At 40.9% G+C, this 60,948-nt stretch overlaps 1 protein-coding gene and 1 long non-coding RNA gene across 9 annotated transcripts; both read right to left on the reverse strand.

The window, feature by feature from the left end:
* Positions 1 to 8,124: 8,124 nt before the first annotated feature.
* LOC110538558 (nuclear GTPase SLIP-GC) lies at positions 8,125 to 46,000 on the reverse strand. 7 transcript variants are annotated; one of them, XM_090197289.1, is made up of 27 exons: positions 45,850 to 46,000; positions 38,497 to 38,578; positions 38,155 to 38,270; positions 32,431 to 32,520; positions 32,189 to 32,277; positions 32,017 to 32,095; positions 31,548 to 31,596; positions 31,114 to 31,200; positions 30,599 to 30,692; positions 29,840 to 30,062; positions 27,554 to 27,781; positions 22,744 to 22,944; positions 22,222 to 22,482; positions 21,729 to 21,822; positions 21,066 to 21,187; positions 20,811 to 20,984; positions 17,459 to 17,622; positions 16,113 to 16,230; positions 15,647 to 15,755; positions 15,362 to 15,489; positions 12,521 to 12,605; positions 10,567 to 10,718; positions 10,383 to 10,426; positions 10,039 to 10,244; positions 9,243 to 9,493; positions 8,924 to 9,043; positions 8,125 to 8,280 (listed from the first exon to the last, which is right to left on the reverse strand). In XM_090197289.1, exons 2-27 carry the CDS (start codon positions 38,567 to 38,569, stop codon positions 8,125 to 8,127), a joined length of 3,513 nt encoding a protein of 1,170 aa, XP_090053415.1. In that variant the 5' UTR covers positions 38,570 to 38,578; positions 45,850 to 46,000. The 7 variants fall into 7 exon arrangements, with proteins under 7 accessions (XP_090053415.1, XP_090053409.1, XP_090053411.1 ...); XM_090197283.1 differs by lacking the exons at positions 8,125 to 8,280; positions 8,924 to 9,043; positions 9,243 to 9,493; positions 10,039 to 10,244; positions 10,383 to 10,426 and having other exon boundaries at positions 10,528 to 10,718; positions 15,383 to 15,489; XM_090197285.1 differs by lacking the exons at positions 8,125 to 8,280; positions 8,924 to 9,043; positions 9,243 to 9,493; ... (1 more) ...; positions 10,383 to 10,426; positions 31,548 to 31,596 and having other exon boundaries at positions 10,528 to 10,718; positions 45,850 to 45,937.
* Positions 46,001 to 48,779: 2,779 nt separating this feature from the next.
* LOC110538556 (uncharacterized) lies at positions 48,780 to 55,057 on the reverse strand. 2 transcript variants are annotated; one of them, XR_016486062.1, is made up of 4 exons: positions 54,911 to 55,057; positions 52,636 to 52,677; positions 52,120 to 52,398; positions 48,780 to 51,435 (listed from the first exon to the last, which is right to left on the reverse strand). It is a non-coding gene; the product is annotated as an uncharacterized LOC110538556 (long non-coding RNA). The 2 variants fall into 2 exon arrangements; XR_016486061.1 differs by having other exon boundaries at positions 48,786 to 51,438; positions 54,911 to 55,053.
* Positions 55,058 to 60,948: the final 5,891 nt, after the last annotated feature.

Below are 60,948 nucleotides of genomic sequence, written 5' to 3' on the forward strand. Positions count from 1 at the left end.
ACCACACCATGTTGTTTCATGTGAAGGGAATCGCCACACCATAACTATTTATAGTCATTATTTATTGAGAAATGAACCCATAACAGGACATGATTTTCAAACATCCTCTTTCCCCCACAATGGACATAACAATAATCAACCAATTACAAAATGACTAAATGTAACTATTAGGTTATAACAACATCACATTGGCACATTTGAGTTAAATGGTCAATTGGAAAGAAACACATCCAGCTGTTATTTCTGGATAAAAGCATGTATAAAAGGATGAATCAATAAGCATAAACAAAACCTCATCAATCCTTTGAATTAATGAAAAATAAACCAACACATTATTAACAAACTGTAGTAGCTCAAATAATATGCCTCCATTCAAAAGCAGAAAAAACTTAGTAAACATCTGTGTAATAAAGGACTTTTGATAAGATATGAAAATTCAGACCAATTAATGAAACAGAAAAATATATGACAACACTCAAAACTGCATTTATTGTTCTGACTACACCGTTTCCATACAGGCTTGCTATTCCATATGTAGAGTAAGGCAACATTTCAGAGAAATAGAATGGAAACTGTGGTAAACAGCAACAACTGGACCATCACAAGGTTAAAGTTGAACCTCTATGATAAGTATTTTCCTTCTATCTCTGTGGTGGCTGGACCTGTGTGGAACACAGTACCACCAGAGAACAGAGTAGCCCGTCAGAAACATACAATCTGACTATTAATAACATGACTCTGCACCCTTCTGGTTCAACACATTTGTACAAACTGAATGGTGTTAAATGTCAACATTTCAACATTAAAATAGTAATTTATAATCACTACATTAATAGAAGTAAATGAGAGAAATGAGGAAATGCACCACCCTATTACAGAGAAAGAATGTAATTACAAAGACAAAAGACATTTAAAAATTAACATTGTTACAAATGACTGTAAACACTAGGACACACTACTAGCCTGAAGGAATCTGGTGTGTTTGTGGTAACATTCCACTCCTTGCCACTCCTTGCTGCATTTATCAAGAAGGCACGCCAGTGCCTGTTCTTCCTCAGGTGGCTGAAAAGACTTGCCACCAGTTTCTACAGATGTACCATTGAGCTGCATACTGACTGGCTGTATCACCGCCTGGTACGGCAGCTGCACCGCCCTCCACCACAAGACTGGGTGGTGGTGAAGTCTGCACCGTTCATCACTGGGGTTGAGCTCTGAAGCATTAAAACTGCTGAACAGCTTATCAATGACTGTCTACCTGCAATCACTGGCTGTCTACACACAGCACTCCACACATTCCCACCCACACAGACGCACGCACACCCACACTCATTAATTTACACACAGTGTATTCTGTGCGCGTGATGAATACATTTATTTTTGATTTTGATTGATTTTGTCATGCCAGACTGTCTGGCATGACAAGAAGTGTCAAGTAGTGGAATGTTAGCACAAACACAAGACCATAACATCTTTAACTTTAAATCATCATAGACTTGCTGTCAGTCTTATCTCCCAACACTCCGATGCAGATTAGGAGCCTAGTGACTGTAGTATTCTGACATCCTGCTCTGGAAGAGGGACCGCTTGCTGCCCTTTGTCCAGCGGTCGAGGACCAACCCAGGTCATGACATTCATCAGTGGGAAGCTGCTGCTGCCATTGGTAGAAGAATGGGATTAGAAATGTTACTGTAAATGTACATACTTCCCATCAAAATACATAAGAATACACACTATGAGAATACACACTATGAGAATACACACTATGAGAATACACACATGAATACACGCTCTGTCCACAAAACTGCACTGGACTCTGCAAAAATACCTTACAATATTATAGCAGGAATTATCTGCTTAATTAGCCTTACAAACAGGACAACGGAGTGGATCCTATGCAGCGACCCCAAAAAACGACTCCGAAAGAGAGGGAAACGAGGCGGTCTTCTGGTCAGACTCCGGAGACGGGCACACCGTGCACCACTCCCTAGCATTCTTCTTGCCAATGTCCAGTCTCTTGACAACAAGGTTGATGAAATCCGAGCAAGGGTAGCATTCCAGAGGGACATCAGAGACTGTAACGTCCTTTGCTTCACTGAAACATGGCTCACTGGAGAGACTCTATCCGAAGCGGTGCAGCCAACGGGTTTCTCCACGCATCGCGCTGACAGAAACAAACATCTTTCTGGTAAGAAGAGGGGCGGGGGCGTATGCCTCATGGCCAACGTGACATGGTGTGATGAAAGAAACATACAGGAACTCAAATCCTTCTGTTCACCTGATTTAGAATTCCTCACAATCAAATGTAGACCGCATTATCTACCAAGAGAATTCTCTTCGATTATAATCACAGCCGTATATATCCCCCCCCCAAGCAGACACATCGATGGCTCTGAACGAACTTTATTTAACTCTCTGCAAACTGGAAACGATTTATCCGGAGGCTGCATTCATTGTAGCTGGGGATTTTAACAAGGCTAATCTGAAAACAAGACTCCCTAAATTTTATCAGCATATCGATTGCGCAACCAGGGGTGGAAAGACCTTGGATCATTGTTACTCTAACTTCCGCGACGCATATAAGGCCCTGCCCCGCCCCCCTTTCGGAAAAGCTGACCACGACTCCATTTTGTTGATCCCTGTCTACAGACAGAAACTAAAACAAGAGGCTCCCACGCTGAGGTATGTCCAACGCTGGTCCGACCAAGCTGACTCCACACTCCAAGACTGCTTCCATCACGTGGACTGGGAGATGTTTCGTATTGCGTCAGATAACAACATTGACGAATACGCTGATTCGGTGTGCGAGTTCATTAGAACGTGCGTTGAAGATGTCGTTCCCATAGAAACGATTAAAACATTCCCTAACCAGAAACCGTGGATTGATGGCAGCATTCGTGTGAAACTGAAAGCGCGAACCACTGCTTTTAATCAGGGCAAGGTGTCTGGTAACATGACCGAATACAAACAGTGCAGCTATTCCCTCCGCAAGGCTATCAAACAAGCTAAGCGCCAGTACAGAGACAAAGTAGAATCTCAATTCAACGGCTCAGACACAAGAGGCATGTGGCAGGGTCTACAGTCAATCACGGACTACAGGAAGAAATCCAGCCCAGTCACGGACCAGGATGTCTTGCTCCCAGGCAGACTAAATAACTTTTTTGCCCGCTTTGAGGACAATACAGTGCCACTGACACGGCCTGCAACGAAAACATGCGGTCTCTCCTTCACTGCAGCCGAGGTGAGTAAGACATTTAAACGTGTTAACCCTCGCAAGGCTGCAGGCCCAGACGGCATCCCCAGCCGCACCCTCAGAGCATGCGCAGACCAGCTGGCCGGTGTGTTTACGGACATATTCAATCAATCCCTATACCAGTCTGCTGTTCCCACATGCTTCAAGAGGGCCACCATTGTTCCTGTTCCCAAGAAAGCTAAGGTAACTGAGCTAAACGACTACCGCCCCGTAGCACTCACATCCGTCATCATGAAGTGCTTTGAGAGACTAGTCAAGGACCATACCACCTCCACCCTACCTGACACCCTAGACCCACTCCAATTTGCTTACCGCCCAAATAGGTCCACAGACGATGCAATCTCAACCACACTGCACACTGCCCTAACCCATCTGGACAAGAGGAATACCTATGTGAGAATGCTGTTCATCGACTACAGCTCGGCATTCAACACCATAGTACCCTCCAAGCTCGTCATCAAGCTCGAGACCCTGGGTCTCGACCCCGCCCTGTGCAACTGGGTACTGGACTTCCTGACAGGCCGCCCCCAGGTGGTGAGGGTAGGCAACAACATCTCCTCCCCGCTGATCCTCAACACTGGGGCCCCACAAGGGTGCGTTCTGAGCCCTCTCCTGTACTCCCTGTTCACCCACGACTGCGTGGCCACGCACGCCTCCAACTCAATCATCAAGTTTGCGGACGACACAACAGTGGTAGGCTTGATTACCAACAACGACGAGACGGCCTACAGGGAGGAGGTGAGGGCCCTCGGAGTGTGGTGTCAGGAAAATAACCTCACACTCAACGTCAACAAAACTAAGGAGATGATTGTGGACTTCAGGAAACAGCAGAGGGAACACCCCCTATCCACATCGATGGAACAGTAGTGGAGAGGGTAGCAAGTTTTAAGTTCCTCGGCATACACATCACAGACAAACTGAATTGGTCCACTCACACAGACAGCATCGTGAAGAAGGCGCAGCAGCGCCTCTTCAACCTCAGGAGGCTGAAGAAATTCGGCTTGTCACCAAAAGCACTCACAAACTTCTACAGATGCACAATCGAGAGCATCCTGGCGGGCTGTATCACCGCCTGGTATGGCAACTGCACCGCCCTCAACCGTAAGGCTCTCCAGAGGGTAGTGAGGTCTGCACAACGCATCACTGGGGGCAAACTACCTGCCCTCCAGGACACCTACACCACCCGATGTCACAGGAAGGCCATAAAGATCATCAAGGACATCAACCACCCGAGCCACTGCCTGTTCACCCCGCTATCATCCAGAAGGCGAGGTCAGTACAGGTGCATCAAAGCTGGGACCGAGAGACTGAAAAACAGCTTCTATCTCAAGGCCATCAGACTGTTAAACAGCCATCACTAACACTGAGTGGCTGCTGCCAACACACTGACACTGACTCAACTCCAGCCACTTTAATAATGGGAATTGATGGGAAATGATGTAAATATATCACTAGCCACTTTAAACAATGCTACCTTATATAATGTTACTTACCCTACATTATTCATCTCATATGCATACGTATATACTGTACTCTATATCATCGACTGTATCCTTATGTAATACATGTATCACTAGCCACTTTAACTATGCCACTTTGTTTACATACTCATCTCATTTGTACATACTGTACTCGATACCATCTACTGTATCTTGCCTATGCTGCTCTGTACCATCACTCATTCATATATCCTTATGTACATATTCTTTATCCCCTTACACTGTGTACAAGACAGTAGTTTTGGAATTGTTAGTTAGATTACTTGTTATTACTGCATTGTCGGAACTAGAAGCACAAGCATTTCGCTACACTCGCATTAACATCTGCTAACCATGTGTATGTGACAAATTTGATTTGATTTGTAAACTGATCTTTAAATATACTGTATGATGTCTGTAAGAGGGCAGTGATTATTTATGCAACAAAATAATGGGGGGGAATGCCATGCACACAATGCTGCAATATCGATAACAATGAAATGAGTTGAATATCTGATGGACAGACGAATAGTTCATGTCTGTACAAGCCCTAAGTGAGGGCCGTCTATTTGAAATATGATGGTTGTTTTGGGAAACTTTGCAAGTTACAGGGGCCGTACTAATGTCCCTCCATGTTTCAGCTACTCATAGTGGGAGAGCAATAATAATAAATGATATGACATTCATCAAATGCTTTTATCCAAAGGGACTATATATATTTCTGCATATATTTTTACATATGGGTGGTCATGGGAAGTGAACCCATTATCCTGGCATTGCAAGCACCATGTTCTACCAACTGAGCTTCAGGGGACCAGAGGAGTTTGATCTTACCCAGGTCCTGGACAAGACGAGGTTCATGGTTAAGGAGAGCTTTGTAGAAGGCAGATTTCACTCTTGTTCCTCCTGCTTGTAAAGCATCCGACATTAGTCTCATTTGTTCCTGACTGGTCCCAGCCATAAGGAGTCTTGAGTGCAATTCATCTGGGATCATCTCCTCCAAAAGCAGGTCATCTGCTACATCCAGCACCATCTTGACCCTCTGAATGAGATCAGCCATATGCTTATCCACAAACGCTTGCTCCGAGAGCTGCTTCAGTACAGCCTCAGCACCTGAGATTCATGTCAGAAAATGGTTATATTATTAGAGCCATAATTAACTAAAACCCATAAGAACAAATGTGTTCTACAAAACAAGCCACTAAATACAACAAAACATATTTGATGACCTGAATGTGTCTCTCTTAACAAGACTGATCACTTGATGATGTACATCATTTTGTGCAAGACAAGACTTAAACACATTCCATATCAGACATGTAGCCATAGACAATGAGAAACAAAACCCTACCAGGATGAGGGTTGATCGGACTGACTTGAGGTGGTTCAAAATCTGAAGTTGTGGAGAAGAAAATCAAATCACATTTATTTTATCCTGTGTGTTGAATACAGTTGAAATGTGTAGGTGATGAGGGGTGTACAGTGTGTTGAATACAGTTTCAATAAGTAGGGGGTGAGGGGTGTACAGTGTGTTGTATACAGTTTAAATAAGTAGGGGGTGAGGGGTGTACAGTGTGTTGTATACAGTTTAAATAAGTAGGGGGTGAGGGGTGTACAGTGTGTTGTATACAGTTTAAATAAGTAGGGGGTGAGGGGTGTACAGTGTGTTGTATACAGTTTAAATAAGTAGGGGGTGAGGGGTGTACAGTGTGTTGTATACAGTTTAAATAAGTAGGGGGTGAGGGGTGTACAGTGTGTTGAATACAGTTTCAATAAGTAGGGGGTGAGGGGTGTACAGTGTGTTGTATACAGTTTAAATAAGTAGGGGGTGAGGGGTGTACAGTTTGTTAAATACAGTTTAAATAAGTAGGGGGTGAGGGGTGTACAGTGTGTTGAATACAGTTTAAATAAGTAGGGGTTGAGGGGTGTACAGTGTGTTTAATACAGTTTAAATAAGTAGGGGTTGAGGGGTGTACAGTGTGTTTAATACAGTTTAAATAAGTAGGGGGTGAGGGGTGTACAGTGTGCTGTATACAGTTTAAATAAGTAGGGGGTGGGGGGTGTACAGTGTGTTGTATACAGTATAAATAAGTAGGGGGTGAGGGGTGTACAGTGTGTTGTATACAGTTTAAATAAGTAGGGGGTGAGGGGTGTACAGTGTGTTGTATACAGTATAAATAAGTAGGGGGTGAGGGGTGTACAGTGTGTTGTATACAGTTTAAATACGTAGGGGGTGAGGGGTGTACAGTGTGTTGTATACCGTTAAAATAAGTAGGGGGTGAGGGGTGTACAGTGTGTTGTATACAGTTTAAATAAGTAGGGGGTGAGGGGTGTACAGTGTGTTGTATACAGTTTAAATAAGTATGGGTGAGGGGTGTACAGTGTGTTGAATACAGTTTAAATAAGTAGGGGTTGAGGGGTGTACAGTGTGTTTAATACAGTTTAAATAAGTAGGGGGTGAGGGGTGTACAGTGTGTTGAATACAGTTTAAATAAGTAGGGGGTGAGGGGTGTACAGTGTGTTGTCTATGGTTTAAATAAGTAGGGGGTGAGGGGTGTACAGTGTGTTGTATACAGTTTAAATAAGTAGGGGGTGAGGGGTGTACAGTGTGTTGTATACAGTTTAAATAAGTAGTGGGTGAGGGGTGTACAGTGTGTTGTATACAGTTTAAATAAGTAGGGGGTGAGGGGTGTACAGTGTGTTGCATACAGTATAAATAAGTAGGGGGTGAGGAGTGTACAGTTTGTTAAATACAGTTTAAATAAGTAGGGGGTGAGGGGTGTACAGTGTGTTGTCTATGGTTTAAATAAGTAGGGGGTGAGGGGTGTACAGTGTGTTGTATACAGTTTAAATAAGTAGGGGGTGAGGGGTGTACAGTGTGTTGTATACAGTTTAAATAAGTAGGGGGTGAGGGGTGTACAGTGTGTTGTATACAGTTTAAATAAGTAGGGGGTGAGGGGTGTACAGTGTGTTGTATACAGTTTAAATAAGTAGGGGGTGAGGGGTGTACAGTGTGTTGTATACAGTTTAAATAAGTAGGGGGTGAGGGGTGTACAGTGTGTTGTATACAGATTAAATAAGTAGGGGGTGAGGGGTGTACAGTGTGTTGTATACAGTTTAAATAAGTAGGGGGTGAGGGGTGTACAGTGTGTTTAATACAGTTTAAATAAGTAGGGGGTGAGGGGTGTACAGTGTGTTGTATACAGTTTAAATAAGTAGGGGGTGAGGGGTGTACAGTGTGTTGTATACAGTTTAAATAAGTAGGGGGTGAGGGGTGTACAGTGTGTTGTATACAGTATAAATAAGTAGGGGGTGAGGGGTGTACAGTGTGTTGTATACAGTTTAAATAAGTAGGGGGTGAGGGGTGTACAGGTTCATAACAAACTGGCATTTGATCTAACCTGTTGGAATTAGACACTCCCACACTCTTTGGTCGTTACTTCCTCTGTCTAAAAGACTCAGTCTGATGTTCTCCGCACCCGACATGCAGTCTAAAAACACCTGAAATGTGGGGTGGAAGTTTGGGCTGTAGTCATAGTCTAACTGCCCACTCTGAAACACAAGATGAAAAATAATATTAGCCAAATGTAGACAGTAACAGAGAGATAGAATTACTGTAGCTGGACATATAGCACATAGAACATTTTTCTTGTGGGAACTTCCTGGTGTCAGGTACATGCACATAAAAACCACACATCAAACCCAACACCACAAACCAGTAGTAGCACATTACAAAGGAATACTTACACTGAGTGTACAAAACATTAAGGACACCTTCCTAATATTGAGTCACAACCCCACTCCCCACAGTTTTGTAATCATGGCTGGATGTATTTTGGGTGGTGGATCATTCTTGATACACACGGTAAACTGTTGAGCTTGAAAAACCCAGCAGTGTTGCAGTTCTTGACACAAGCCAACTGCTGTACCATACATACCCTGTTCAAAGGCACTTAAATATTTTGTCTTGCCCATTCACCCTCTGAATTGCCCACATGCACAATCCATACCTAAATTGTCTCAGGGCTTAAAAAATATTATTTAACCTGTCTCCTCCCCTTCATCTATACTGATTAAAGTGGATTTAACAAGATTCATCTGCTCAGTCAATGTCATGAAAAGAGCAGGTGTCCTTAATGTTTTGTACACTCAGTGCATATTGGAATGTATGGTAGAATGTGATGGCCATGCTTACTTTTGGCTGTATGCTAAAATTTGCCACCAGCTCACAGCAGAGGCCATATTTTCCTCTAGGAGTCAATGTGCAGTTGGAGCTGGTTTGAATGAAAGTACTCCCCCTCTGTTGGTATTCCACCTTCAAAGAATAAAGGTGCATTACTTCAAGGCAAACTGATCAAACACATTCACACTAACAGTTCTGAAAGAAATCAAGGAATGGTAATGAGCCATTTTACCACCATTTATCCAGCTAGAACAATATCTACGTTCAAGTTCATTCTACAAAACAACTCTTGCCGTGTGCAGAATGAATTCCTTCATACTGTAAACATTACCTCACAAAGTGGCACATTCTTGGGCAACAAAATAACATTCAGTATGCGCTTCTGTGGTCTGTTCCCTTGTGGTCGGAGGAACAGCAGCACCTGGCTTCGGACCGGGAGGAAGGAGAACACATCCCTGATGAGGCCAAAGAGGGAGAGGTGTGTGATGTTTACAATCACGTGTGTAGCAGTCGTCTTGAGTGGCTGAACAATCTCCATGTTGCCATCAGTAACATGGGCCACGGACACATTGTCATCCTTCTCTGCAGAATAAGAACAATTATTTTATTGACTGTAAATAATGCTTTAATTTACTGTAAATAATGCTTTAATTTACTGTAAATAATGCTTTAATTTACTGTAAATAATGCTTTAATTTACTGTAAATAATGCTTTAATTTACTGTAAGTTTCATCCAAAGTATGTATTATTATTGGTTGTATTATTCAGTGTTAGTGTCCCATTATAGCTGTTTTATAATTGTGTTAGAATAACCTTGATATTGTATATTAAAACAATCAATATACTGAAATGATGCATCACTTACCATCACACATACAGCGATGCATCACTTACCATCACACATACAGCGATGCATCACTTACCATCACACATACAGCGATGCATCACTTACCATCACACATACAGCGATGCATCACTTACCATCACACATACAGCGATGCATCACTTACCATCACACATACAGCGATGCATCACTTACCATCACACATACAGCGATGCATCACTTACCATCACACATACAGCGATCCATCACTTACCATCACACATACAGTGATGCATCACTTACCATCACACATACAGTGCGGGAGATGCAGTTTGCAGACAGACTGCTCAGGACAGTCAATGCTGAATAGGGGTCCTGCTGGTGTCATGGAGCCCAGGAGGCTCCTGTCCCATTGAGTCACCTTGTAAACCACATCTCCCTTCCCTTCCATCAGAAACACCAGACCAGTGGAACTGCACTGGAAAAGACCTGCCTTTGGGCATTGAAGCCTGCGATGCAGACGAAAGGAAAAGATGACAGTTGTAAACTTTTGGGGGGAATAAAAAGAGTCAAGCACTCTTTTGGTAAACATGACCATAGGAAAAGGCCATGATAAAGTCGTGGAAGTTTCAGTGATCCCTAGTTACCTATACGTAGGCTTGCGGTCATGTGTTGTAAGATCTTTGACAATCTCAGGATTTAACATTGTTACACTTGTTGACACCTGTAACAGAAAAAGGAAGACCAGGTAACAATAGTACATGGGATCAAATACTCTCAGACTGAATTCCTATGGTTGAGATGTGGTTAATCAACTCCCCACAAGCATACCTTCACACACTTCCTACCATTCCCAGACTGTGATTCAAATATGGTAGTTTTTGTGTGTAAATCCAGTCTTGGAGTGATTTGTACTGTACTAGCGCAACCCATCAGTTTCTCATAGTACATCTTCATCTTGTTATACTCCACAGTGACATCATCTGCACAAGAGAAAACATTCAGAACAAGCATCAGCTTTTAAGATTTGTATATTTTGATGTTAGATAGTGGCCAATCCCCTGAAATTAATTATATTTGGTTTTATATTTGGTTTGTTACTTTAGGGTGATTTGACCATTTCTTTTTAAGTAAAAAAACACATGCTCATATGTCCCCATAATTTATATTGTTTGTTAGCTTGTGGTGGCTAAAGTTAGCTGAGGTTTGTAGTGGCTGTTTGAAGAAAACCAAACATGGATTACAGTTTCTCCTGGCCACATGGATTACAGTTTCTCCTGGCCACGTGGATTACAGTTTCTCCTGGCCACGTGGATTACAGTTTCTCCTGGCCACGTGGATTACAGTTTCTCCTGGCCACGTGGATTACAGTTTCTCCTGGCCACGTGGATTACAGTTTCTCCTGGCCACGTGGATTACAGTTTCTCCTGGCCACGTGGATTACAGTTTCTCCTGGCCACGTGGATTACAGTTTCTCCTGGCCACGTGGATTACAGTTTCTCCTGGCCACGTGGATTACAGTTTCTCCTGGCCACGTGGATTACAGTTTCTCCTGGCCACGTGGATTACAGTTTCTTCTGGCCACATGGATTACAGTTGCTCCTGGCCACATGGATTACAGTTGCTCCTGGCCACATGGATTACAGTTTCTCCTGGCCACATGGATTACAGTTTCTCCTGGCCACATGGATTACAGTTTCTTCTGGCCACATGGATTACAGTTGCTCCTGGCCACATGGATTACAGTTGCTCCTGGCCACGTGGATTACAGTTTCTTCTGGCCACATGGATTACAGTTGCTCCTGGCCACATGGATTACAGTTGCTCCTGGCCACATGGATTACAGTTTCTCCTGGCCACATGGATTACAGTTTCTCCTGGCCACATGGATTACAGTTTCTTCTGGCCACATGGATTACAGTTGCTCCTGGCCACATGGATTACAGTTGCTCCTGGCCACATGGATTACAGTTTCTCCTGGCCACATGGATTACAGTTTCTCCTGGCCACATGGATTACAGTTTCTTCTGGCCACATGGATTACAGTTGCTCCTGGCCACATGGATTACAGTTGCTCCTGGCCACATGGATTACAGTTTCTCCTGGCCACATGGATTACAGTTTCTCCTGGCCACATGGATTACAGTTTCTCCTGGCCACGTGGATTACAGTTTCTCCTGGCCACCTGTCACCAGAGGGCAGCAGAGACCGTCCTAGAGACAGTAATGACACTCACGTGTGTCCTATTACTCATTATGATTTCCCTGTTAAAAAGAGGTGTGTTTTCTGGTTTCCTTTGCAGAAGCTTGAATTGTTTGCCATGTACATTTGTCTCCTGAGTGAGTTTGAGATGGTGTTTGTTGGTTTTCCCAGTGTTACTGTGATCCTTCGGTTACCGTTTCTCAGTAAAGAATTTATGTTTATCCTTAAGCACTGATTCCTCAACTGGTCTCTTCTCTGCACATGGCTCCAAGCTCACCAGCTCCCACTAACATCAAGTTGTAAAATCCTGAACTTTAGACTGCCATGGACTAAAATCCTGAAATGTTTTTGTGTTCTTGTCTTACTTTATTATAACCCAAAATAAAAGTTTATTACTCAATTTGTTATAAACAACAAGATTGTAAGTAACGTGAGTAATGTATAACTTGAAAACATTTACTTATGACACAAGTTAAATGCAGCTCAAGATAAAGGGGACATGGTTTCCAGACATGTTCTGACGAGTACTTGACTTGATTATAACTATATTGGAATAACTAAAGCATTTGGTCCCTTCATTTACCTGGGAGGAATGAGCTGTTGGGGGTCTTGAGTGAGAGATCCATCGATTCTTGTAGTTTACACTTCAGTTGCATCATGATGTGATCCTAATACAGGACAGAAATAATTATTTAGTCCACTCTCACACCAAGTGATGATTGTACTTTACCACAATCAGGTCTAAATGCTGTGCATCGGGTGTTCATAAACTAAGTTCTTCTTAAGTGCATTTTGGTGTGCTTTCAAGCCGCAAATACTTGAATTCAGCAAGTGTGCTCATAATCGCTATGGTGGCCTGTGGAAACATGCAGATCCCAAGAAGAGTACTAACCTAAACCCATCTGAAAATGCACCTCTAACCTGCTGTGTGAAGGCAGTATGACAATAGCAACAACACTTGAGTACATTTACCTTTAGCAAACATCAATCCATCTGCTGTGTAAACTGAAGAGTTGTTACATGTACAGACATTACACAACTGTACTTCATTTGAACACTAACATACACTACCGGTTAAAAGTTTTAGAACACCTACTCATTCAAGGGTTTTTCTTTATTTTTAGTATTTTCTACATTGTAGAATAATAGTGAAGACATCAAAACTATGAAATAACACATATGGAATCATGTAGTAACCAAAAAAGTGTTAAACAAATCAAAATATATTTTATATTTGAGATTCTTCTAATAGCCAACCTTTGCCTTGATGACAGCTTTGCACACTCTTGGCATTCTCTCAAACAGCACAATGTAGAAAATAGACTAAATTAAGAAACACCCTTGAATGAGTAGGTGTTCTAAACGTTTGACCGGTAGTGTACATGCCACATGCTGCTATTCAAGGCGATATGGACTACAAACCTATATGGCTTCACCAGTGGCAATGTATTTCTTTTGAATTTTCAGAGATTTGCAGCATGACAAATGAACATCTATGTAAAAGTGTATTTTTATGGGATTGTGATGTTGCTGATTAACAGACCTGAAAGTAACTTTTGGGACAAAACCCTATGTACGTACTGTTTTATCCAAGCAATATCGACACTATTTTGCCAAATCTAGATGTGGAGTGGCCCCTCTCTCTATTGAGACAGGTCAAAATAAAACGCTCCCCTAGATAAACGTATATGTACTTTTTGTAACGCCGATTTTCTTTGAAACTGAAGCTCATGCATTATTTTACTGTGGGTTATACAACAAAATCTGCGTCATCTGACCACTTCTTTATTGAGCGAGTCACTGGTACTTCCTTCTTTAGTTTTTGCTTGTAAGCAGGAAGCCTGAGTATAGAATTGTGGTCAGATTTGCCAAATGGAGGTTGGGGGAGAGCATTGTATGCATCTCTGTGTGTGGAGTAAAGGTGGTCTAGGATTTGTTTCCCTCTGGTTGCACATGTGACATGCTGGTAAAACTGATTTAAGTTTACCTGCATTAAAGTCCCCGGCCACTAGGAGCGCCAATTCTGGGTGAGATTTTCTTCTTTGCTTATGGCCTTATAGAGTTGGTTGAGAGTGGTCTTAGTGCCAGCTTCGTTTTGTGGTGGTAAATTGATGGCTACGAATAATACAGATGAGAACTCTCTTGGTAGATAGTATTGTCGACAGTTATCACAAGGTACTCTACCTCAGGCGAGCAATAGCTCGAGACTTCTTTAATATTAGACATCGTGCACCAGCTGTTATTGGCAAAAAGACACACCCCCACCCCTCGTCTTACCAGAGGTAGCATCTCTGTTCTGCCGGTGCAAGGAAAATTCCGCCAGCTCTATATTGTCCGTTTCTTCGTTCAGCCACATCTCGGTGAAACATAAGATGTTACAGTTTTTAATGTCGGGTTGGTAGGATAATCTTAATAGTAGGTCATCAATTTTATCTTCTAACAATTGCACATTAGCAAGAAGAATGTAAGGCATTGGGAGTTTACTCGCTCGCCTACGGATTTTCAAAAGGATCCCCGATCTGCGCCCCCTTTTCCGGCGTCTTTTCTTCACACATAAGGCGTGGATCTGGGCCTGTTCCAGTGAAAGCAGGATATACTTCTCGTCGGACTCGTTAAAGGAAAACGTTTCTTCCAGTCTGCGGTAAATGTCACCATCGTAATTGTGATGTGGAGGAGGACTGTTAATGAGTTATGATATGAACCTCAACTACACGATTTGATTAATAAAATGAACCCTAGGGATTCAACCCTGTGGGGATCTTCATGCACCATCGACCTCAGTGAGAGGAAGAAGAAGGTAAGTCATGGGCCTATAGTGGCCGGTGGGAGAAATGGGGCTGGTACATGCTACATTTCAGCTTCATTTTCAAAACGTGGTTTGGCATAGTCTCTAGCACGGGTATGGCAGAAGCACACTTTTGAGAACAGCCATAATGATGACACTAGGCTGTCATTGTAATGATGCATCTATTAGGATACTGTACCTAAATATGAGCTTTTGCATAGCATGACGCGAATGAACTATAGATATGCTATGAATATATTTCAATAATCTTTACTGATGTGTTATTACAGGTCCCAAACGCGTTCATGAAATGCTTAGGGTAATAAATGCATTATGGACATGTAGTCAAAGTCAATCATTACCCTTTTATTGTTTGTTTTTATGCATACATGTGTATAGATGATGTAATGTATGTACCATGTTTGACCATGATTGTTTTTATGCATACATGTGTATAGATGATGTAATGTATTATATATAGATGAAGCATGCACCATGTTTGACCATGATTGTTTTTAGTGCCTCAAAACTCAATTTCATGTGTTATTTGTTTATCAGTATTTTGTATTATTGTATCATTGTTGAGTGTCACTTAAATGCATTTTTCAAACTCTAACTCTATGGTACAATGTGTCAAACCTTCAGGTTGGTTAAACAAACCAGCATATCTTCCTTGGCCTTCTGGAAAATGTTGTTATTCTTCATGTGCTGATGTAAATCATCTTTCATCCTTTTCAGAGAATCTTTTCCTGTATGCTCTGATGCCCCTAAAACACAGTCATCATATTGTTTCCATAACCATTGTATCTGCTATTAATACATTTAAATATGTTTAAGAACGTGTTACTTCCCAAATATCATTATAATTTTCATAACTAGAATACAACACTTTCTCAGATAATATATTTTCATTTTAAGACTTACTTATATAGCATCGATGCATGGTGTCCTTGATTGACTCGGTTAAAGTGGAGTAGATTTTTTTCTTTTTCTCACGGAGGTCAAAGATTAGTTTTGCCTTCAATTCAGTTTCCTTTCAGATAGAAAAACATGGTCAAGAAGACCCTAATGTAAGTGTTTTCCTTACCTTGTAAGCAGTCTATGGAACAGATAAGAGTAACCTTATTTCTGGACGGTGTGTTTACATGGCTACTTTCTAAAGATTGGGTGAGTGGGGGAGGGGGGAGGGGTTCAATGTTGCATTTCCTGATTGTTTGTTTAAAATTTCAAAAAGGCACTCGCACACCTGAGCTATCTTCTATCTTTGTTGCAGGTGCATGGTAACAATTGAATACAGGAAGGACATGAGAAAACTGCACAATGCTCTTGCTATTATCACCGTTCTTTATCAAGCTTTACATATCGTTCTCTTTTTCTTTTTAAACCCTACCTCCGTCTTGAGGAATGCCAGATGCAGTGACACTTCCGGGTGCTCCCCAACCAAGCTGTTTGTGTCAAGGGTGAATGTATCAATCTGTTCCCTGATTGGGCCACCTTTGCCCTCGTTTCTGAAACACCAATATGTTGAAATCAGAAAGATGGTTAGTAGATGTGATTTAACAGGGCCCTAATCATTCCATGTGTATTATTTACACACATTCAGAAAGTACTCAGATTCCTTTACTTTTTCCATGTTGTTGCGTTACAGCCTTATTCTATAATGTATTACGTTTCATCAAGGATCTCTCTGGATCTCTTTATTAGTTTCATCAAGGATCTCTCTGTACTTCTCTCTGTTCGTCTTTCCATTGATCCTGACTAGTCTTCCAGTACCTACTGCTGAAATACATCCCCACAGCATGATGCTGCCACCGCGATGCTTCACCATAGGCATGGTGCCAGGTTTCCTCCAGACGAGACGCTTGGCATTCAGGCCGAAGAGCTCAAACTTGGTTTCATCAGACCAGAGAATCTTATTTCTCATGGTCTGAGAGTCCTTTAGGTGCCTTTTGGCAAACTCCAAGTGGGCTGTGAAGTTCATTTTACTGAGGAGTGCCTTCAGTCTGGCCACTCTACCATAACGGCCTGATTGGTGGAGTGCTGCAGGGATGGTTGCCCTTCTGGAAGGTTCTGCTATCTCCACAGAGGAACTCCACTGTGTTCTTGGGGACCTTCAATTCTGCAGAAATGTTTTGGTACCCTTCCCCAGATCTGAGCCTCGACACAATCCTGTCTCGGAGCTCTACGGACAATTCCTTCGACCTCATGGCTTGGTTTTTGCTCTGACATGCACGGTCAACTGTGAGACCTTACATAGACAGGTGTGTGCCTTTCCAAATGATGTCCAATCAATTGAATTTACCACAGGTGAACTCCAATCTAGTTGTAGAAACATCTCAAGAATGATCAATGGAAACAGGATGCATCTGTGTTCAATTTCGATACTCATATCAAAGGGTCTGAATAGTTATGTTAAAAAGGTCAATTCTAAAAACCTGTTTTCACTTTGTCATTATGTGTGTAGATTGATGAGGGGGAAAAAATATTTAATCAAATTCAGAATAAGCCTGTAGCATAACAAAATTTGGAAAAAGTCAAGGTTTCTGAATACTTTCCAAATGCACTATATGAATATATATGAGAGAGAGAGAGAGAGAGAGAGAGAGAGAGAGAGAGAGAGAGAGAGAGAGAGAGAGAGAGAGAGAGAGAGAGAGAGAGAGAGAGAGAGAGAGAGAGAGAGAGAGAGAGAGAGAGAGAGAGAGAGAGAGAGAGAGAGAGAATGATTAAATGACTTACGGGAAATGTATCTTGAACTGTTCATCAATGAGACTTCTCATACATGAGGCTAAACTCTCATTAAGGTTTATTTCCCTTCTCCTTTTCCCTTTTGGTTTGTGAACGCCGCCATTCTTGCATAAAGACTTCACTACTTTATGATATCCACTAGCTTTTTTCCCTCTCTGGGAATAAAAAATGAAAATATGTTTAACGTTTTTAACAGCACAGCACTGGAAATCTGTCATGTGTGAGTATCTCTTCAATAGTTGCTTTTCCAGTATCGTGCAAGCCTACAGTATATCTGTGCAAACCAATGGGTGCTATCGCCAGAGAAATGTGAAAATCGAGAGACTGGATACATGATAACTTCATGGAGATAAGAACTTACAACTCTACCATTTCTTTCTCTCTCCAGTAGTTTGGATAATGACGACTTGTGCACATTACTTTGGTTAATTGTGGGTTCTTGAGTCTTGAAGCACAGACTGAGTCATGAGGGACAGACAAGTGCTTCTGTTGGTGTTTTGGACCCAGGTTTGTGCAGTAATTATGTTTTTCTCTGGCTTCAGTTAGATGGTTGCTTCTTTCTCGCTCCAAGTTGCCTTCTGCTGGTTGTCTTTTAAGTGCTTTTTGGGCTTGCCTGCCCTTTCAGTGCCCTTGCTGCAGCTCGCCAAAGAAAATCCTTCTTGGGAGACCGTGTTGGGGAAACCTGATGGTGTGGCCAGTCCATTGGAGCTGTGCATTTCTGCTGTTTGCCCTCTGCATTACCTCCAGGTTGGAGACCTTGTCTTACCACTGCATACTCATAATAGACCTCAGAGATTGTGTATGGAATGTTTCCAGCTGTTTGATGTGGTGACAGTTCAGGGTCCAAGTTTCACAGCCCTACAGCAGGTTTGTGATCACTACCATAGTATAGGTTTTCAGTTTTGTGGAAAGAAGGATGGTGTTATGGTTGAGTATCCTGTTCCTCGGTCTTCCCGATGATTGGCTTGAGCCGTCCTCAGAGATGGTGCTCCCCAGGTATGTGACGTGCTCGACATTCTGGAACTCACATGAGTTGCGGTAGATCCGTTGAGGAACAATCATCAGCAAAGAGGGCCTTATGGACAAGATGTTCTTGTGTTTTGGTCTTTGCTCAGAGCCTAAGCAGGTTGTAGATTGAAGCATCATCCGTGTATCTGATGTAAATGCCTTTGAGTTCCTTAGTGGCGTTTTTGAAGACGTCAGTAAAAATATATACAGTACCAGTCAAAGCTTTGGACACACCTACTCCTTTAAGGGTTTTTATTTTAACAATTGTATACATTGTGTAATAATAGTGAAGACATCAAAACTATGAAATAACACACATGGAATCATGTAGTAAACAAAAAATATATATTTTAGACTAGATTCTTCAAAGTAAGTACCCTTTGCCTTGATGGCAGCTTTGCACACTCTTGGCATTGTCTCAACCAGCTTCATGGGGTAGTCACCTGGAAGGCTTTTCCAACCGTCTTGAAGGAGTTCCCACATACACTGAGCACTTGGCTGATTTTCCTCAACTCTGCAGTCCAACTCATCCCAAACCATCTCAATTGGGTTGAGATCGGGTGATTGTGTAGGCCAGGTTATCTGATGCAGCACTTCATCACTCTCCTTATTGGTCAAATAGTCCTTACACAGCCTGGAGGTATGTTTTGGGTCATTGTACTGTTGAAAAACAAATGATAGTCCCATTAAGCGCAATCCAGATGAGATGGCGTATCGCCATTCTGGTTAAGTGTGCCTTGAATTCTAATTAAATCACTGACAGTGTCACAAGCAAAGCACCCCCACATCATCACACCTCCTCCATGCTTCACGGTGAGAACCACACATGCGGAGATCATCCGCTCACTTACTCTGCATCTCACAAAGACATGGCGGTTGGAACCAAAAATCTAAAATTTGGACTCATCAGACCAAAGGATTATCATCGGTCTAACTTCCATTGCTCATGTTTCTTGGTCCAATCAAGTCTCTTCTTATTATTGGTGTCCTTTAGTAGTGGTTTTGTTGCAGCAATTCAACCATGAAGGCCTAATTCACGCAGTCTCCTCTGAACAGTTGATATTGAGATGTCTGTTACTTGAACTCTGTGAAGCATTTTTTGGGCTGCATTTGGAGATGTAGTTAATTGCAGATTTCTGGTAACTCTAATAAACTTATCCTCTGCAGCAGAGGTAAATCTGGGTCTTCCTTTGCTGTGGCGGTCCTCATGAGAACCAGTTTCATCACAGTGCTTGATGGTTTTTGCAACTGCACTTGAAGAAACTTTCAAAGTTCTTGACATTTTCCGGGTTGACTGACCTTCTTGTCTTAAAGTAAAGTAATGATGGGCTGTTGTTTCTCTTTGTTTATTTGAGCTGTCAATATGGATTTGGTCTTTTACTAAATAGGGCTATCTTCTGTATACCAACCCTACCTTGTGACAACACAACTGATTGGCTCAAATGCATTAAGAAGGAAATACATCTCCTTACCGGAAAGCAAAACGTTGTTTCCCTGTTAGTCGTCGCATCCCACACTCTGTTAACAGATGCTGCCAATACCGGTTATGTTACTTACATCCGTCCATGAAAGATTACTCTCCCATTTACTTTATGTTTCTATCTCACGCTAAACTGAGTTACAAGAAGTAAATCACATTGCTTTGGGGATCCTGGTTGAGTCTCTTGATTTTCAGCTTCTCTGGCTCTAGCACAAACTAGCCAGCACGGATATACTGTACACTGATTTTACAAAACATTAAGAACACCTGCTCTTCCCATGACAAAGACTGACCAGGTGAATCCAGCTAAAAACTATCATTCCTTATTAATCTCACTTGTTAAATCCACTTCAAATCAATGTAGATGAAGGCAAGGAGACAGGTTAAAGAAGGATTTTTAAGCCTTGAGACAATTGAGACATGGATTGTGTATGTGTGCCATTCAGAGAGTGAATCGGTAAGACAAACAATTAAGTGCCTTTGAACGGGGTATGGTTATAGGTGCCAGGCGCACCGGTTTGTGTCAAGAACTGCAACGCTGCTGGGTTTTTCACACTCAACAGTTTCCCGTGTGTATCAAGAATGGTCCACCACCCAAAGGACATCCAGCCAACTTGAACAACTGTGGAAAGCATTGGAGTCAACATGGGCCAGCAACCCTGTGAAGCACTTTCGACACCTTGTAGAGTCCATGCCCCGACAAATTGAGGCTGTTCTGAGGGCAAAAGAGACCGGGTGCAACTCAATATTAGGAAGTTGTTCCTAATATTTGGCAAACTCAGTGTAGAACTCAGTGTAGGGTGACAGTGCAAAAGTGGCTATTCTTAAAACATTCTTTTTTAAAAAGTAGCTTACTGGTGCTATCACTTTATTCATTAATTTCTCGCATGATTCTTCTGACTGTCGAACTCCTTCTGAGAGGCATTGTTCAAAAGTCTCATAAGCCTCATCCATAGTTTGACCAATGGACTTGATCTCATCCTTGAGCCTCTGTTCCAGAACCTGGCACACCTCTTCTTTGCTGTCTGTCTGAAATCCAAACTCAACATTATCAATATAATACACTGATTCACATATAAGGAGTATATCAACATGCTGTAAGTACAATACCATGTCGCTGCTTTTGGCTCCTTCTATCAAAGAGAGGATCCCATAGGCTCCAGAAACATAAACTGAAGTCTTTGTGCGACGATCATTGAGATTTCTGAGAAATTCCTGAAGTTTGGGTATTTCTGCAACATCAGTTCAAAACCAGATATTTATTTCTACCTTTGGTTGAGGTCAGTGTTCTTTGATGCTCTTATTGATCCTGGATTCACTTCTTGATCATTTAATTTTCCTATTTCTGTTCGAGTTTGATTAACTGAATTATTGATTATGGGCATGATCGTAGTTCTGCATGCAGAATTTAAATTAGGAATCAGCGCTTAGTAGTGGTCAAAAGAGCAGAATGTTATTTCCCGAGAAGAATATAGAATATAGTGAAATGTTTCAGAGGATATGAGGATAGCTTAGCATGCTGTATGTATACACACTATTATTATTGAGTATCATATGGTCCAGGTTGTAATTGTTACTGATTAAGACATATTGCATGTTTAAAGTTTCCAGCTACGACAGGTCATACTCAAATATGCATGCTGCTTAGGTGAAGTTTGTTGCTATGTAAAGTAATTAACAACACAAACAATCTCAAAAAATGCATAGGCATAAAAATAGGGGACACAATTGTCTCTATGTTGTAGAATCAATAAGAACGTTCAGTTATCGTACCTGTCTCTTCTTGTTGCAAATGCTTTTCCTTTTGGTATTCCTTGGAACTCACAGTAAACACCTGAAGGAAATCCTTTCCCCCACTGAAGTGTTTCTGAAAGGTGTTTATGAGACAATGACAGACAATTAAATCATGTCCACACACTGACATTTTGCAAGCTCAAAAAAAATCTATATTCATTATGCTCATGCAAACAGTTGTGCTTCAACAATTTTTTTAAACAATTAAATACATTTAGAAGATTTTGATATGACTGATAAATACCAGATTAGAACAACTTTCTTACCTTACCATAAATACAAATAAGCACCTATTACTCAATTGTTTGTTTTGTATATTAGACAACTCAAATGTCTAATGAAAAGCTTTAGTGTACAATGTAATCTTGCTTTCATTTAATTCCATGAAATGTCTAAATCTTCCCCACTACAACATACAGTATGAGCATGTTGACAAGTCACAGAAGATTCCTTTATGTCAGTTGTAACTTACCTTAACTTCTTTTTGTTTGTTGAATTTATCCCTCACTTGCCTCTTGGTTGTTTCATTTCTGCGCAAAATACAGGAACGTGCATCAGCCTTTTGATTCTCCTCAATGTCGTCTGTCTTGGTGCAGATGAAAGTGATGCTTCGACATTCTCCACCAGGTCCAAAGAGACTAACGGTGCTGTCTAAAATCTCCCAAGATTCCTTTTCTGAAGTTGCTCTTGCAATGTCGCTCACAATCCACACAGCAGAGCAGTTTCCAACAAACTAAAGAAGTGTAACATTAACTTAAAACATCCAACATTAATGGTGTAAAATACACAATACACATAATATTAATAACATACATATGCCTACCTAATATGTTTAATCATTTGAACATAGATATAAATAAACTCAAATACATAGATATAGCCAGACATTTGGCCCTGTACCTATGATGTTAATCTAACATCAACCAAATTAGAAGTTATATACAATTCTAAATAGAATATCGAACCATTACTAATAAGAATTGTAAATAATTACCAATTTCCACATCTCATCTCTGCTCTTGTTGCAGTCTCCATTGCCTGGAAGATCAACCAGCACAACATGCTCCAGCAGGTCTTTGGAGTTTGGCACCTTGATGGTTATACACTTCACAAGCGGCCAATACTGTCTTTTAAATGTATCACTCTGTGTGTCACTCCGTGTGTAACAAGTGATATTTTTAGAGAGTTGTTTTGCCTGCAATTGTAATAAAGTATCATTACATGCAATGGTGAACAAAAACTAAGTTATTTTCTCCAAAGGAACACTTTGACAAAGATCAAAGAGCCTAAAAGATGTAGTTCTATATTTTCCATCAATCGCTTACAATCAATTCCCACTAGTGGCAAAGAGTTTACTAGAAGCCGCTTCTGGTGAACAAATGAATTCCAAGACCCGTATCCATTGACGACAAATCAAGGGGATTAGAAAAATCTGTAGGAAGCTTGGTTTCCATTCATCTAGCTAGCTACCTACCAAAGTTGTCCGGTGAGTGTCTAACTTATTACTTAAACATCTTAATAAACTTTAAAATTGTGTTAGCTAATTGATGCCTAGTTAGCAATGTTATGTTTTATGGGATACAGTGAAACACATTTAGTTGATATCAGTTTTAATCTGTCAGCACCCCTGACTGGCTAGCGCTTAGCTAGCTAACATTAGCTATCCTATTTTTTCACAATTAATGTGATAGCTAGCTAGCTAACTAATGCTATGCCTAAACACATATTTTTTGTGAATACATTGCTGTCTTTTAATATCAATATGCATGTCAATATGCTAGTGTCTCTGTTCACCAGCATGTTAGCTAGCACAACAGCTAAGGTAGCAACAATATGAGCTGACTTGACATCAAAGCAAGACTTCACTTTTGTAGATGGATACCCTTCCCCTACCCGTGGTGTTGGAGGAGGATTCATTAACACCCTGGAAATATGCTTGTGGTGCACTCACTCATAACACGTTTTCTGAGTGATAAATTAGTTTATCATCTTCAAGCTTGTTACAGGCTTTGGTTTTTCCATTTATGTTTTGAGGTTGGGCTTTAGCACATTAGCACATAGGGCACACCGATTGGTGTCCCCTCGTTAGTCAGTATGTGTTACACCTGTGCTGGTTGCCACCTCTTTAGTGGGAAGGTGTTTCAGCTGTGCTGGCCCAGGTGCTATTTAAGAGTGCCTGGCCCAGTGTTCTAGTTGTCTTGAGAGATGTGTAGGGTCAACACCTGTAGTTGGCGCTCCCTATTTGATTTATAGAAAATATATTCCTTTGTCTGATTTTGTTTTGGGTTGCATACTGTCTTTATGTTTGGTGTGGGTTTTTCTTTTGTTTGCCTCTTCTTTGGCAAAATTAGTGGGTGCTCATGGTGAGTGTATTTTGGGTTCCAGTTGTTGTTGCTAGTCAACTTTCAGTGGACACCCCCATGAGTGTCTTTCAGAACTCCTCCTACAACCCCACCTGTTTTGTTTTGGTTGTTGGTCAGTGAGTCTGTTAGTTCCCCCTTCTGTTTGAGTGACAATTTTGGTTTTCTTGCTGGGGACAAGCTTAATAATGTAAGCAAATGCATGTATTCGCATAAATGTAGCCCAAACATTCAGTCTTTGTAATAATTAGGTATTTCATTGCTTTAAACTAGTAGCTAGCGCATCTTGATCATGTGCTGTTCCTGCTCTCTTTCTAGAAGCAATCAGTTATAACGCAAATAGACAGATTGAGGCGTTCAATAAAACCGAGGACAGATAAATATGTGTACACCAGGTCAAGGCTTCTTGCATGCATAGTGTTGATATGAAGTTAACAATATTACATTTTGGAAAAATAATATGACTTGCCATATTAGGCATAACTCAATTTTATGATGCTTTTCTTCAACCCAGGACTTATTTTCTGTAATCTTTATTTAACTAGGCAAGTGAGTTAAGAACAAATTCTTATTCACAATGATGGCCTACACGGGCCAAACCCAGACGACGCTGGGCCAATTGTGCGCCGTCCTATGGGACTCCCAATCATGGCCGGTTGTGATGCAGCCTGGAATTGAACCAGGGTGTCCATAGTGACACCTCAAGCTCTGATTCAGTGCCTTAGACTGCTGCGCCACTCAGGAGCATTTACGGTGCATTCTGAAAGTATTCAGATCACTTGACTTTTTCCACATTTTGTTTTACTCACTTAATTACTCTAAAATTGATAAAATTGTTTTTTTCATCAATCTACACACAATACCCCATAATGACAAAGCAAAAACAGTTTTTTCTTAAAATGTTCGCAAATGTGTATATAAAATAAATATCACAATTACATAAGTATTCAGAACCTTAACTCAGTACTTTGTTGAAAAACCTTTGGCAGTGATTAACCCCTTGAGTCTTCTTGGATATGACACTACAAGCTTGGCACACCTGTATTTGGGGAGTTTCTCCCATTCTTCTCTGCAGATCCTCTCAAGCTCTGCCAGGTTGGATGGGGAGCATCGTTGCACAGCTATTTTCAGGTCTCTCCAGAGATGTTTGATCAGGGTTCAAGTCCAGGCTCTGGCTGGGCCACTTAAGGACATTCAGAGATTTGTCCCGAATCCACTCCTGCGTTGTTTGTCTTGGCTGGATGCTTAGGGTTGTTGTCCTGTTGGAAGGTGAACCTTCACCCCAGTCTGAGGTCCTGAGCGCTCTAGAGCAGGTTTTCGTCAAGGATATCTCTGTACTTTGCTCCGTTCATCTTTCCCTTCATCCTGACTAGTCTCCCAGTCCCTGCCGCTGAAAAACATCCCCACAGCATGTTGCTGCCACTACAATGCTATACCATAGGGATGGTGCCAGGTTTCCTCCAGATGTGATGCTTGGCATTCAGGCCAAAGAGTTCAATCTTGGTTTCATCAGATGAAATAATTTTGTTTCTCATGGTCAGAGTCCTTTAGGTGCCTTCTGGCAAACTCCAAGCTGGCTGTGAAGTTCATTTTACTGAGGAGTGGCTTCTGTCTTTCCACTCTACCATAAAGTCCTGATTGGTGGAGTGCTGCCGAGATGGTTGTCGTTCTGGAAGGTTCTCCCATCTCCACAGAGGAACTCCACTGTGTTCTTGGGGACCTTCAATGCTGCAAAAATTTGTTGGTACCCTTCCCCAGATCTGTGCCTCAACACAATCCTGTCTTGGAGCTCTACGGACATTTCCATTGACCTCAGGGCTTGGTGTTTGCTCTGACATGCACTGTCAACTGTGGGACCTTATATAGACAGATGTGTGCCTCTCCAAATCATGTCCAATTAATTGAATTTGCCACAGATGGACTCCAATCAAGTTGTAGAAACATCTCAAGGATCATCAATGGAAACAGGATACACCTGAACTCAATTTCGAGTCTTAAAGCAAAGGGTCTGAATACTTATGTAAATAAGGTATCCGTTTATTTTTAATACATTTGCACAAATTTCTAAAAACCTGTTTTCGCTTTGTCATTATGTGGTATTGTGTGTAGATTGAGGCATTTTTAAAAATCTGATTTTAAACTAAGGCTGTAAGGTAACAAAATGTGTAAAAAATCAAGGGGTCTGAATACTTTCCAAATGCTCTGTTTACCTGAGTCAGGAAGAAGAGAACTAGTAGACAACTGTCTTAGTGACATATAGTGTATACTGTGGATCTCTAGGAACAGTTGGCCACACATTTAAATGTATTTGTTTTTAGTAGACCTTAGTCCCAGTTTATTCTCGATACTTTGTTTGTTTATATAGCATTTATAAAAGGCAGAACAATTGTTTCCTTGCTGAAAAATATATAGAATGCCAGTTTCAGTGAGAAGCATTGCAATATCAAGGCAACTTTGTAACTGCTGACCCAGTTTTTCCAAAGCCAAACCTGGCCATTAGCCGCTGAGCCTACCTTTTAAGATGCCAAAATAGAAAATCTTTTCAGTATCTTAATTTTGTTTTTGTTGTGTGTTTTCTGATTGTTTTAGTGCATTCAACAAGGTTTGGATGAAGGACTTCCACAGTTCACCCAAAAAGGCAATAGTTCTGAACTGGGTTTGATTTAGTTTTGTTATTTTCATGAATCAAATTTTGTTAATTATCTTTTAAACTTCCATTGGTTGAAAGCTATTGCTCAATTGTCACTTGGCTCATGTACATTCATGTATTTTCCCTTTTAAACATCCTAATATCAACATCCCCTTAGTGTTCAAATTTCTCTCATGTAGATGTTGTAGCTACTGTACATAAAAATACAAAATAAACCATTTATTTGCTAAATATCTGGTCTTTGCTCTTATCGTCATTAGCATGCTCACTTCAAGTTGTATTGGGTTAATTTGATCTGTTAAGACATTGCATACATGTTTAGTACATTTAGTAATTTTAGTATGCTTGGTTTAGTTTTCTGTGAGAAGCAACTAATTTAAAGGGAATGTGATTTGGTTTATGTAGATACAATATTTCAATGTTAACACAGAGTAACCAAAAACCTGATTTCATTTCATATGTATACTATGTTTGCAGCAAACACTTACATTTTTGCCACAAGCTTTTCAGAATTGTTTGCCACAAGTTCACAAGTCTCTGCAAATTTGCTGCAGTAGTTTGCCGCAAATAATTTGCATGTGAAAATATGCGCTTGCTGCAAATTTGTGCCAAATTGGCCAAAGGTTTGCCACAACTGTTTGCCAGAAGCCAGTTTTTTGGTAAGGGAATAAATACATTATTTAATATAATTTGCAATCAGTTGTGGTTACCTTCCTAAAATGATTTTTTAAAACAATGATTTTCACCAAAGCACACAATCTTCATAGAAGTGAACTAGCATGACAGTAACTTACTGTGTCACATACAAATATTTTCTTGACTGATAAACGAAACTCTGGAATTTCTCTGAAGTGCTTCCTGTCCATTAGTTCTTCTAAGGTTGCCCCACGTCCATCTTTTCCATACAAAGCTGATATCTTTTCATCATCATCGTCATCGTCGTCATCCCTTTCCTTGTCTTCATCATTTCCATCCTTGTAAGATCTGTCTCTGAAGATTGACCATAGCTCCTCTTTCCATTCCTAATAAAAATGTAAAACCATTACAAATGTGTAATGCATACTCTCTTCATTTGAATGCTAAGTCCTGTGTTATGAAACTACCTAGCCCCCCAAATGGTGACCAACACATAGTATACAAATAGGAAACAAAAGGCGGTATGCCAAAACTAAAGATTTACACACAAGAAGCTTGGGATGGCCCAAGAGGCTACAGACCAGCATCACTGCAATCTGACTAATTATGACCCACACTCACTAGCAACTTACTACTGCTGTTACTACAATTACTGCTCTGCTATTAGGCCTTTTACTACTACTACTACTACTACTACTACTACTACTACTGCTGCTGCTACTACTACTACTACTACTACTACTACTACTACTACTACTACTACTACTACTACTACTACTGTCACTATTACACTATGGCAACCAAACCACAACTATTTATTATAGTCACTACCTGGCTCTCTCAACATCAACTCCCTTCCCCTCCCACAGAGGTTTAGAATTGTGGCTAGAAACCACTGTTTGCCGTTTCCAGGTGGGCACACCCTTCACCATGTTACTGTGCAAGGAACATTATGCACAAGGGCTCATCCCATCCCTTTACCCCTTTACTGTGGAAGGTACCGCAGTGTGCAGCCTTATAACTTGTTCAACCTTAAATAACGTTCTGTGGCAGGTAGCACAGTTTCTGATCAACTCTCATTCATACCTAAGAACTACAGGAATGAAGCCTATCAGATACTGCAGTGGGAATCTAGCTCTCTATTTGTATAAAGCCTTTGTTTCCTCATATCTGTCAGAACATCAAAGTGTTTAACCCTTTCCATCTTGTCCTGATTGTATAACACATTTAGCGAAGCACCTTACACCAATCAGAGAGCTGAATTAGCCATCATGTTGAGCCTGCGTGCTGGCTGCTCTGATGAACTCTCATTCTGCCACTGAGTCATTACTAAAGAACTACAGATCATGTAAATCGAGTGCTATTTGCATGTGAAAATGTCACGGGATGCATTTTCTCTATTGTTAACATGTTTGTTGGTGGCCCAGTCTTTGAGGTTACTCACAAATGAAGGAGTGTGACTTGTGTGCATTCTAATCATCAGCTCCACAAACCCTGCTGGCTTATTACTGTAACATGCTATCACTCTGTTTCCTCTATACTGTAAAATAATGATTAATGTGACTTGCTTCAGCAGTCACATTCTTAATTTTGGTAATATTTTTTGACTAATGGCTAATGGCTTCTATTTAGTGCGCTGGGTGGTAGCCTAGCAGTTAAGAGGTTGGGCCAGTAACTGCCCATGTGCCCTTGAGTAAGGCACTTCACCCTAATTGCTCCTGTAAGCCGCTCTGGATAAGAGCATCTGCTAAATTACCAAAATGTAAAAATGTCAAATTTAACACATGGTGTGTGGCAATTCCCTACAATTCACACCTCCTGTGTAGATGGTGTTGATTAGCATAAAAATCTGTGCTCACTCCCTCTTTTCCACCCAAAATGTATCTGTAGGTCAACGTTGCCGAGTGAAACCAGCTGGTAGGCAACCTCAGCGCTGTGTAGCGCGCAACCATTTTGCCGGTGATTTCACCTCCTCATGAGGTCCGTATCTTCCAAAACAGAGATTTGAGAAAGGAACATAGGGTGTGTAACAGTTTTCCTTGGGTTTAGTTTAGATTTCAACCCTGCCCACAGCTGGAACCACCCAAATAATCATCAATTCGGAGCACAGCTGCAAGTGACCCGATCGTAGCATTAATATTTTTATGTGCAACATGGAATTGAAATTTAAAAGGACCAGTGCACATAGCAAGAAAATCCCCCTCAAATCTGTGCCTTTTGCAGGCAATGTTAGGCTACATTGTATCGTTGTTCCTTCTATCAATGCTTCTTCTAAGTTAATGGAAGGTGTCAATTGGGTCAATGACAGACCTCGATTCAGATCTTAGTTTTAGTGGCCTTGATATGTTTCAAAGAAGCCTTTCATTAAATGTACTGTTTACTATGACACCACTTCTAAAACATTGTGAGATTAGAATATAAACAGATGAAACAGATGCTATTACCTCCTCTGTCATGAACTCAATCTCTGCGATGTATTTAGAGTCCGAGTCTGTCATATTGGCCTCCACCTGAATCATGACCGAGGTGCATGCTCCTTGGTTTCCAGAGGGCAGCAATGTCGTCTCACCCAAGATGGTGTTAATCAAGAAGCTCTTACCAGCTCCAGTCTTCCCAAAAACACCCACTATCTCTTTTTTGTCTTTCTCCAAAGTTTGGATTTTACCTCTGTTAAAAATGAAAGACAAAAACAAAAACAATTAAAGCAATTTAGTGGCCTGTATGCATCCCCCCACATTTAAAAATGCATACCTGGAGCCTCCCGAGTGGCACAGCGGTCTAAGGCCCTGCATCGCAGTGCTAGCTGTGTTACTACAGATCCTGGTTTGATCCCAGGCTGTTTCGCAGCTAGCCGCGACCGGGAAACCCACGAGGTGGTGCACAACTGGCCCAGCGTCGTCTAGGTTAGGGAAGGGTTTGGCCAGCTGGGATGTCCTTGTCCCATCTCGCTGTAGAGTCTCCTGTGGTGGGCCGGGCGCATGCACGCTGACACAGTCACCAGGTGTTTCCTCCGACACATTGGTGCGGCTGGCTTCCAGGTTAAGCGAGCATTGTGATAAGAAGCAGTGCGGCTTGGAGGGGTTGTGTTTCAGAGAACACACATCCCTCTCCTGAGTCCGTACGGAAGTTGCAGCGATGGGACAAGACTGTAACTACCAATTGGGGAGAAAAAGGGGTAAAACATTTTGTAAAATTATGCATACCTGACGAAGTCAATGAGTTTCGTAGAAGGCAGATCATCAAGTTTGCTTTTGATACGTTGCATGATCTTCTTCACCTCTGTCTTGGTTTCAGTTTCTGGCAAAGTTAAACACAGGTCACCAACCAGCTATAATCTTGTTGTGTCAACATGTTTATAAAGGTGGAAAGGATATTACAGGGAAATAACAAGTGGAATGCACAGTGACATTCAGATCTGCTATATCAAAAACTGAGATGAAATGTTGCTGTGTGCTGACATTACGTGTTGAGTTAAAGGAGTACTCCACTCAAACAACCATGTATTTACTACTGTTAGAGAGATGGCTACAAGAGCAGATCAATGCACTCTATAACACCACTGACAAACGTTGATTTTGGAGTAAACTGCAATTGTAGCTTGTCCTACTGTGCAACATGCAAACAGTGAACAGAACAGTGAACTGTCAGTCATGGTTTCCAATTAAACAAGTGTTTCTTAAAATGATTGTGGTTCATATAAACACCTTCATCCACCTACCAAATGTCTCAGTTATTCTGGACGCAGCAACACGTTGTCGTTTCTTTGTTTGTTTGTTTGCATGGGCCTCATCAGATTTCCTTTTGCCTGGAAACAGTTGGAAACGTCTTTTATTAATTAATACAAAAATCATCCAACAGCAGTCACATATCTTCCAATCTCGTTATAGCCAATGCTGTTAAGCAAATGAGTTGTATCAGTCGGTGAAAAATCATTTCAGATTATTTACTTACTGTATACATGTGGTACATGGTACAAAGGGTACTTGCAACTCAAGTATAAAGTATCTCATAATTCAATGCTTAACTGAGTGAGTTGTATTATATGTTTTGGAAACATAGTATCACTACATTTTCCTTCTTGTCATTTTCTAAAACTAGTATTTTAGCATAATTTTTCTGTAAGTGGAGATCTGAAACATCAGTGCTTTTTACTTGGGATATTCACTTGAAGAGGGGGTATTTTACTGGTCGAGGGTTCACTCTGAAGAAACACATAGATAATCAACAGGTTAACGAAGGAATTGTTCCACAAAACTTACATCACAAACATATCCCAATTGTTACCTTCTATGTAGCCTATATCTGTACTTTTCTTGCTTTAGTTTGAGATGCATTTTCTTTCTTAATAATTTGGGTTTCTTCCTGTATGCTGTTTTCACTAACTGGTGTTTATAGATTAGATGTTTGCTATGTTGTGTAGTGTTGTGACTATGAGAAAGCGCTTCCTAAATACATTCGATTGTCATTATCTTAATGTATCATTTTTGTCCCCGTGGAGTGCACTGCTATCATAATGTATGATAATTCATCTCTGTAAAATTGCCTAAAACATATCCAAGCAGTGCCGAGAAGTGATGCCTTAGCTGTGACCACGGACAAATGAGATATAGATTTTATCCACCTGGTCAAACACTGTTTTCCCCATTCCAGAGGTGTTCGTTGTGGGCACACTTCCTGTACCTAAGAGTTTAACCAATGACCTGGCAACAGAGTCACAGCAATTGTCATTTTGTTGACACCAACGGGACATTATATATAGTCAGTGATGAATAAAGAAATGATGTGTTTCTTACCTTTTAGTCTCTGCTTGTTTAGGAGGTTGATTTCTGGGTTTTATGATGGCCTTTTGACAAGACTCTTGGTTGACCATCTCACCAGTAACCTGGGGACAGAAGCCGTGTTGAGTTATAGTGTGACAGATATAAAGGTCTGTATACTGATCTAAATAAAACAGTATGCATTTGGTTTAGTTAATTGTACTCGGGCTGAGATTTCATGTACTGTATATGGTTATATAGGAGGGTAAAGATGGTACATTTTCTGAGGAACTCTTGGAGGCCTTAATGGATACTGATGACCACGTGGCCTCTTGAATGTTCTTATCGTCATCGGGCTGCTTCTGTTTCTGAAGTTAAAAAACACAATTCTCTAGTTGTTAGGCAAATAACAAGAATGGTACAATAACAGTTCAGACTAGTTACAACAAATCAAATTATATTGGTCACATACACATGGTGCTTGTGCAATATACTATCAACATTACGTTTCTGTCATAAACATCAACATTATCCAAACTACAAGCTAGAACAAGCGCATTTTAATTTCACTGGTAGAATCAGGAAGTTTTGACTTCCTGGACATTCGTCTGCTCATAGTGCACCACAAAGTCCAGCATTCATAGCAAATGCAGATACCGCTCGCTAGGTAGATGGGACGTGACCACAACCTTGGTTGATGGCGTTGTTTACTTCGAACGACTAACGCACAGTAATCTCAGAATGTACTGTAGCATTTAATTTTTTTAAACGTTTGTTTTTCACTAACGTTTGTCATCATGCCCATGTGTTGTTCTGTCTGGCTGTGCAAACTACAAACAAGCTTGAAAATGAGTTCTCTTTCACTGTTCTACCTACCAAAGATTTACCCCGATGCTGCCAGTGATTTGCGACTATCAAGAATGACGCTTACGATGACCAAAGATTATCAGAGGGATTTTTTGGCTGAACGGAATCCATTTAGTTGACAGCTGAGAAGTGATGCGATACTGTACCATCATTTTCTCTCTTCACAACAAAATGGAAGATTCTTGATTATTCGCTGGAATAGGTAAATTAGCTAGCTAACATTACAGTCCTGTATTGAACTTGGTAACCCACCAGCTAAATCATATAGCTAGCTATCTTTTGGATGCATACTGTCAATCAATTTCGCCTATGCCATTGTAGTCACTAGAGGTTGACATGGGAGTGAATATTCATTCCTGTCCCATCTTGTCCTGTCAAATGTTTTCCCGTACTGTCTTGATTCCGCAACAGTTCTATAACCCTGGAACTTTCCTGTCCCAACTGAATAAAAAAATCACTCCCGTCCTGTGAACATTTTCTACACGCAGAAATCTGAAATAACTTCCTCCTAGCTGTTTTTCCTCTCTGATTCAGATGGGTTGGGTTAAATGCGGAAGACACATTTCAGTTTAATACATTCAGTTGGGCAACTGACTAGGTATCCCCCTTTCCCTTTCCTTTCCCTTTCTGTCTGTCCCCGGTCTGCGCTAGCATCACAGGAAGCACAGCCGCGAGCTGCCCAGTGACACGAGCCTACCAGACGAGCTAAATCACTTCTATGCTCGCTTCGAGGCAAGCAACACTGAGGCATGCATGAGAGCATCAGCTGTTCCGGACGACTGTGTGATCACGCTCTCCGTAGCCGACGTGAGTAAGACCTTTAAACAGGTCAATATACACAAGGCTGCGGAGCCAGACGGATTACCAGGACGTGTGCTCCGGGCATGTGCTGACCAACTGGCAGGTGTCTTCACTGACATTTTCAACATGTCCCTGATTGAGTCTGTAATACCAACATGCTTCAAGCAGACCACCATAGTCTCTGTGCCCAAGAACACAAAGGCAACCTGCCTAAATGACTACAGATTCGTAGCACTCACGTTCATAGCCATGAAGTGCTTTGAAAGGCTGGTAATGGCTCACATCAACACCATTATCCCAGAAACCCTAGACCCACTCCAATTTGCATACCGCCCAAACAGATCCACAGATGATGCAATCTCTATTGCACTCCACACTGCCCTTTCCCACCTGGACAAAAGGAACACCTATGTGAGAATGCTGTTCATTGACTACAGATCAGCATTCAACACCATAGTACCCTCAAAGCTCATCACCAAGCTAAGGAACCTGGGACTAAACACCTCCCTCTGCAACCCGATCCTGGACTTCCTGACAGGCCGCCCCAGGTGGTGAGGGTAGGTAGCAACACATCTGCCACGCTGATCCTTAACACTGGAGCTCCCCAGGGGTGCGTGCTCAGTCCCCTCCTGTACTCCCTGTTCACCCACGACTGTATGGCCAGGCACGACTCCAACACCATCATTAAGTTTGCTGACGACACAAGAGTGGTAGGCCTGATCACCGACAACAACGAGACAGCCTATAGGGAGGAAGTCAGAGACCTGGCCAGGTGGTAAGATAATTTTGTTATCAATGTTCATAAACTTCAATTAATCTACTCCGTCTGCAACCCAGAGTTTGTAAGATTCTGGTTGAAATGAAACAGACAGATTTCTCAGCTTACAATAGTCAAAGTGTTTATTCACGAGGACGTCCTAGTCCGTTGTACAAAACCATCCATTTTATACTGGCTCCTTACACACATACCTTCACATACAAACAGTAGGTATCCTACGCACATACTTCCACACAAACAGTAGGTGAGTTTTATCTCTATAGTTCTCACCACTGTGTATCACTAGCCCAGCCGACAGTTCCATTCCCCCGAGATTAGGGAGACCTTGAGAAGTACTCCCTGTCCTCTCCCAAGTCTCTCGGAGGCTTAGCCAGGTTGGTGCAAACACAGTTTAACTGTTCTCGGTATCTTTCTTCGGCCCTCACATACAAGTTCAAATCCTGAGCTACGCCTTCATCAGACAGTCTGTGTTTTTCCACTATACAGATACATTGTTAAACCTAATTCTGACTAAAACTACACACATCATAATATAATTTTATGATTGTAATCAATTTCATACAGTTATAAGGTTTCAGAGTGGAATTATTTTATCACTATCTTTCAACATATACATTATTTTATCACTATCCCTCAATGTAACCATGACTAAGGAGATGATTGTGGACTACAGGAAAAGGAGCACCGAGCACGTCCCCATTCTCATCGACGGGGTTGTAGTGGAGCAGGTTGAGAGCTTCAAATTCCTTGGTGTCCACATCAACAACAAACTAGAACGGTCCAAACACACCAAGACAGTCGTGAAGAGGGCATGACAAAGCCTATTCCCCCTCAGGAAACTAAAAAGATTTGGCATGGGTCCTGAGATCCTCAAAAGGTTCTACAACTGCAACATCGAGAGCATCCTGACCAGTTGCATCACTGCCTGATACGTCAATTGCTCGGCCCGCAACCGTAAGGCACTTCAGAGAGTAGTGTGCACGGCCCAGTACATCACTGGGGAAAATCTGCCTGCCATCCAGGACCTCTACACCAGGCGGTGTCAGAGGAAGGCCCTAAAAATTGTCAAAGACCCCAGCCACCCCAGTCATAGACTGTTCTCTTTACTACCGCATGGCAAGCGGTAACGGAGTGCCAAGTCTAGAACAAAAAGGCTTCTCAACAGTTTTTACCCCCAAGCCATAAGACTCCTGAACAGGTAACCAAATGGTGACCCTGACTATTTACATTGTGTGCCCCCCCAACCCCTCTTTTATGCTGTTGCTACTCTCTGTTTATCTTATATGCATAGTCACTTGAACTATACATTCATGTACAGTGGGGCAAAAAAGTATTTAGTCAGCCACCAATTGTGCAAGTTCTCCCACTTGGGAGGCCTGTAATTTTCATCATAGGTACACTTCAACTATGACAGACAAAATTAGGAAAACAATCCAGAAAATCACATTGTAGGATTTTTTATGAATTTATTTGCCAATTATGGTGGAAAATAAGTATTTGGTCATCTACAAACAAGCAAGATTTCTGGCTCTCACAGACCTGTAACTTCTTCTTTAAGAGGCTCCTCTGTCCTCCACTCGTTACCTGTATTAATGGCACCTGTTTGAACTTGTTATCAGTACAAAAGACACCTGTCCACAACCTCAAACAGTTACACTCCAAACTCCACTATGGCTAAGACCAAAGAGCTGTCAAAGGACACCAGAAACAAAATTGTAGACCTGCATCAGGCTGGGAAGACTGAATCTGCAATAGGTAAGCAGCTTGGTTTGAAGAAATCAAATGTGGTAGCAATTATTAGGAAATGGAAGACATACAAGACCACTGATAATCTTCCTCGATCTGGGGCTCCACACAAGATCTCACCCCGTGGGGTCAAAATGATCAGTCGTTCGCTGCCCGCACCCGCCTGCCCGACTAACATCACTACTCTGGACGGTTCTGACCTAGAATATGTGGACAACTATAAATACCTAGGTGTCTGGCTAGACTGTAAACTCTCCTTCCAGACTCATATCAAACATCTACAATCCAAAATCAAATCTAGAATCGGCTTAATATTTAGCAAAAAAGCCTCCTTCACTCACGCCGCCAAACTTACCTTACTAAAACAGACTTTCCTACCGAACCTCGACTTCGGCGATGTCCTCTACAAAATAGCTTCCAATACTCTACTCAGCAAACTGGATGCAGTCAATCACAGTGCCATCCGTTTTGTTACCAAAGCTCCTTATACCACCCACCACTGAGACCTGCATGCTCTAGTCGGCTGGCCCTCGCTACATATTCGTCGCCAGACCCACTGGCTTCAGGTCATCTATAAGTCTATGCTAGGTAACGCTCCGTAACAGTCTGCCTTATCTCAGCTCACGATAACAACACCCACCCGTACCCGCTTCAGCAGGTATTTCTCACTGGTCATCCCCAAAGCCAACACCTCCTTTGGCCACCTTTCCTTCCAGTTCTCAGCTGCCAGTGACTGGAACGAATTGCAAAAATCGCTGAAGCTGGAGACTTACATTTCCCTCACTAACTTTGAGCAGCTAACCGATCGCTGCAGCTGTACATAGTCCACCTGTAAATAGGCCACCCAATCTACCTACCTCATCCCCATATTGTTTTTATTTACTTTTTTGCTCTTTTGCACACCAGTATTACTACTTGCTCATCTATCACTCCAGTGTTAATCTGCTAAATTGTAATTACTTTGCTACCATGGCCGATTTATTGCTTTACCTCCTCATGCCATTTGCACACACTCTATATAGACTTTCTTTTTTTTCTATTGTGTTATTGACTGTACGCTTGTTACTTACATGTGTAACTATGTGTTGTTGTTTATGTCGCACTGCTTTGCTTTATCTTGGCCAGGTCGCAGTTGTAAATGAGAACTTGTTCTCAACTAGCCTACCTGGTTAAATAAAGGTGAAATAAATAAATAAATAACAAATAATTATTCGCTGGAAACTTTAGACTGTTCTCAGGGCTTTGTTGTAGCTAGAAATGTTTAAGTTGCGTCGGGACAATTTTAGCATTTTAGCAAACCCTTTTCCTAAACTAAACCTAATTATCCTAACCTGCCAAGTTAATTCTCCAAACCTACCACGTTAATTATCCTAACCTGCCACGTTAATTCTCCTAACCTGCCACGCTAATTCTCATAACCTGCCACGTTAATTCTCCAAACCTACCACGTTAATTATCCTAACCTGCCACGTTAATTCTCCTAACCTGTTACGGAAAGTCACTTATGCTATTCAAAACTGGAAGATATGCCCAGAGCACGAAAGGGGGATACCTAGTCAGTTGTACAACTGAATGCATTCAACTGAAATGTGTCTTCCGCATTTAACCCAACCCCTCTGAATTAGAGAGGTGCGGGGGGTTGACATAATTGACACTTCCCCACACGAGTTGTAGTCTTTCAGAGACTGGAAAACATACCAGTTCGTTGGCAATTAATCCCCTGATAGGAACATCACTGAAAAGACTTCCAATGGATCTATAATCATAATCTGTGCCACAGTAGTTATTGTACACCTAGTTTGTAAAGTACCTTGAGAAATGCTTTGTGTTGTTTTCTAAATCTAGACCTTGGTCCTATTTTTGGAATCAAGTTGATGAAGTCTTTCTCCTTAAGGAAGAGGAAACTTTCTTCATCAATTTCTTCATCTGAAATGAAGGAAATGTACATTTTAGACATCTCAATATCATAAAATAATAATCACTGTATCGAATTAACAAATATACATACATGTTTACAATTGGGGTGAAATCTTTAGTTGAATGTAATACAATGTACAATAATACATATATTATTTTAATCAAATCAATCAATAATTGTATTAATACACAATGTATTATACAATGTATAATAATAGATCACACATGTCTTCACCTTCAAACCTCTGAATCAAGTCACTGAGGTTCCACTCAGTTAATTTGTCTCTGACGAAATCAAATGATGCCATGAGACTTTACTATGAAGGGAGAGAAAAATGGTACAATTTAGATGATTTAGATATTTGTGGTAGGCGATATCACATTCCCTTTATTCCAAAAGGTTTAAGTGGAACTATAAAGAAAAACATGATGATTTATTAAAACAACAAAAACACAAGCCATTCAGTATTTAAGCTTCATTTTCAAGAGAAAATCAAGTGCTCATGTTCTTGTGATTCCTAACCATTTTGTTATTGTAGGATGTCCGCAATCATTTTTCAGAGACTTATTTGTTCTCAGATGAGTGAAGTTTCTCTGAATGCAAGTATATCGGTCTTTTCACTCCTTATCTACATATTCCTTTTGAAATATATGTCAATGTTCTAATATTTACTTTGCTATAACTATTTGAAAGGTTGAGGCGCCTTTCAAGACCCTTGTCTTTTATTATTTACCTCTGCAACACAAACTTTTCATTTCTCTTTTACTTCTGATCTTCATATTGTTTTGTCTTTTAATTCTCATTAGGAATGCTAATTTCAGTCAATTTTGCTGCCGACTAACTAACTAAATGAATTCCAAAAAGTACAATTATGTGGCCATTGAAAATACTATGCATGGTACAAGGACCCAACATTTGTCATTAAGAGGTTAAAAAAACATTAGAATAGTAAGCCTATCATCTCATATTATTGAACATGCAGCAGCTACAGTAATGAAGCAGATAATGTAATACATCATTTTTGACCATTTGCCAAAATGCAATTAGCAGGAAACACTGCTCTAAAAGATGCACCTGATGCATGTGGTTTCATGTGACAGAGAACAGTGGTGTAAAGTACTTAAGTAAAAAATACTTTAAAGTACTACTTAAGTAATTTTTGGGGGTATCTGTACTTTATTATTTACATTTTTTACTTTTACTACACTACATTCCAAAGAAAATAATGTACTTTTTACTCTTTTTCCCTGACATCCAAAAGTATTCATTACATTTTGACAGGAAAACGGTCCAATTCACACACTTATCAGGATTACATCCATGGTCATCCCTGCTGCCTCTGATCTGAAGGACTCACTAAACACACATGCTTCTTTGTAGATTATGTCTGAGTGTTAGTGTGCCCCTGGCTATCCGCCAATAAAGAAAAACAAGAAAATTGTGCCGTCTGGTTTGCTTAATGTAAGGGATTTGAAATGGTTTATACTTTGCCTTTTGATACTTAAGTATATTTAAAACCAAATACTTTTAGACTTTCACTCAAGTAATATTTTAATGGGTGTCTTTCACTTTTACTTGAGTCATTTTCTATTAAGGTATCTTTACTTTTATGACAATTGAGTAATTTTTCCACCACTGACAGAGATGAATATCTCCATTAGAAACTTAGAAAGAGGGAAATATAAATATACAACAACTAGGATGGGTTGTTAATATGACCTCTTGAGCTGGCAAAAATCCTAGTCACCATCATTTTTATTATCGATTAAAAAAAAGGTCTTATATGTAAGTCTAACATTTATGGCTGGTTTCAACTCCTCCAATGGTGTGTATTATTGCACTGCCATCAAGTGGATGTAAGCACTACTACATGACTTAGTTTCATAACTGCCCATTCTGTAATGTTCATTGGCTCAGAGAGGCTCATGTGAGTTGTATGGTGTAGCTGTGACTCTGAGTATTGTTTATTCATCCTATGTAATGTACAGTATTGTCAGTGAATTTGGTGATGTGTTTTTTTTCCAATATCCAGAGAAATGTGTAATTAATTTTGTCAGGTTTATGTCCCATCCTGATATTGTTCAACCTTAATGTAATGTGAGTATGAACATATTTTTTTTTGTTTCAACGTGGAGGCATGAATTAAGTTAGCTTGAATTAGGGTTTAGCCTAGGTAGAATTTGATTCAGATTTTGATTACTATTTGAACGGTGATAATTCAATGCTAAAGTTATTGCAAATGAGATAAGGAAGTGATACATGTTTTACAGACATTACAAAACTGTTGTACGATAGAAGCAACCTCCACTCTACTGGTGAATTGAGGAAACATGCTCTTTTTCTATGGCCAAATCATCTTTAAGTCACGTCAAACCAAATATCGAGTTGATTTCAGTTGGTTTTATAACTACCAATGATTTTTTGCTAAATTACAATTGTTTTCCAGAACCATAGACTACTTTCAGTGTGAGGAAACACCTCAACTTAAGTTTTAAAATACTGAACTTCCCCTTTAAAAACTAATAGAAGATGTATCTAGTCCCCCCATTTGAAGAAGTCATAAGTATTTGGACAAATAACAATTCACAGGACAAATACAAATTCAGTGTTACGAAATCAATTAACTAGCCAGCTAATATTATTGCGCTTGCTAACTCTAGGGGTCTTGGGCCAACCTGCAAAGGGCACACCACACCACATATCTCTGCCCAGAAGGTCTCAGCTAGAGATACACAAGAATCATCTCCCTCGGGAGAATCATTTCCTGGGAACCACTGTCTACGTATTCTCAGAAAATGTTGTGATGTTTTTTCCCGCTGTTCAGAGAAGTTAGTCATTGAAGTTGTTAGGTTTATGTCTTATCATACATCATGATATTACCAGGTTCTAACCACTAGATGGTACTGTTCCCGGATGGTGCTGTTCCCTCAATGTTAAAAGTATAGTTCACCCAAATTACTAAATCACATATTGGTTTCCTTACCATGTAAGCAGTTTATTATGGACAAGGTATGACAGCAACCCATGCTTTGGTTGGAGAGCACTGCTAAGTTCAAATATGGAATTGTTTTTTTTAAGTGGAACTGGGAGCGTTTTAGCAACATGAAACCTCTAAAATATGTTCATATACACCCCAAGAAGAACATCACACTTTTTTTTAACATTATCTGACAAGCAAGCACTTAGATATTGTCCTTTTCACATTTTCATACTTTCATAGAATGTTTGGGAATGACGTGGAGTAAGACATTTGTAAAAATTCTATAGCAAAATAGTGGGAAAGCAGCTGTGCATTTTGACAATTTATAGACACTGAACTTTGAACTGGACTGTGTGTTTACATGCAATAGCAACAGTGCAACTGTAGATAATTAGAAAGCATTGGCCACAAGCCACAAAATACACCTGAATGGATTTCTGCAAATACTATGGGAGTTCTATTAGTTTTGGGAACTTTACAATCCTATTGATCAAACAACCATGAAAAGTTAGGCTCTCTCTCCCTCAGTTGCCTATGCACATCAGCAACAATAACAAGATCATCAACTAATGCTAGCCAGAGTGAGATAAGCAAATATCTAACAAGGGAACAGTAGATAAACCCTCAAACTTTTTCAGCTTGTAGTTGGCCATCAAAATTGCCTGATCTTCCTTCTGCAGCTTGCCTGCCAATGATTGTCCCAACCCACATTTTGACAACTGAATGGGAACTTGCCTGCCTGCTCGCCAATTTGATCAATCCCAAATACATTTGATTGACAACTAAGATATATGCTAACTGTGGATAACAGTCGTTCAAGTTCACCATAGCTAGCAAGCAAAGTGATTCACATTTCTTCCTAGCTAAACAAATGACACATGCAACTATAGCTGAGGCCACTGAAAAGGGGGGTAAAAGTTTCCCACACCCAATGACATGACATCCTCCCAGCAGCTAGAAAGTTAGCTACTGTAGCTAACACATTACCAGCCTTAGTTACATTTGTCTGTTTTTGTCCTAAGTATTGAGTCATTGAAACTGAAACAGTGATTATTCCTAATGGGTGGAGGCAGTAAACAATGCACCAGGCCAGCTGTGATTTACAACCTGAATGCAGTATTTGTTGGACTACCAAGAAATGTATTGGTGAATTATATTAATCATGCATTGAACTGCATCCAGGTCATGGAATTTTGGGGTAAAATATAACATTTTGTAAAACCTCTTAAACAGTTGGTTTGGTAGAATAAACTAGGAATTTTATATTTTTACTGAAATTATGATTGTCTGTTTGTTTCATATCTTCCAAGGAGATAAATGTGATTTGGCCATAAAAAAAACACCATTGTATGTTTAACCAACACACCAGTAGAGTGGAAGTTGCTTCTATAGTAGAACGGTCTGTAAAACATTCATTACTTTTCCATATCTCATTTGCAATAACTTTAACATTGAATTATAATTTTACCTGATATTACCCAAGCTAAATTCAAGTTAACTTAATTAATGCTGCCACTTTGAATTATAATGTTTTATATATATTCACATTACATAAAGGGTGCGTTCGTAAATTAACCTTGGCAGTCTTGTCCAATTTCAGAGCGCAGAATAATTGAGGAATTTACAAAACGCCCTAAACTCGGTTGTTCTGGCAGGTGTAAGTAAACATCTGTATAAAACATTGAATCCAATGTTTGCCAGTAACACAGTTACAGTCATGAACCCTCTTGATAACATGACAACACACAAGCAGCTCTACCAGGGCTCTACCAAGGGTGAGTAAGAGGTTTAGAGTTTTTCTCTTATTTACTGTATGTCTGTAAGTAGCTAACAAGCTAGCCAACTTTAGCCAGTTAGCTTGTGTGCTTGACTGCCATTGTGAGGTCAGAATGCTCGGATCAACCCTATTCCAAGACTCAAAGTTCCAACGCTACTCCAATCTGACAACGTTCTAAATGTACAAACGCCCAGAGCACACTCTGAGTGCATTCTGACACTCTAGAGTGAATTTACAAACGCCCAGAGCACACTCTGAGTGCATTCTGACACTCTAGAGTGAATTTACAAACGCCCAGAGCACACTCTGAGTGCATTCTGACACTCTAGAGTGAATTTACAAACGCCCAGAGCACACTCTGAGTGCATTCTGACACTCTAGAGTGAATTTACAAACGCCCAGAGCACACTCTGAGTGCATTCTGACACTCTAGAGTGAATTTACAAACGCCCAGAGCACACTCTGAGTGCATTCTGACACTCTAGAGTGAATTTACAAACGCCCAGAGCACACTCTGAGTGCATTCTGACACTCTAGAGTGAATTTACAAACGCCCAGAGCACACTCTGAGTGCATTCTGACACTCTAGAGTGAATTTACAAACGCCCAGAGCACACTCTGAGTGCATTCTGACACTCTAGAGTGAATTTACAAACGCCCAGAGCACACTCTGAGTGCATTCTGACACTCTAGAGTGAATTTACAAACGCCCAGAGCACACTCTGAGTGCATTCTGACACTCTAGAGTGAATTTACAAACGCCCAGAGCACACTCTGAGTGCATTCTGACACTCTAGAGTGAATTTACAAACGCCCAGAGCACACTCTGAGTGCATTCTGACACTCTAGAGTGAATTTACAAACGCCCAGAGCACACTCTGAGTGCATTCTGACACTCTAGAGTGAATTTACAAACGCCCAGAGCACACTCTGAGTGCATTCTGACACTCTAGAGTGAATTTACAAACGCCCAGAGCACACTCTGAGTGCATTCTGACACTCTAGAGTGAATTTACAAACGCCCAGAGCACACTCTGAGTGCATTCTGACACTCTAGAGTGAATTTACAAACGCCCAGAGCACACTCTGAGTGCATTCTGACACTCTAGAGTGAATTTACAAACGCCCAGAGCACACTCTGAGTGCATTCTGACACTCTAGAGTGAATTTACAAACGCCCAGAGCACACTCTGAGTGCATTCTGACACTCTAGAGTGAATTTACAAACGCCCAGAGCACACTCTGAGTGCATTCTGACACTCTAGAGTGAATTTACAAACGCCCCGAGCACACTCTGAGTGCATTCTGACACTCTAGAGTGAATTTACAAACGCCCAGAGCACACTCTGAGTGCATTCTGACACTCTAGAGTGAATTTACAAACGCCCAGAGCACACTCTGAGTGCATTCTGACACTCTAGAGTGAATTTACAAACGCCCAGAGCACACTCTGAGTGCATTCTGACACTCTAGAGTGAATTTACAAACGCCCAGAGCACACTCTGAGTGCATTCTGACACTCTAGAGTGAATTTACAAACGCCCAGAGCACACTCTGAGTGCATTCTGACACTCTAGAGTGAATTTACAAACGCCCAGAGCACACTCTGAGTGCATTCTGACACTCTAGAGTGAATTTACAAACGCCCAGAGCACACTCTGAGTGCATTCTGACACTCTAGAGTGAATTTACAAACGCCCAGAGCACACTCTGAGTGCATTCTGACACTCTAGAGTGAATTTACAAACGCCCAGAGCACACTCTGAGTGCATTCTGACACTCTAGAGTGAATTTACAAACGCCCAGAGCACACTCTGAGTGCATTCTGACACTCTAGAGTGAATTTACAAACGCCCAGAGCACACTCTGAGTGCATTCTGACACTCTAGAGTGAATTTACAAACGCCCAGAGCACACTCTGAGTGCATTCTGACACTCTAGAGTGAATTTACAAACGCCCAGAGCACACTCTGAGTGCATTCTGACACTCTAGAGTGAATTTACAAACGCCCAGAGCACACTCTGAGTGCATTCTGACACTCTAGAGTGAATTTACAAACGCCCAGAGCACACTCTGAGTGCATTCTGACACTCTAGAGTGAATTTACAAACGCCCAGAGCACACTCTGAGTGCATTCTGACACTCTAGAGTGAATTTACAAACGCCCAGAGCACACTCTGAGTGCATTCTGACACTCTAGAGTGAATTTACAAACGCCCAGAGCACACTCTGAGTGCATTCTGACACTCTAGAGTGAATTTACAAACGCCCAGAGCACAATCTGAGTGCATTCTGACACTCTAGAGTGAATTTACAAACGCCCAGAGCACACTCTGAGTGCATTCTGACACTCTAGAGTGAATTTACAAACGCCCAGAGCACACTCTGAGTGCATTCTGACACTCTAGAGTGAATTTACAAATGCACCCAAAGTTGCAAATCTCTTACATTACAAAATCTTCTCATTTGTAGGAATTTTAGCATTTCATTATCACCTTAAGATATTAATCAAAATCTGAATAAATCTATCCCAAGCTTAACCCTAATCAAAGATTTCATAAATTTTGCTACTTATATAAAACACAATTATATTCATATTCTCTCATAAAGTTGCAAATCTCTTCAAAATTACTGATTTTTTTCCTTACTCTGAAAGCAGTCCTAAGCAATTTCAAGCACTTCTAAGCAGTTTCTTTCAAAAACCTATTGCATGAGGAAATTGAAATGATTGCAAAGTTATGTCTTTCCTTTAAATGAGCCCACACTGATCTACTGAGAGTTGATCGTGAAATGTTTGAAAAGTTTAAACAAAAACATGCTGATACTTACCACATAAAGGCAATGTTCAGCAAATATATATTCTGTGCTACTGACACGGCCCTCTAGCAAGAAAACACACTGAAAAACAAGACTATGTGGTGTTGAAAGAAGTACAGCAGTATGGGTATACTGTAGGTGTGGCTGTTCTTTGTCATGTTGTGATGCAGGTTTACATTCATTGGCATGAGTTTTGCCATGGAGGCATGACTGAGCGGTTTCTGCTAGAAGGACCAAATGCAAAGTCAAGATTGATGATAATTGTAAAAATTTATGAAAATGAAAATGAGCTTTTTGGTCTTATTTTAAGGTTAAGGTTAAGCACTAGGGTTAGCAGTGTGGCTAAGGGTAGGGTTACGGTTAGGTTTCAAATCAGATTGTATGACTTTGTGGCTGTGTCAGATAGTGACCACTCTGCAGAGCTGCCTTCAGTACATGAGTCATCTCAATAAATGCCAAGCTGCTGTTGTGACTGGTTTTCATATTCATTTGCATGCAAAATTATGCGAGGTACAAAAAACACCTCAGTGTGGTAGCCATTCTTAACCCCAATTTCCCCTCTATAAAATAGAATTATCTTGCTCAGTATATTACCATGATTGCGCAATAGTGCTTAAAACAAATTCAACTCATGAAAAATCCTGTCACACAATAACTTTTGCTTCATTCAACTAAATAATGCTTTGGCTGTAACATGTTCATGAAAAATGTTTAATGTTTCAAGCTAATGGTTTTAGTGGCATAATTCATCTTTCTTTTACTGATTTTTTAATAAAATAGCTTTCTGGCTGGCATCTTTTATTGAGTGTTGTTAAATCTAAGAATAACAAGTGTTGCCAAATTTCCAAGTTATTTTGTAGTTTTCTACTTGCATAGCAAAAGAAAATGACAGTAGTCAAAAATAACAAATATATATTTGCTAATCTACATTCATGATCATATGTAATTAGTGTATCTATTCTACATCCATGATCATATGTAATTAGTGTATCTAATCTACATCCATGATCATATGTAATTAGTGTATCTATTTTAAGTACATGATCATATGTAATTAGTGTATCTAATCTAAGTACACAATCATATGTAATTAGTGTATCTAATCTAAGTACATGATCATATGTAATTAGTGTATCTATTCTAAGTACATGATCATATGTAATTAGTGTATCTAATCTAAGTACATGATCATATGTAATTAGTGTATCTATTCTACATCCATGATCATATGTAATTAGTGTATCTAATCTACATCCATGATCATATGTAATTAGTGTATCTAATCTACATCCATGATCATGTATGTAATTAGTGTATATATTCTACATCCATGATCATATGTAATTAGTGTATCTAATCTACATCCATGATCATATGTAATTAGTGTATCTATTCTACATCCATGATCAAATGTAATTAGTGTATCTAATCTACATCCATGTTCATATGTAATTAGTGTATATATTCTAAATACATGGTTACTAAGACGTAATGACAGGCAGATGTGGACATTTGTGAAGAAACTTTATAAGCCACGTTCTCAAATGTAAGTTTTTTAGTTTTCAGAAGGATTAAGTCCACAGATAAATAGACAGTGTCAAACGTTGAAAATCAAGAGAAGATAGACCAGAAACAAAACACTGGACGTGAAGTTAGGAGGATGGAGAAGTGAAAGTAGTTTTTACACACACAATGTAAGAACAAACTTTTCATGACTCAACAATATCTTTTAAAGAGCACCTTTGGATCAAGAGTTTTAGTGCAGGGCTTGTTTCCATTCTTGTGAAATGGAAACAACAGTTGCAAACATACAGTTCCTACTGTAAGAAATATAATAACAAAGAATCAAGGTGAAGGGTGAAAGTAAAGAGTCATATCCTAATGTATGTACTAATCAGTCACACCTCACCTTTAAACTCTGTCAAAGCAAAATACAGTAGACCAAAACACTGTTTTTACAATCATGTTGGAATAATAGAGCACCTACTGTGTGGGGAGCACCAGTTTAGGCTAGTTCTCTGTCACAACTGAATTCAACATTATTTGGTTGGGTTTATTTGTTTCAAATTGTTCTAGGCTACAGCGCATCTTAGTATCAACTTGTGATGGATAGATACTGTATCTTATGGATGAGTGAAGGTAGGACTACTAGTTATGAAATGGGTGGATGTACTTCCTATGAAAAGAACAGAACAGAAGAAACATGGATGTCGCTGAACAAGTCTAGACAGATTATAATGAGAAGATCTGCTGGCACGAAAGTAGGCCTACTTCATAAATCAAATAACATCTTATTGGTCTATCTACTTCATAGCAATAGAACCTTGTGTGAAAGAAAAATTCAAGACTAAAGTTTAATTTGATACCACAGTGTAGAATGTGCTCTCACTATACCAATGTCACGGTTCCTTTCTCCTTCCCCTTCTCTCATTTCCTCTCTCTCCTTCCCTCTCTTCTTCCCTCTCTCCTTCCTGCTCTCTCCTTCCTGCTCTCTCCTGCCCTCTCTCTCATTCCCGCTCTCTCATTCCCTCTCTCTCCTTCCCTCTCTCTCTTTCCCTCTCTCCTTCCCTCTCTCCTTCCCTCTCTCTCCTTCCCTCTCTCCTATCCCCTCTCTATCTTTCCTTCTCTCCTTCCCTCTCTCCTTCCCGCTCTCTCATTCCCTCTCTCCTTCCCTCTCTCCTATCCCCTCTCTCTCTTTCCCTCTCTCCTTCCCTCTCTCCTTCCCTCTCTCTCCTTCACTCTCTTCTATCCCCTCTCTCTCTTTCCCTCTCTCCTTCCCTCTCTCTCCTTCCCTCTCTCCTTCCCTCTCTCTTCCCTCTCTCCTTCCCTCTCTCTTTCCCTCTCTCCTTCCCTCTCTCCTATCCCCCCTCTCTCCTTCCCTCTCTCTTTCCCTCTCTCCTATCCCCTCTCTCTCCTATCCCCTCTCTCTCTTTCCCTCTCTCCTTCCCTCTCTCCTTCCCTCTCTCTTTCCCTCTCTCCTATCCCCTCTCTCTCCTTCCCTCTCTCTCCTTCCCTCTCTCCTATCCCCTCTCTCTCTTTCCCTCTCTCACACTCAGACCTCTCATTCCAGTAAATATATTGCTCTTTATAGTTTTCCTGTAACACCAACTGTTCTATTGGTTGATGTTTCCATGAAGTCAGAGTCCATCATACATTTTTTTAACAGGGATTTGATTTGAAAAGGCTGTGTGTTGGGGTGGAATGTCACATCTCAATGTCTTTGAATTGCAAACATACAGGCTAAATGAGATACTATTGAATGTATGTATAATATTTGTTTGATAGAACACATGATAGACCTGCCCTGAACTGATCTGACTGACCAGACCTGGGGTAATCTCCTAATTCAAAAGACAGTTCAACATGATAGACCTGCCCTGAACTGATCTGACTGACCAGACCTGGGGTAATCTCCTCATTCAAAAGACAGTTCAACATGATAGACCTGCCCTGAACTGATCTGACTGACCAGACCTGGGGTAATCTCCTCATTCAAAAGACAGTTCAACATGATACACCTGCCCTGAACTGATCTGACTGACCAGACCAGGGGTAATCTCCTCATTCAAAGGAAAGATATTAAGTCACCGTACAAAGATCAAGTTCCATAAACCAGATCAGATTTACATTTCTATTTTAGTAATTTAACAGACAATCTTATCCAGAGTGACTTACAATTGTCAGATATGATAGATTTTAAGAACCTCCTCAAGTTCACTTATGTCCTCTTCTGGCTGTGCCGGGTGGAGATCATAACAGTCATGGCCAAGATGGTAAAACGTTGATAGATGACCAGCAGGGTCAAATAATAATAATCACAGTCGTTGTAGAAGGTGCAACAGGTCAGCACCTCCGGAGTAAATATCAGGTCCGGGACAAGGTAGCATGTCCGGTGAACAGGTCAGGGTTCCATAGGTGCAGGCAGAACAGTTGAAACTGGAGCAGCAGCATGACCAGGTGGACTAGGGACAGCAAGGAGTCATTAGGCCAGGTAGTCCTGAGGCATGGTCCCAGGTCTTAATGTATAAATGTATTTTTCACTGGAGACGTGCTCCATGACAGAGACGTGCTCCATGACAGAGACGTGCTCCATGACAGAGGCGTGCTCCATGACAGAGGCGTGCTCCATGACAGAGGCGTGCTCCATGACAGAGGCGTGCTCCATGACAGAGACGTGCTCCATGACAGAGACGTGCTCCATGACAGAGACGTGCTCCATGACAGAGACGTGCTCCATGACAGAGACGTGCTCCTCAGAGACGTGCTCCTCAGAGACGTACACCTTATTAACAAACTGTAGTAGCTCAAATAATATGCCTCCATTCAAAAGCAGAAAAAACTTAGTAAACATCTGTGTAATAAAGGACTTTTGATAAGATATGAAAATTCAGACCAATTAATGAAACAGAAAATATATGACAACACTCAAAACTGCATTTATTGTTCTGACTACACCGTTTCCATAGAGGCTTGCTATTCCATATGTAGAGTAAGGCAACATTTCAGAGAAATAGAATGGAAACTGTGGTAAACAGCAACAACTGGACCATCACAAGGTTAAAGTTGGCCCTCTATGATAAGTATTTTCCTTCTATCTCTGTGGTGGCTGGACCTGTGTGGAATACAGTACCACCAGAGAACAGAGTAGCCCGTCAGAAACATACAATCTGACTATTAATAACATGACTCTGCACCCTTCTGGTTCAACACATTTGTACAAACTGAATGGTGTTAAATGTCAACATTTCAACATTAAAATAGTAATTTATAATCACTACATTAATAGAAGTAAATGAGAGAAATGAGGAAATGCACCACCCAATTACAGAGAAAGAATGTAATTACAAAGACAAAAGACATTTAAAAATTAACATTGTTACAAATTACTGTAAACACTAGGACACACTACTAGCCTGAAGGAATCTGGTGTGTTTGTGGTCACATTCCACTCCTTGCCACTCCTTGGTGCATTTATCAAGAAGGCACGCCAGTGCCTGTTCTTCCTCAGGTGGCTGAAAAGACTTGCCACCAGTTTCTACAGATGTACCATTGAGCTGCATACTGACTGGCTGTATCACCGCCTGGTACGGCAGCTGAACCGCCCTCCACCACAAGACTGGGTGGTGGTGAAGTCTGCACCGTTCATCACTGGGGTTGAGCTCTGAAGCATTAAAACTGCTGAACAGCTTATCAATGACTGTCTACCTGCAATCACTGGCTGTCTACACACAGCACTCCACACATTCCCACCCACACAGACGCACGCACACCCACACTCATTAATTTACACACAGTATATTCTGTGCGCGTGATGAATACATTTTGATTAGATTTTGATTGATTTTGTCATGCCAGACTGTTTGGCATGACAAGAAGTGTCAAGTAGTGGAATGTTAGCACAAACACAAGACCATAACATCTTTAACTTTAAATCATCATAGACTTGCTGTCAGTCTTATCTCCCAACACTCCGATGCAGATTGGGATTATAGTGACTGTAGTATTCTGACATCCTGCTCTGGAAGAGGGACCACTTGCTGCCCTTTGTCCAGCGGTCGAGGACCAACCCAGGTCATCACATTCATCAGTGGGAAGCTGCTGCTGCCATTGGTAGAAGAATGGGATTAGAAATGTTACTGTAAATGTACATACTTCCCATCAAAATACATAAGAATACACACTATGAGAATACACACTATGAGAATACACACTATGAGAATACACACTATGAGAATACACACTGAATACACACATATGAATACACGCTCTGTCCACAAAACTGCACTGGACTCTGCAAAAATACCTTACAATATTATAGCAGGAATTATCTGGAAACTGATCTTTAAATATACTGTATGATGTCTGTAAGAGGGCAGTGATTATTTATGCAACAAAATAATGGGGGGAATGCCATGCACACAATGCTGCAATATCGATAACACAATGAAATGAGTTGAATATCTGATGGACAGACGAATAGTTCATGTCTGTACAAGCCCTAAGTGAGGGCCGTCTATTTGAAATATGATGGTTGTTTTGGGAAACTTTGCAAGTTACAGGGGCCGTACTAATGTCCCTCCATGTTTCAGCTACTCATAGTGGGAGAGCAATAATAATAAATGATATGACATTCATCAGATGCTTTTATCCAAAGGGACTATATATATTTCTGCATATATTTTTACATATGGGTGGTCATGGGAAGTGAACCCATTATCCTGGCATTGCGAGCACCATGTTCTACCAACTGAGCTACAGGGAATCAGAGGAGTTCGATCTTACCCAGGTCCTGGACAAGACGAGGTTCATGGTTAAGGAGAGCTTTGTAGAAGGCAGATTTCACTCTTGTTCCTCCTGCTTGTAAAGCATCCGACATTAGTCTCATTTGTTCCTGACTGGTCCCAGCCATAAGGAGTCTTGAGTAAAATTCATCTGGTATCATCTCCTCCACAAGCAGGTCATCTGCTACATGCAGCACCATCTTGACCCTCTGAATGAGATCAGCCATATGCTTATCCACAAACGCTTGCTCCGAGAGCTGCTTCAGTACAGCCTCAGCACCTGAGATTCATGTCAGAAAATGGTTATTTATTAGAGCCATAATTAACTAAAACCCATAAGAACAAATGTGTTCTACAAAACAAGCCACTAAATACAACAAAACATATTTAATGACCTGAATGTGTCTCTCTTAACAAGACTGATCACTTGATGATGTACATGATTTTGTGCAAGACAAGACTCAAACACATTCCACATCAGACATGTAGCCATAGACAATGAGAAACAAAACCCTACCAGGATGAGGGTTGATCGGACTGACTTGAGGTGGTTCAAAATCTGAAGTTGTGGAGAAGAAAATCAAATCACATTTATTTTAACCTGTGTGTTGAATACAGTTGAAATGTGTAGGGGGTGAGGGGTGTACAGTGTGTTGTATACAGTTTAAATAAGTAGGGGGTGAGGGGTGTACAGTGTGTTGTATACAGTTTAAATAAGTAGGGGGTGAGGGGTGTACAGTGTGTTGAATACAGTTTAAATAAGTAGGGGGTGAGGGGTGTACAGTGTGTTGAATACAGTTTAAATAAGTAGGGGGTGAGGGGTGTACAGTGTGCTGTATACAGTTTAAATAAGTAGGGGGTGAGGGGTGTACAGTGTGCTGTATACAGTTTAAATAAGTAGGGGGTGAGGGGTGTACAGTGTGTTGTATACAGTTTAAATAAGTAGGGGGTGAGGGTTGTACAGTGTGTTGTATACAGTTTAAATAAGTAGGGGGTGAGGGGTGTACAGTGTGTTGTATACAGTTTAAATAAGTAGGGGGTGAGGGGTGTACAGTGTGCTGTATACAGTATAAATGAGTAGGGGTTGAGGGGTGTACAGTGTGTTGTATACAGTTTAAATAAGTAGGGGGTGAGGGGTGTATAGTGTGTTGTATACAGTTTAAATAAGTAGGGGGTGAGGGGTGTACAGTGTGCTGTATACAGTTTAAATAAGTAGGGGTTGAGGGGTGTACAGTGTGCTGTATACAGTTTAAATAAGTAGGGGGTGAGGGGTGTACAGTGTGTTGAATACAGTTTAAATAAGTAGGGGGTGAGGGGTGTACAGTGTGCTGTATACAGTATAAATGAGTAGGGGTTGAGGGGTGTACAGTGTGTTGTATACAGTTTAAATAAGTAGGGGGTGAGGGGTGTACAGTGTGTTGTATACAGTTTAAATAAGTAGGGGGTGAGGGGTGTACAGTGTGCTGTATACAGTTTAAATAAGTAGGGGGTGAGGGGTGTACAGTGTGTTGTATACAGTTTAAATAAGTAGGGGGTGAGGGGTGTACAGTGTGTTGTATACCGTTAAAATAAGTAGGGGGTGAGGGGTGTACAGTGTGTTGTATACCGTTAAAATAAGTAGGGGGTGAGGGGTGTACAGTGTGTTGTATACAGTATAAATAAGTAGGGGTTGAGGGGTGTACAGTGTGCTGTATACAGTTTAAATAAGTAGGGGGTGAGGGGTGTACAGTATGTTGTATACAGTTTAAATAAGTAGTGGGTGAGGGGTGTACAGTATGTTGTATACAGTTTAAATAAGTAGGGGGTGAGGGGTGTACAGTGTGTTGTATACAGTTTAAATAAGAAGGGGGTGAGGGGTGTACAGTGTGTTGTATACAGTTTAAATAAGTAGGGGGTGAGGGGTGTACAGTGTGTTTAATACAGTTTAAATAAGTAGGGGGTGAGGGGTGTACAGTGTGTTGTATACAGTTTAAATAAGTAGGCGGTGAGGGGTGTACAGTGTGTTGTATACAGTTTAAATAAGTAGGGGGTGAGGGGTGTATAGTGTGTTGAATACAGTTTAAATAAGTAGGGGGTGAGGGGTGTACAGTGTGTTGTATACAGTTTAAATAAGTAGGGGGTGAGGGGTGTATAGTGTGTTGAATACAGTTTAAATAAGTAGGGGGTGAGGGGTGTACAGTGTGTTGTATACAGTTTAAATAAGTAGGCGGTGAGGGGTGTACAGTGTGTTGTATACAGTTTAAATAAGTAGGGGGTGAGGGGTGTACAGTGTGTTGAATACAGTTTAAATAAGTAGGGGGTGAGGGGTGTACAGTGTGTTGTATACAGTTTAAATAAGAAGGGGGTGAGGGGTGTACAGTGTGTTGTATACAGTTTAAATAAGAAGGGGGTGAGGGGTGTACAGTGTGTTGTATACAGTTGAAATAAGTAGGGGGTGAGGGGTGTACAGTGTGTTTAATACAGTTTAAATAAGTAGGGGGTGAGGGGTGTACAGTGTGTTGTATACAGTTTAAATAAGTAGGGGTGAGGGGTGTACAGTGTGTTTAATACAGTTTAAATAAGTAGGGGGTGAGGGGTGTACAGTGTGTTGTATACAGTTTAAATACGTAGGGGGTGAGGGGTGTACAGTGTGTTGTATACAGTTTAAATAAGTAGGGGGTGAGGGGTGTACAGTGTGTTGTATACAGTTTAAATAAGTAGGGGGTGAGGGGTGTACAGTGTTTTGTATACAGTTTAAATAGGTAGGTGGTGAGAGGTGTACAGGTTCATAACAAACTGGCATTTGATCTAACCTGTTGGAATTAGACACTCCCACACTCTTTGGTCGTTTCTTCCTCTGTCTAAAAGACTCAGTCTGATGTTCTCTACACCCGACAGGCAGTCTAAAAACACCTGAAATGTGGGGTGGAAGTTTGGGCTGTAGTCATAGTCTAACTGCCCACTCTGAAACACAAGATGAAAAATAATATTAGCCAAATGTAGACAGTAACAGAGAGATATAATTACTGTAGCTGGACATGTAGCATGTAGAACGTTTTTTCCTGTGGGAACTTCCTGGTGTCAGGTACATGCACATAAAAACCACACATCAAACCCAACACCACAAACCAGTAGTAGCACATCACAAAGGAATACTTACACTGAGTGTACAAAACATTAAGGACACCTTCCTAATATTGAGTCACAACCCCACTCCCCACAGTTTTGTAATCATGGCTGGATGTATTTTGGGTGGTGGATCATTCTTGATACACACGGTAAACTGTTGAGCTTGAAAAACCCAGCAGTGTTGCAGTTCTTGACACAAGCCAACTACTGTACCATACCTTGTTCAAAGGCACATTCAATGGCCCATTCACCCTCTGAATGGCACACATACACAATCCATATCTGAATTGTCTCAAGGCTTAAAAATCCTTCTTTAACCTGTCTCCTCCCCTTCATCTATACTGATTGAAGTGGATTTACCAAGTGGCATCAATAAAAGATCAAAGCTTTCACCTGGATTCATCTGCTCAGTCAATGTCATGAAAAGAGCAGGTGTCCTTAATGTTTTGTACACTCAGTGCATATTGGAATGTATGGTAGAATGTGATGGCCATGCTTACTTTTGGCTGTGTGCTTGAATTTGCCACCAGCTCACAGCAGAGGCCATATTTTCCTCTAAGAGTCAATGTGCTGTTGTGAGTTAACTGTTAACATTTTAACGGTCTTAATGACAATGATACATTGTGACATTTTCAGGTAACAATAATGTAAATGCCTGAGCCAAAGCCTGCCACCCTATCCTCCAACGACTACGTTTCTTTTTCAGTGACCAATTCAAGTCCTTCAAATTCAGTCCTTCAATCGACTGTGCTTTTTTCATGCATGAATGTGTACAGTTTGAGGATGTCCAATCATGTCCAATAAATTGAATTTACAATATTATTCTAACTATACTGTATAATGTGTCCAGGGCTTGTATCAGCTAACTTACTGCATTTCAACACATTTTGCCGTGGTGCAGAGAGAAAAATGTGTAGTTTTATAATGCTATTTTACACGTTGTCATGAGGCTAAGAGAAAATGTTGTCGTTTTAAAGCAAATTTCCTGCAATTCTACACATTTTGCCATGAGGCTGGGAGAAAATGTTGCAGTTTTAAAGCAAATTTCCTGATATACTACACATTTTGTTATCATATGCTATCTGACCCTGAATGTGTCAAGCCTTCAGGTTTATTAAACCACCCAGCATATCTTCCTTGGCCTTCTGGAAAATGTTGTATTCCTCATGTGATGATATAGCAAATTTTTCATCATTTTCAGAGAATCTTTTCCTGTATGCTCTGATGACCCTAAAACACAGTCATCATATTGTTTCAATAACCATTGTATGACTTCATCTGCCATTAATACTGCACATTCTACATATAATACATACAATGCATTTGTAAAGTATTCGTACCCCTTGACTTTTCCACATTTTGTTACGTTACAGCCTTATTCTAAAATGGATTAAACTGTTTTTGATCCCTCATCAATCTACACACAATATTCCATAATGACAAAGCAAAAACAGGCTTAAATAAATTAAATAATTAAATATCACATTTACATAAGTATTCAGACCCTTTACTCAGTACTTTGTTGAAGTACCTTGGCAGCGATTACAGCCTCGAGTCTTCTTGGGTATGACGCTACAAGCTTGGCACACCTGTATTTGAGGAGTTTCTTCCATTATTCTCTGCAGATCCTCTCTGTCAGGTTGGATGGGGAGCGTAGCTGCACAGCTATTTTCAGGTCTCTCCAGAGATGTTCGATCGGGTTCAAATCCGGGCTTTGGCTGGGCCACTCAGGGACATTCAGCTACTTACCCCGAAACCAATCCTGCGTTGTCTTGGCTGTGTGCTTAGTGTCGTTGTCCTGTTGGAAGGTGAACCTTCACCCCCAGTCTGAGGTCCTGAGCGCACTGGAGAAGGTTTTCATCAAGGATCTCTCTGTACTTTGCTCCGTTAATCTTTCCCTCGATCCTGACTAGTCTCCCAGTCCCTGCTGCTGAAAAACATCCCCACAGCATGATGCTGTCACCACCATGTTTCACCGTAGGGATGGTGCCTGGTTTCCTCCAGATGTGACACTTGGCATTGAGACCAAAGAGTTCAACCTTGGTTTCATCAGACCAGAGAACCTTGTTTCTTATGGTCTGAGAGTCCTTTAGGTGCCTTTTGGCGAACTAGAAGCTGGCTGTCATGTGCCTTTTACTGAAGAGTGGCTTCAGTCTGGCCACTCTACCATAAAGGCCTGATCGGTGGAGTGCTGCAGAGATGGTTGCCCTTCTGGGAGTTTCTCCCATGTCCACAGATGAACTCTGGAGCTCTTATAGAGTGACCATCGGGTTCTCCCTGACTAAGGCTCTTCTCCCCCGATTGCTCATTTTGGCCGGGCTGCCAGCTCTAGAAAGCGTGTTGGTGGTTCCAAACTTTTTCCATTGAAGAATGATGGAGGCCACTGTGCTCTTGGGTACCATCAATGATGCAGTGGTCTCCCTGAGATCCCACGTTTGAGGGATCCCTCGTGCACGATTTCCCTATGTCGTCAGGAGCGGTCACCAAGTGAAGACTCACATCACATCCTCGTCGCCAAATGTGGTGGTTCATTTCTTTACTATGAAATGACCAGTATCTGGCCCTCCGACTCCAAACTGGAACCATCTCTCCCTGGTATGGTATAGAACAGAAACATTAACTCATGCTCTGGAATGTTCTTTAGGTTTTATCACCCAAAAGACATCGTAAATCTCCTGTCAGTGTTATCTCCCAGAGGCCCATCCTCAGTAGAACACACACACAATAGTTAACAAAATACTCTGTTATGTTGAATAAAACAACCATTTGATGTAATAAAAGTATTATAACATAATCTTGCCATTTTTCCTCTGACACTCTTCACTGTTGATGTTGAGACTGGTGTTTTGCGGGTACTATTTAATGACGCTGCCAGTTGAGGACTTGTGAGGTGTCTGTTTATCAAACTAGACACTCTAATGTACTTGTGGCAAAAGGGTTTTCTAATGATCAATTAGCATTTTAAAATGATAAACTTGGATTAGCTAACACAACGTGCCATTGGAACACAGGAGTGATGGTTGCTGATAATGGGCCTCAGTACGCCTATGCAGATATTCCAAGAAAATCAGCCGTTTCCAGCAACAATGGTCATTTACAACATTAACAATGTCTACACTGCATTTCTGATCAATTTGATGTTATTTTAATGAACAAAAACAAGGACATTTCTTAGTGACCCCAAACTGTTGAACGGTAGTGTGTGCATATATATACAGTGCCTTGCGAAAGTATTCGGCCCCCTTGTACTTTGCGACCTTTTGCCACATTTCAGGCTTCAAACATAAAGATATAAAACTGTATTTTTTTGTGAAGAATCAACAACAAGTGGGACACAATCATGAAGTGGAACAACATTTATTGGATATTTCAAACTTTTTTAACAAATCAAAAACTGAAAAATTGGGCTTGCAAAATTATTCAGCCCCTTTACTTTCAGTGCAGCAAACTCTCTCCAGAAGTTCAGTGAGGATCTCTGAATGATCCAATGTTGACCTAAATGACTAATGAGGATAAATACAATCCACCTGTGTGTAATCAAGTCTCCGTATAAATGCACCTGCACTGTGATAGTCTCAGAGGTCCGTTAAAAGCGCAGAGAGCATCATGAAGAACAAGGAACACACCAGGCAGGTCCGAGATACTGTTGTGAAGAAGTTTAAACCCGGATTTCGATACAAAAAGGTTTCCCAAGCTTTAAACATCCCAAGGAGCACTGTGCAAGCGATAATATTGAAATGGAAGGAGTATCAGACCACTGCAAATCTACCAAGACCTGGCCGTCCCTCTAAACTTTCAGCTTATACAAGGAGAAGACTGATCAGAGATGCAGCCAAGAGGCCCATGATCACTCTGGATGAACTGCAGAGATCTACAGCTGAGGTGGGAGACTCTGTCCATAGGACAACAATCAGTCGTATATTGCACAAATCTGGCCTTTATGGAAGAGTGGCAAGAAGAAAGCCATTTCTTAAAGATATCCATAAAAAGTGTTGTTTAAAGTTTGCCACAAGCCACCTGGGAGACACACCAAACATGTGGAAAAAGGTGCTCTGGTCAGATGAAACCAAAATTGAACTTTTTGGCAACAATGCAAAACGTTATGTTTGGCGTAAAAGCAACACAGCTGAACACACCATCCCCACTGTCAAACATGGTGGTGGCAGCATCATGGTTTGGGCCTGCTTTTTTTCAGCAGGGACAGGGAAGATGGTTAAAATTGATGGGAAGATGGATGGAGCCAAATACAGGACCATTCTGGAAGAAAACCTGATGGAGTCTGCAAAAGACCTGAGACTGGGACGGAGATTTGTCTTCCAACAAGACAATGATCCAAAACATAAAGCAAAATCTACAATGGAATGGTTCAAAAATAAACATATCCAGGTGTTAGAATGGCCAAGTCAAAGTCCAGACCTGAATCCAATCGAGAATCTGTTGAAAGAACTGAAAACTGCTGTTCACAAATGCTCTCCATCCAACCTCACTGAGCTCGAGCTGTTTTGCAAGGAGGAATGGGAAAAAATGTCAGTCTCTCGATGTGCAAAACTGATAGAGACATACCCCAAGCGACTTACAGCTGTAATCGCAGCAAAAGGTGGCGCTACAAAGTATTAACTTAAGGGGGCTGAATAATTTTGCACGCCCAATTTTTCAGTTTTTGATTTGTTAAAAAAGTTTGAAATATCCAATAAATGTCGTTCCACTTCATGATTGTGTCCCACTTGTTGTTGATTCCTCACAAAAAAATACAGTTTTATATCTTTATGTTTTGAAGCCTGAAATGTGGCAAAAGGTCGCAAAGTTCAAGGGGGCCGAATACTTTCGCAAGGCACTGTATATATATATATACATATATATATATATATATATATATATTTATTTTACACATAATTTGCCCCTTTTCTGGGCACAAAAGTACCTTCATTCTTCCATTCATGATTTTAACCCGGTACCGGTTACCTATAGATGAGTCCTGTGACACTTGTGAGGGTCATGGAGCAAAACGTATTGTGAGAGTCTCCCCTTTCCATAGAGTGGTCATAATACTCTGTAGGCTAAAATGTTCTGACACTACAGAAGTTTTCAGGAAAACAGATTTTTGGGATGTCTCATGGTCTGACAAACATCTCTCTAGCTCTGACACCTTTCACCGCAGATGGGATGTCTCATGGTCTGACAAACATCTCTCTAGCTCTGACACCTTTCACCGCAGATGTGGAAGTGGTGGATTGAGACATATCTCCAGCTTAAACTGATGGATTTTGATGGGATTTAAAAAATGTTCATTAGGTTTACGCACCGGTGCGTCAATCGACCATAGACAGTTTAAGAATTCACTAACTTTCCGGTCCAACACACCTGAACAAGTTTTTCTGCCTGTATGATGATACCTATTCTGGTTAGAGCCAGAATAGGCTCTCTCTAAATGCAAAGTAAGTAAATGCAAATGTAGATAATGTCATTTTCTGAATATGTTTGCATGTAACCTTTGTGGAGAGAGCAGATTGAAATGTGAAACTACACTGACCCATTGAGAAACCAATATCCCCAAAACTTCCACCAATGCTCTTGAATGGGGAATCATTCAAAAACACCTGTGTTTCTGCATAAAGCCTTCAAAAGGGTTTAAGTCTGTGAAAAGACAAGTATTTAAATAGACAACTGTGCTTAGGTGTGGTCTCAGAATGAGGAGGTCGATTCATTCCAGTTAGATTCATTT

The sequence above is a fragment of the Oncorhynchus mykiss genome, chromosome 13 (assembly GCF_057628025.1).
Source record: "Oncorhynchus mykiss isolate SJ-2025 chromosome 13, ASM5762802v1, whole genome shotgun sequence".
NCBI lineage: Eukaryota > Metazoa > Chordata > Actinopteri > Salmoniformes > Salmonidae > Oncorhynchus > Oncorhynchus mykiss.

Excerpts from the sequence above, each read along its gene's own strand:
- LOC110538558 (XM_090197289.1), bottom strand. The coding sequence starts at position 38,569 with ATGGCATCATTTGATTTCGTCAGAGACAAATTAACTGAGTGGAACCTC. Across the intron at positions 31,597-32,016 it reads GGAAAACAGTGTTTGACCAG|AGTGAACCCTCGACCAGTAA; the intron begins GTGGATAAAATC and ends GTGTTTCTTCAG. Across the intron at positions 15,756-16,112 it reads TGGCATTCCTCAAGACGGAG|GAAACTGAATTGAAGGCAAA; the intron begins GTAGGGTTTAAA and ends TCTATCTGAAAG.